The sequence below is a fragment of the Anomaloglossus baeobatrachus genome, chromosome 9 (assembly GCF_048569485.1).
Source record: "Anomaloglossus baeobatrachus isolate aAnoBae1 chromosome 9, aAnoBae1.hap1, whole genome shotgun sequence".
NCBI lineage: Eukaryota > Metazoa > Chordata > Amphibia > Anura > Aromobatidae > Anomaloglossus > Anomaloglossus baeobatrachus.
The window spans coordinates 78177539-78249627 of record NC_134361.1 but is presented as its reverse complement, the minus strand read 5'-3'; the positions used below and the strand labels follow the sequence as shown (position 1 = coordinate 78249627).

At 47.6% G+C, this 72089-nt stretch overlaps 1 protein-coding gene across 1 annotated transcript; it reads right to left on the bottom strand.

Annotated features, from left to right (window-relative positions):
• Positions 1 to 31587: 31587 nt before the first annotated feature.
• Positions 31588 to 64322, bottom strand: VMA21 (vacuolar ATPase assembly factor VMA21). The gene is made up of 3 exons (XM_075322676.1): positions 64046 to 64322; positions 55160 to 55269; positions 31588 to 32040 (listed from the first exon to the last, which is right to left on the bottom strand). The coding sequence occupies exons 1-3, from the start codon at positions 64105 to 64107 to the stop codon at positions 31898 to 31900; spliced, it is 315 nt and encodes a 104-aa protein (XP_075178791.1). The 5' UTR covers positions 64108 to 64322; the 3' UTR covers positions 31588 to 31897.
• Between the last annotated feature and the right edge of the window lie 7767 nt (positions 64323 to 72089).

The following is a 72089-nucleotide window of genomic DNA, read 5'->3' as shown; positions in this document are numbered from 1 at the left end:
AAAGATCACTCATATATCAGTAGTCATAAAGTAGAAATAAATATACGATTGACAGACCGTTAGTGATATAGAAAATGCTGGCCAGTTCTTCTAGATACAAGCATACAATATAGTAAACACATTAATTTGTGAAAGGTGGATACCTCATTTGCTTCCAGCATGTAACAGATATGTTTATTTCTACTACCAGGGGCTGCTGATACATTTTTAGCTTTGTAATCTTTTTTTGTTTCTATGGTAACAAATGTTACATCACATGAAAGCGTTATGTATTTAATATATGTTTTCAAAATGTTGTGTTTGTTGCTTATGGCAACAGTGTTCTACGCACGCGGGAAAACAAAATGCCGGAGTCTAATGCGATATTCACAGCAACTGAGAGCAGAGGAGGGATAAAATTCTTGTTTCTGCAAGGAAAGTCTGCGAAGGATATTCATGGTGATATGTCGCAGACATTGGGGGATCAATGCCCTTCATATTCCAAGTTAGGAATTGGGTTGCCAAATTTAAAATGGGCCACTTCAGCACCAATGATGAGGAACGTCCTGGACGACCGGGAGTGGTTGTTGTTCCGGAGATTGTCGATTGTCGAATTTCAGCTAAGGCAGTAGCAGACATCATGAGGATTTCCCGTGAACGTGTTTGTGTCATTATCCATGAGCATTTGGACATTAGGAAGATATCTGCAAAGTGGGTCCCCAAATGTTTGACAACAGATCAGAGAAACATGCGAGTGAAAACTTCCCGGTCCATTTGTCAGCATTTCCGGACTGATAAGAACTTCCTAGATCGACTGGCCACTATGGATGAGACCTGGATTTATTTGTATGACCCTGAAAACAAGGAGCAGTAAAAAGAGTGGCGGCACAGTGGTTCTCCTCATCCAAAGAAGTTCAGGGTGCAAAAATCAGCCACTAAGGTGATGGCGTCTGTGTTCTGGGATAAGGAGGGCGTGCTGCTAGTGGACTACCTTCAAAAGGGTTCCACCATCAATGCAAAGTATTATATTAAACTTTTGGACCAATTGAAGGCAGCTCTGAAGGCCAAAAGGCGCGGCAAGCTGTCCAAAGGAATCTTGTTCCTTCCTGCAAGACAACACCTCTGCTCACACTGCACAAGTAACCATAGCAAAACTGGTAGAGCTGGGCTCCCAACTAGTTGCACAACAAACCTTATTCACCCGATCTAGCTCCCTCCAACTATCATCTGTTTACAAACCTGAAGAAACACCTCAAGGGTAGATGCCTGGTTTGAGGCACAACCAAAATCCTTCTTTTTGCTAGGCTTACAGAACTTGTAATACCGATGTAAGAAATGTGTTGACATCATTGGAGAGTATGTGAAATAAATATAAACTTTCATCATCCTATCTTGTTTCTTTCTGGGTAAAGCCAAAGACTTATCACTGCAGCCCCTTGTATATGACTACTTATATATGAGTGATCTTTTGCATGCTTTTTCCTTGCAGCTTCCCTACATATCAAGCGTGCCCTGCAAAGTAATTTTATTCAATGGGCTTAATATTTTAATTTATATCAATAAAAGTTACTTTTTAACAGGTCTTTTTTGAGGTTTAGACTTCTATACATCTCATCCACTGTGCTTGTACTGTACAATGAAGCGTTTTCATGCAGCAAAGATACGCTACATCCAAAACGCTGCTAATCCTGATTGTGGGAACCCAGCCTAATAGGACATCACCAGTGTAACAAGTCCATTCATGATAAGGTTTATATACCATGAATATACCATGATCAACTGTGACTGTTATTATTGAAAAGTGGAACAACTAAGATCACATAAGGTTACACAGCGGAGTCACTGAGTGCAGAGCTGCATAGTGCATTGCAAAAAAATTCTTCAAAGCTCAGCTGTGGATATTTTGGAGATAGCAGGTGGCCTGCGGTCTCTGTGGTTTTTCCCGATGAAGATGGAATACTTTGAAATGCATAGGGAATAAATCGCACTATTAATTCTTTCACTTGATTCTAACTCCTTGACTGGATAAACACCAGGTCATCGGCTATCTCCAAACTATTCGCATTACCACGCTGCATTTGACAACCTGTGGAGCCACCACAGCTGGAAGCCTGTTTGATACACTTTCAGTTGATCCCTGGCCTCAACTCCATCGAACACCTTTGGTATAAACTTGAACAGAGATTGCGAACCAGGCTTCTGGTTTTATCAGTTTGAGTGTCATTTGTTTTTCTTGTATGTAAAAAAAAAAAAAGATTTCCAAGCGCCTACCCTTTACAATGTGAAAAACAGACAATATAAGAATGCCACACAGTTGGCATTTGTTTGTTTTATCTACTGACCTCTTGACTTGAATGGGTGATTTTGATTAACAAATTGGACCAAAATTGAACATATATATATACAGACCAAAAGTTTGGACACACCTTCTCATTTCTAGAACAACTGTTAAGAGGAGACTTTAGACCTTAGGCCAGGGGAAATCTGTGCTTTGGTCTGATGAGTCCAAATTTGAGATCTTTGGATCCAACCACCGTGTCTTTGTAGAAAAGGTGAACGTATGGACTCTACATGCCTGGGTCCCACCGTGAAGCATGGAGGAGGAGGTGTGATGGTGTAGGGGTGCTTTGCTGGTGACACTGTTGGGGATTTATTCAAAATTGAAGACATACAGAACCAGCATGGCTACCACAGCATCTTGCAGCGGCGTGCTATTCCATCCGGTTTGCGTTTAGTTGGACCATCATTTATTTTTCAACAGGACAATGACCCCAAACACACCTCCAGGCTGTGTAAGGGCTATTTGACTAAGAAGGAGAGTGATGGGATGCTACGCCAGATGACCTGGTCTCCACAGTCACCAGACCTGAACCCAATCGAGATGGTTTGGGGTGAGCTGGATCGCAGAGTGAAGGTAAAAGGGCCAACAAGTGCTAAGCATCTCTGGGAACTCCTTCAAGACTGTTGGAAAACCATTTCCGGTAACTACCTCTTGAAGATCATCAAGAGAATGCCAAGAGTGCGCAAAGTAGTAATGAAAGCAAAAGGTGGCTACTTTGAAGAGCCTAGAATATAAGACATATTTTCAATTGTTTCACACTTTTTTAAGTATTTCATTCCACATATTCTAATTCATAGTCTTGATGCCTTCAATGTAAATCTATATATCTATATATATAATTGCCTTATTCTGTCTGTCTGTCTGTCTGTCTGTCTTGCTCCAAAATTGTGTCGTTACAGTGACAATTGTGTCGTTACAGTGACAACCAGCGGATTGGCCACTGGGCTCGGCATGCCCCCCCCCCGCACGAATTGGCCGCTCGGCTCGGCCTGGCCCTGCCCCCCGCACGGATTGGCCACTCAGCCAGGCCATGCCCCCTCACGCATTAGATGCTCCCCTGGCCCCGCCCCCTGCACGCATTCCGCGAACCCACACGGAGACGCCCGACTCCCAGGTGACTGCTGCAGCCCCGGAAGCCCACACCGGCATGACAAAGTGGAGAAAAGCTACTAGCTTACTCCCGCCTCCTTACCCACGTGTGCCGGAGCCGGCGTAGGCTGGTATCCATAGTACACATCGGGTAAGTATAGAAACCACTTTCCTTAGTTACCCGATGTGTAACATGGTTACTAGCTTACCCCGGCTTCCGGCACACGTCAGCACTGTCGCTTACCTTTTCTCCACTTTGTCGGATCCGGCGCGCTCCCGTGCACTGTGTACACTACAGTTGCCTTGCGACAAGCTCCGATCACATGTTGTCATGTTACCAGGAAGTTGCGGCGCAGCCACTGTCCTGTACACAGTGTACGGCTGCCTTCAGACGTCCGTGTCACACATAGCACACATGCATGTATATACACACACACACACACATAGCAGACACACATGGATACACCAAGCGCATACACACATAGCATACATGCATGTATACACACACACACACTGAGCACATATACACACATAGCAGACACACATGGATACACCGAGCGCATACACACATAGCGCACATGCATGTATACACACACACTGAGCACATATACACACATAGCAGACACACATGGATACACTGAGCGCGTACACACATAGCGCACATGCATGTATACACACATACACACACACAGCAGACACACATGGATACACCGCGCGCATACACACATAGCGCACATGCATGTATACACACACACACTCTGCTGTATACTCACCCAGCGATGCGGTCCCCGGCACTGAAGTCCCCAGCGCTGTCCCTGCTTCCAGCTCCGGGCACTGAATATTCAGTGAGTATAATGAGCGGCGATAAGGAGCGGGAGGCAGCAGAGCCGGAGACAGCATCGCTGGAGAGAAGTAAATCTAGAAAATATTTTTATTAAAAAGACCCATATTTTCTCTGGTATGTTTTACACTGATGTCGCACGGATCACATCAGTGTGTGATCTGTGTGACATCCGTGCTGCCGAAGATGCCTGCGTGTGTGCGTGCGGGGTCATGAAAAGTCACACGGTCCGTGTGCAAACACGGATGTGTGAGGCACATCATAGAATAACATGGGTACGTGTGACATCCGTGTTACAAAATACATGTCACACGTACCTAAAACACGGACATCTGAAACCAGCCTACGGCAGCGCGCCGGATCCGACAAAGTGGAGAAAAGCCGGATGTGTGAAACCACTAGGTTACCCAGGCTCCCGGCAGCCGGCATAGGCTGGTAACCATGGTACATATCGGGTAACTATAGAAACCGCTTTGCTTAGTTACCCAATGTGTAACATGGTTACTAGCTTACCCGGCTCTCGGCACACGTGTGCCGGAGCCGGCGTACGGTGTTGACCAGTGAACACATTGGGTAACCATGGAAACCGCTTTGCATAGTTACCCGATGTGTACCATGGTTACTAGCTTACCCCGGCTCCCTGCCCATTCAGATCGTTGGTCCCCCACTGTCAAACACGCCGATGCGTGCTGCACAGCAGGAGACCAACAAGCAAAAAATAAACCAGCATTGTCGCTTTGCATAGTTACCCAATGTGTACCATGGTTACCACCTTACCCCCGGCTCCCGTCACATGTGTGCTTGAGTCGGCGTACGCTGGTAACCATGGTACACATCAGGTAACTAAGCAAAGCGCTTTGCATAGTTACCCGATTGTGTAACATGGTTACCAGTGTACACCGGCTCCCTGCCCATTCAGATCGATGGTCTCCCACTATCAAACACGCCTGCACAGCGGGAGACCAACGAGTAAAAAATGAACCATCATTATTCAAGACTTGCTGATTATATTATTATTCAATCTGCTAACCTACATACACATTCTAGACTACCCGATACGTTAGAATCGGGCCACCTTCTAGTATATATATATATATATATATATATATATATATATACACACACATATATACTGTGTACATGGATAACATGGTTAGAACATGTACAAAAAAAATGGATGTCTGAATAGGGCCTCAATAGGACAAAGTTCGACTACCAAACTCAACTGCTACACTACAGTGCCGTCAGTAGGAAGCAGTGTTAAACCAGGTGTATCATACAGAAGTGTCTCCTCTCCTAAGGAAAGGCATTTTATAATACATAGGGTGAAATCTGCAGCAAAATGTATACATAATTCATAAAAAAAACTCCACGTCGGGTCAATCTGTACATACTGTTTATGAAACATGTAGATAAGATTTATTTTAATGTTGTATAATGTCATGCTCTTTGCTGGTACCATAATATGCTGTGAAAATTTACTGAATATCTGCTCCATGTGAACATATCTAATGGATAAGTTCCTAAGGAGTGATTATGCAGGTGACTTCCATCCAAACAGTGGATTTTTATCCAGACTGAGTGTATGAAATTTTAAGAAATGTAAAATCCTCAGTTGGTAATTTATGTTTCTGTAGATTTAACCACTAGCAATGTAAAAGATGCTAAATATACAGCTTTTACAGACCCTTCCAATCTTTAATATCCAGTCCAAGCCAAGTACTACCAAATGACAGGGGAACCACACTAATCAATGATAGTGGTATTAGACTAAGCCATATTTACACTTGGCATCCTAGGGAAGGTGCCTAGGGCGGCAATGTGTAGCTGGCGGTACCTGTAAAGCAGATTTTTTTTTTTCTAGCCACTGAACAATATGCCTATAGGGCACAGCTGATTATTTGGTTCTAGTTAAGAGATGGGAGAGAGGCGGACAGTATTTTTAACTGCCAAGCATTCATCCATTCAGCATATGCTTTGCAGCTATGGGAAAACTAGAAGTAACAGTTTGTGGTGCTATAATATGAGGTTGGCCCAGCAAGTCCATGAGGAAGGCTCCTATTTTCTACCCAATGTAAGATGAGAGGTTGTGATAGGGAGAAGTTACATATTCTTGTACCCTTTTTTGGTGACAGACTGGGCTTGTAGATATAAAAGTAGATGTTTCCAGAAGACAAGCCAACAGTATTGTTCCTTTTCCCTGGCAGGAACCATACACATTCTGCCTCCTCTTCTCTCCCTTATCTGCAATAAATCCAGTTACAACAGCTTCTTGCTGTAGTGACTTGGTAGATTCAGCTGTTCAACTTTGGGAAAAAACCAAGGGAGGATGGACTCTGCAGAAACAAACACACACGCGCGCACACACACACACACACACACACACATACACACACACACACACACACACACACACACACACAGAGTCTATCGAGTTCAATCTATAGCTGAACACTGATTCAGAGGCAAAAAACTCATGGGGCAGACACTAATAGCTCCATACTAGGGGAAAATTCCTTCCCGACTTTATTTACACCAATGAAATTAGTTCCCTGGATCAATGCTCCATCCCCAAATCTACTGCCCATGACTGGTAATATATTTTTCAAGAAAGACACCCAGGTCTCTCTTGAATTTTAGCAGTGAATCAACCATTACAACATTATGTGTCGCCCAGGGAAAGGCATACTCAGTATCGGGCAGGGAATGTCACTTTGGTGGTGGCCGGTGCCCGATCCCGTGCCCTGGGTGCTTTTTAATGGGGAGTATTTACAGGGGAGAATAAAGTCATTTGTGTGACGCCACTTGCGGGTTGCGGTTAATGTTATGGAACTGCCGCTGCTGAAGTGGGTACTCCCAGGGCTGGTGGTAATGGCAGCTGATGTGGTAGGCCCTCCGCAGGTAGGGCTGAGCCTGGGAGATGTATGATGGAGTAATAAGGGAGACCACACCGTGGATTGTAAACAACAGTCTCTACTCACTCCGGACCCTTGGACGGCTTGTTCAGGTCCCTGTACTTCCAGTGCCAGTTGATGACTCAGTTGCTCTGTCCACGGCACTCTCAGTGTGGTTGGGTCCCCGTAGCATGGAGTGTTTGGGGCCCGACTGTCCCTTTGCGGTAGCAGTCTCCTTCTCCGTACGGAAGGCAGTGTGGACCCTGTAGGGAGGTATGTGTCCGAACCCTGATCCTTGCTTTACTGCTGATGCCCCCGGATTTGTGGGTCAGTGAGGTCAGTGCAGGTCCCCTCACTATGCAGGTATTTGCCAGGCCATCTGAAACTGTCGCCTGACCTAGGGCCCTGTGCCTATGCGTGCCCGGCTCCAGTGGTGCTCCCTTGTACCGTCCCTGGTGACTTCACTCCGTTCCAGAGGTACTCGTTTGACAATATTCTGGCAACCTCACTCCTGTGCCCGTACTCCGTGTGTCACCGTTATGCGACCCAGCTCTCAGGCACGTCTGTGCACTTCAATGTGCACCACTGCTCTGCCTTGTCCCCTCCCACCAGGCTGTCCAGTTCCCTGGTCTGGCTCCACCCTCTAGGTGGCCCTCCCCTTGTCTGACTAGGCAGTGCCCCCTGGTGTGGAGTGGTAACTAGGATTTTGGTGTGTGTGGGTGTTTCTGGCACTGGTGTTCCAGGTCGCAGGGGGTAGGTCGTGCATCCACGTGAGGATGCAGTTCCCTGTAGTGCCCTGAGGGTCTCAGAGGCTCTCCAATTATGTGCCATAGATTTCCATAGTCTTACTGCTCTTACAGTAAATAATCTGGGTCTGTGATTATGATTAAACCTTCTTTTCTCTAGATGTAGCGGATGGCACTTATCATCAGTGCATGCCTCGGTGTAAAAAGATCATCAAAAAAGATCTCTGTACTAGGGCATACATAGAAATAATGGGGCCCCATAGCAGCAGATCTAATTAGGCACCCCCCAATATAATGCACCCACCATAATCCTCATTATAATATAATGAACCCCATAGTTTTCCATATAGTACATTGCACCCTCATAGTCCTCCATATAATATAGTACAACCCATATTCCTCCATGTATTATATTGCACCCTCATAGTCCTCCAAATAAAATAATGCCCCCATAGTCCTCCATATATTATAATGCCCCCCATGGTCCTCCAAATAATATAATCCACCCCCATAGTCCTCCATATAGAATAATGCAGCCGCATAGTTTTACAAATGGTATAATGCAGCCCCCATAGTCCTCCACCAATATACTTACTGATTTAAATAAAATAAAATACTCACCTCTCCTCTTTCCCATGCTGCTCCGGTCTCCTCAGCGTGTGTCTTGCCGCACTACACATCTCAGCACAGTGGACGATCAGTAGTGACGTAAATCGTGCCCCACTGTGCTGAGATGGCTGAGCACAGACACAGCGGGGAGTGATGGAAGAAGGAGTGCCAGCAGAATACTCCTTTTTCATCATTGCTTTCAACTTATTGGCATCCCTGATGCCGATACAGTGCCGGCGCCGGCACCAGGCGTCTCTGAGTTATGGGGCCTGTGATCTGCCGCCATTGGTGGTACACCACTGGTCCCCGCATATATTTGTGCATTGTAAAAAGATCGCCCCTATTCCAAACTGAATAACCCCAAGTTTGGTAACCTATCTCTGTCCTGCAGTTCATTCATCCCTTTAATAACCCTGGTTGCTCTTTTCTGCCCCCGCTCTAGTTCAGCTATGTCCTTCTCATACACCGAAGTCCAAATTTATACAGTATTCTAAGTGTGGTCACAGTAGTGACTATATAGAGGCAAAAATATATTCTCATCAAAGGCATCTATGCCTCTTTTAATGTATCCCATTATTTTATAAGCCTTTAGCGGGCTTTACACGCAACGACATCGCCAACAAGATGTCGTTGGGGTCATGGAATTGGTGACGCACATCCGGCCTCGTTAGCGACGTCGTTGCGTGTGAAACGCAGGAATGACCGTTAACGATCAAAATTACTTACCTAATCGTTGGATCGTTCCTTTCCCTATTATTGTTGCTGTTGCAGGACGCAGGTTGTTCGTCGTTCCTGCGGCAGCACACATCGCAATGTGTGACACCGCAGGAATGAGGAACATCACCGTACCTACGGTCGCCGGCAATGAGGAAGGAAGGAGGTGGGCGGGATGTTTGTCCCGCTCATCTCCGCCCCTCCGCTTCTATTGGGCACCCGCTTAGTGACGCCGCTGTGACGCCGAACGAACCGCTCCCTTAGAAAGGAGGCAGTTCGCCGGCCACAGCGACATCGCTAGGCAGGTAAGTATGTGTGACAGGTGTAAGCGATGTTGTGCGCCACGGGCAGCGATTTGCCCGTGCCCCACAACCGACAGGGGCGGGTACGCTCGCTACCGATATCGCTGCGAGTAAAGCCCGCTTTAGGCCCCTTTCACACGTCAGTGATTCTGGTACGTTTGTGCTTTTTTTTAAACATACCAGAATCACTGACATACGCAGACACATTATAATGAATGGGTCTGCTCACACATCAGTGATTTTTCACTGCACGTGTCTCCGTGCGGCGTACCCGCGTGTCCGTGTTTGCCGCACGGAGACATGTCAATTTTTTTCTGGCATCACTGATGTCCCACAGACCACGCAGTGGTGTGATCGGTGAAACACGTGCCAGAAAAAAACGTGCTTTTAAAATAAAAATCATTTTTACTCACCCGGCTCCAGCGATGTCCTCTGCAGCCCGTGCAGCCTGCTGCTTCTGAGCCGGCTCATTACTGTCGCGCATATTCATGATGCATGACACAGCCGACCCGGAAGCAGCTGCTGCGGGTGTCAGCACCAGCCGGATGCTGCACCGCAGGAGCGATCAGCACCATGGAGAGCGGGAGCGGGCACAGGTGAGTTAATCTCTAAGTGCAATCACGGGCCACGGAGAACGGAGCCCGGATTGCACTTAGACAACCCATGTGTGCCGTAATTCACGGCACACGGAGGGACATGTGCGTGTTTTACACGCCAGTGAAAAACGTCAGTGTTTTTCACTGACGTGTGAAACGGGCCTTAGAGGCAGCTGCCTGACATTGGTCACTAAAGTTCAGTTTGCGGTCAGTGACCGTTTTACCCCATGTTTTACGATTTAGTACATAATTGTAGCTTTTATTTTATGGAGGCTCCTGTCCTGTGGTCACACTCCAAACTACATACTATATGTTGTAAAACAACAGTGAATTCCTAATGCCGTAATACTCTGACAGAGTTTAGCAGAAATCCAGAAAGATTGTTGGTTGCTTATTCTCCATTTTGCAAATCATTTCCCAGCAAGCACCATGTATTGTCCGGAATAATCCGAGTTCAGATAGACCCACTGAAAGCACTGGTCATGCTCAGCTCATTTCAGCCTGGCAGGTCACTGCCTTATTAATGTGTGTAAAAAAAGCAGGAGCTGGCAAACTCTCAGGACTACATGTACCTGACCTAGTAACCTACTTTCCAAATACCACATAACATTAAAGTCTGCCCTCTGCTCACAATGCAACGTCATGACTACAGTATCTGAAAAACAGTGGGCAGCTGAGCTGGAACATGTACAAGGCCTTGTGTTCTCTCCTCTGCAAAAATCCATACTCATTCAAGCTAAAAACACTCACTTTTTCTGTGTTTTTGCTAATTAACCTACATAGTAAGAAACTCAATAGACGACAATGTACAGCGATAATAAAATGGTAGAGATAATCACATCTTTTGAAATTCGAATTTGCCAACTTCATGGAAATTCTCCCCAAAATTTGTTTTGTAGCAAGTCAATACACCGCGAATCGCAAATACTGCAAAGCCTTGAGCTGCACCCAAAAAGATGTGTACCTGTCACGTAGGGTACGGCGAAAGGCAAGGGAAACCCTGTGTCTATGGAGAGGAAAGTTTTTGACCCCTGACTGAACCTACTGCTGGTCACTGGGGTCCCTCACCACCCTAGATAGGTTCCGCATCTATGCGCCTAGCCGGATACTTGACCCTAGGTATCCCTAGAGATGGGCCCTAAATAGGAATGGATGGGATGAGCTCTTCGTCAACCTTACTAAACACTAAAGAAGACACAAGGGGGACACACAAGGGGAAAACTTGACTCAGGTGTACCTGTCACGCAAGGTACGGTGAAAGGGAAGGGAAATCCTGTGTTTATGGAGAGGGAAGATGGTGACCCCTGACCAAACCAACTGCTGGTCCCTAGAGTCCCTCACCACCCTAGATAGGTTCCGCACCTATGTGCCAAGCCGGATATCTGACCCTAGGTATCCCTAGTGTTAGGCCCTAAATAGGGAACAGATGGGATGAGCTCTTCATCAACCCCACTAAACAACTATAGAAGACACAAGGAGGACACACAGGGGGAAAAACATGAACTACTTATTTACAGATGACTCAGGTGTACCTGTCACGCAAGGTACGGTGAAAGGGAAGGGAAACCCTGTGTCTTTGGAGAGGGAAGATGATGGCCCCTGACCAAACCTACAGCTGGTCCCTGGGGTCCCTCACCATCCTAGATAGGGTCCGCACCAATGCGCCGAGCCGGATACCTGACCCTAAGTATCCCTAGTGTTAGGCCCTAAATAGGGAACGGATGGGATCAGCTCTTCATCAACCCAACTAAACCACTAAAGAAGACACAAGGGGGACACACTGGGAAAAACATGAACTACTTATCATTAGAAGACTCAAGTAGAAGTTCAGCAGAGCTTTCAGCAACGATACCAGAGAGGAGTGCAAGCCATCTGCTTGCAACCTCGGCTTGAACTAACTGAAAATATCACCAGCACAATCTAAAGGAAGGAAGGGGTATATATGCACCAAGAGAATACTGATAATCAACAGCTGGGTGGGAGGCGAGCTCTTGCTGGGTCTATAAGGGAGAAAGATGAATCCAGCAGGAAAGCTACCTATACACATGAATACTGACAGCAGGAACAATGGAAAGTCAGGGAGCATTCTGTGCAGCCAGACGCTGTGACCTTCTATGGCCAGACACCACATGACTGTCTGTCACCCGTGACACACCCGTGACACACCCGTGACAGTAGCTCATTCAAGCTTGGTTATGCAAATACTGATTTAGGAATGTTAAAGTGGCAGCAACATATTTGGCTATAAGTAAGTGAATGATAACTGGTGGTAATCATCAGTCTGTTCAACACTGCCAGAATTTTTGTCCTTTTACATCACAAAAATGTTCCAAAAATTATCCCTATCATGCTGGTGTTTATACACAGGTGATGCCATGGTCTCATCACAAGGGATTATTATGTGCCAAATAAATATTTGGAAAAAGTCACATTTTATGAATTTGTTTAAAACATCTGAATAGGCAAAGTTGTGGGTAAAATATAAAAAAAAAGACGTAAAGGGAACATGATCCACGGGCAGCATAGAACAGACACTAGCGGTATGATTTCAGCCAGGTATGTTTGACTCTTAAACGCTGTGACATTTCAAAGACAGGTAGAAAGATATACATTAACAGCTGACAGGGACCATCCCACATGGGAGTGTACTCAAAAAGGTGGATTCCTAGCAGCTTCCTCTGCCTATAGCAAGTGACTCACAGGTCACTCAGTCAGGGAGAAACCTTTCACTCAAGGGTAGAGGACAAGGAGAACCCACCGGGGACTAGCTTTATCTTCTAGTCACCCTGCGGATGGTCCCCGTCAGCTTTTAAAGTATATTTTTCTCTGAAACGTCAAAGTTCAAATCATACAGCCAGTGTCTGATCCATACTGCCCATGGGTCAGGCAACATGTATCAGCTGTCAAGCTGCCTTTAAAAACAACTTAAAAAATGGTGAAAATTATGTAGAGAATAAAGTGTATATACTAAAGTCATTAAAAGAAGATCAAATTACTTCAGAAAACTGGAAAAACAATGATGAATTATGACATAGGCGCTATGGTGATGGATACGGTGGACTGTGCAGAATACTGACAGTGTCGCTGTCAGAGGTAACATCATCCTGCTTTGTCTGTGACAATTTATGGGCCATATATTTGATTATGCTCTCCATTTCCCTCCCCAATAAAGTATGTGATAGAGGCAAACAAAGACAATTGTGATCAGCGTTTGGTAGTACAACTGCCTGAATGGTGGCAGTCAGTGGTGACAACGGTGGTGATGTTGTTGTTAGTGGCTCCTGCATTTTAGGTGTGGTATGTTTTTTTTTCTTACACACTACCCTGTTCATTGCCATTGCCACTTTTTCTTTTATCATACTGTCACGAGTGTGGCGTGGCCTGATGTGATCTCAGGGTGATCACAGATCCGCTTTAGTGCCTGCTCTCCATTTAACCTGAGTTGGGTCATATTTAATTCTATCTGGTACTGAAGGGGTTAAAGGTACATTTCTATCCTCCAGTTCTTTAACTGGTAGTTGTATTCTCAGCTGCAGCCACTCCCTTTTGCTATAAGTATTCACGCCTCACTCTTTCCTATGTCAGCTATAGCTCATTTCTATGCTGTCCATTTGGAAGGGACCAGTCACTGTAGAAAGCTGAGGTGTTGCTTCAGTTACAGCTGAGAGGTTCCTGCCAGAGTTTTATTTGTTATGTCTTTCTACCCTGTTTGTCTTTCCTTCCTCATGTTGTCTTATGGCAGTAGCAAGATTACCATCTTGCTGGCCTGCACTAGTCAGTGTAAAGTTCAGGGCCAATGAGGGCCTAGGCACATGATCGGTGTATGGGGGAAGGTCCTGTCTAGGGACGTTAGGGAGTGCAAGGATCAGACTCAGGTGAGCATTAGCAGGTGACACCGCTCCCCTCTCCCTAGCGCCAGGGCCCACGGTTGTATTGTGCTCCCGATGGACACTGTGTGTTGCGTCACTCACATGAAGTTCCCTTATACCTGGTGGAACCAGAGTAATTACAAAGTGACGTAACCAACCCAAAAGTAAAAAAAAAATAAATTTCCAGGGTTCCAATATAAATCCAGTTGTGGTGCTGGCACAACAAATGCATTATTTATCTGTGGAAGTGACGAATTGCAGTCACAGGTTGTACAGCAGCTACCTCAGAATGTGGATCTGCTGGTCTCCACTCAGAGCCAGACTGAACCAGAATCCACGATAGCCCTTCCGAACAGATTTGCTGGGGAAAGGATATATTTGTGGTTTTCAGGGAGGCTTGCAAACTGTATGTCAAGCTTTACCCTCGCCCCTCAGGGAGTGAGGAACAACTGGTGGGGATTGTGGTTTCTCTCCTGCATGGAGATCCCCAGTCCTGGGTCCTCTCTCTTCAGACCAATTTTCAGTCCTTTTGGTCAGTAGACAAGCTTTTTGTGGCCGTGGGTCTTATTTATAATGACCCGGACCGAGTCTCCAAGCTACATAAGCTGCTGCAGAGAGGGATCGGTCAGCAGAGGAATGATGATCCGAGTTCCGCAGATGGGCTACTGATACCAGGTGGAATGATCTCGCCCAAAGAAGCCATTTTTGTCAGGGCTTGTCTGAAAGGCTTACAATCTGGATAGATAGATGTCTAAAGGATAGACCTGTGTTGACCCCTTTTTCTGTAGATCTCCCTGGGGGTGAAAGCTCTCCTGTGGTTTTGTATGAAGCCATGCAGTTCGGGAGAGTCTCCTTTCAGTCTGGGTAAACTGCGGTTCAAGATGGGGGGTTGTTTCTTTTGCGGTTAAAAGGATTATTTCATCGGTGCACGTTTTTCGGTACGTTAACTAAAAAATAGTTTGTCTGAAAAACATCCTTTCCCAGGCTGTATGGAGGATTACAGCCTGGGAGTGTATATTTCTTCCACATGTGCATCTCAGTTTGTCCTATCTGCAGAGGTTGTTATAGGTGCAAAGATTATTCTTTTGGATAGTGGGGAGGGGACCAATATGGTGGATGCACAGTTTGTCCAAAATTATGGTCTTTTTTGTAGTGTTCGGGCGAAACCTATCCCCATATTTGCGTTCAACTCAGCTCCTCACGGACAGGGGAATTTGATGTGAGTTGTGCATAACCTAAACCCAGTGGCGTAACTACAGTCTGATGGGCCTGGTCCTCCCCTTGTCAGATGTATGGGCCATTGTAGCATTCTAAATCCTATAAAGACATACAAGTTGCCCCCCCCCCCTTCCCCTTTTATTGTGTAGTAATGTCCCCCATTCTGGGCCTCTTTATGGTAAATATGTCCGCTATTATGGCCCCATCCAGGTATATATATCGCCATCATGACCCATCATGGTATTTCTCCCCATCATGGCCCCACCCTGATATATATGGCCCTACCCTGGTATATATGTCCCCACCGTTACCCATCCTGGTATATATGGTGCCATCATGGCCCATTTTGCTATATATTGCTCCATCCTGGTATATAGCCCCCCCATCCTTGTATATAGCACTCCATCCTGGTATATAGCCCCCCATCCTGGTATATAGCCCCCTGATCCTGGTATATAGCCCCCTCATTCTGGTATATAGTCCCCATCATGCTATACAGCCAACTACCACACCGCACATGTTAAAAAAAAATAAACAACTGTACTATGTGTTCACTTTCATAATGAGGCATATGGAATTTTGTATAGAGAGCTAGGATGGATGTATAGATAGATGCACAGACAGACAGGATGGATGGATAGATAAGATGTACAGATAGACAGACAGGCAGACAGTATTCACAGACAGACAGACAGACAGTATAGACAGACAGACAGTATACACAGACAAAACGTATACACAGACAGTATACACAGACAGTATACACAGACAGTATACACACAGACAGTATACACAGAGAGACAGTATACACAGACAGTATACACAGACAAACAGTATACACAGTATAGACAGACAGTATACACAGACAGACAGTATACACAGACAGTATACACAAACACTATAGACAGACAGACAGTATACACAGACAGTAAACACAGATAGACAGTATACATACACAGACCATATACACAGACAGACATATTGCACACTATAGCGGACACACATATCTTATTCATAACACATACAGACAGCACATAACACGATTCACATTATACTCACCTCCTTCTTGGCCTCCTGGAATTCAGAGGGTCTTTAGTAGCAGCTTCTCCGGCCGCAGCAGTGCAGGCGCCCCTCCCCCCTCTCTGTGTGGTGAAGATGGGAGCAGACAGGACACAGAGGAGGGGAGGGCGCCCTCTGCTGGAGTCTGTGCACCACAGGAGCAGCAAATGACAGTGAACTGCTACTCCCTGTGGGGCCCCATCTGCTGTCTGCCGGAAGGGGCCCTGTGCAAATGGTGGCCATGGTACTCACCTACCCTGCACTCCCCCGACGTCCTCCTGCGACGCTGGCAACTGACCTGCATGTAAGTGATGCAGCGCATGACGTCAGTGTGATGCACAACCACTTACGGCACTGTCAGCTGTCAGCATATTCTCTGCTCCCCATGCCCAGGATCCTGAGCGTGGGGAGTAATATTCATGGCTTTAATCGGCAGCCAACACATCTCCATGCTTCGATGTATTAAACTTGGATGCGAAGCCTCCGACACACATCTATCTGACTCAGGGGGCCCCCTGCACCCCCGGGCTCGGTCACAGTGGCGACCTCTGCGACTGCGGTAGTTACGCCCCTGCCAAAACCTTCACATGAGGGTCCTCACAATGAACTTATGTTGTGTCATGTTCTTCAAGGCCTTCATCATGAAGCCTCAGGGGGACGCCCCTGCTGCTTGTCCTTAAGGGAGATTGTTTGTGTCATTGCAGCTGCACCTCAAAATTTTAGGAGAGCATACTACCTCGGCTCTTGTGGGTCATCCAGATAGTAAAGCAAAAGTTGACCTCCTTTCTCATCAGTTTTGGTGTCCAAGGTTGCATCAGAATGTGGTTGATTTTGTGTCCACCTGCAATGTTTGTGCGCGTGCTAAGACCCCACATACTAAGCCGTCTGGGTCTATCCTACCAGTGTTATGATTCGGTGACCGAGGAGGATCAGAAAAAGGACAAAACCTCAGAAACCCAAAAAATAACCAGAATGGCTGGAATCTTAACGGACTGCAGACCTAATACTGACACACAACTAGAAGTAGCCGTGGGGCGAGCCTACGATCACCTGGTCGCCTCGACATAGCCGGAGAGCTAAATATTCTTACAGAGAGAAATATTAGAAAAGCTAATCTGCCTAGAAGTAGTCCCCAAAGATATAGATAGCCTTCCACATGTAAAGACTATGGTAATATAAGAATACACAATACGTAGCTAGAGAACAGATTCAGCAAATATGAGAACAAACTATCTGCATAGGAAAGGATAGGAAAGAGCACTGACTTCAGCCGTAAAAACGCTAGTAAATACCAGCATGACTGATATGGAAAAATACTGAGCCCCCACTATATCAGTACTCTGGTTTTACGGGGATCCAAGAAAAACACTGATATAGAGGAGGGACTGAATTTTGTACCAAGCATGAGAAAACACAATACATAGCATAACATGGAGCAAGGTACACAGATACTCCCAGCATGGAATGATCCAACTCCACCAAGAACTCCACACAGGCAAAATAAGAAAAAAGTGAAAACCATAAGCAGAGGTACAACACCAACTTATCTGAGAGGTGTTCTGGTAGACACAGAGAAAAGGGCTGGTTTCAGAGTCCTTAGCACACAGGAGATACATTGAGCACCGGCAAGGAATAGGAGGAAACTACTCAGTTATATAGGCCCAATCCGAATGGCCTGATTGTCAATCCCCCTCAGCTGGCTGGTTCCCATTCAGCAAGTCAACTGCACTACCAGCACTGACCACAAGAGGGAGCCCCAAACTGGAATCTAATTCAAATGTATTCACAACAACCAATGTGTTGCAGCACACGGTACACCTGAGGGGCGTGACATAGGGACACACCGGGTTTTCACCATAGCCTCTGATGGTGAGGACGGATTGAGCTGCCGGAAGCAACTAGGTGCAACTCAGGGAGACTCAGTACTGTTACAGCTGGCCCTAGGGGTATGGACACTGATAGTCTCTGATAAGGCAGATGTGGCTGGTGTCCGGTCTGGCAGTTTGCATGATGGTGGGTGTCATGGCAGATCTCCAGGGGACAGGTGGGTTAATCCTTATCGTGTCTCGTCACCCAGGTGAGTCCTTCGCAATCCTGGGCATGCTCCAGCTATCCGTCAGGTCACCTATCACCCCCATTGGCCATGAGGGGTGGGGTGTTGCCTCCGGGGGTGAAGCTAGTGCAGGTGCTCACTCTGTTTTGTGCTCTAAGAGACTCAGTTCAGGTTGTGGCATTGCTGGAAGGCGGAACGCCATCGCTCCCAGTGATTATGCGGTGTAGGGGTCCTGGGACGCCGGGTCCCCTAGCATCAGCTGTTGCCAGAGGATATGGGACACCATGTCTCTTGATTCAGCAACCTGGTGGGAGGTTGCTACCAGTCAATCTTCCTCTCCTCCTTCCTTGCCATTCTGGGTTGAATGTGGAGACTGGAAGTTACCTCAGCAGTCAGCTGATCCATGAAAGGGATATTTAAACTCGCGACATCCTCTGGTCAATTCTGATTATTTTCAGTTGTTCCTGGGTAGGAAGGTTAGTAGTTTGTGTTTCTGTTGGTTTGCTCTCTGCTCTTCTGGTTTTGGTGCATTTGATCTGACTATGGTTTGTGTGCCCAGTCACCAACCACCTCACTATTTGTCATCTGGGAACGGCTCTGCTAAAGTCCCCCTTTCAAGGACCGGAAGGTGGGTGAAAAGTACCTTGGCCCTTAAGGATGTACGATGGCGTGACGGCTAGCACAAAGAGTGTCTGGCATACTGCGTTTGCTGGTCTGCAGTCTGATCATCTCATCACTACCTTGGCATTACAGCCGGCACAGCTGATGTGACAGGCACGACTGATAAGCATAGATGCAGCAGCGTGTACGGCAAGCACGGCTGATGTAGATAGGTACAGCAGCGGATAGCCGGTACAGCAGGCTTAGCCGGTATGGAACGATGCAGTAGGAGCGGCCAGTATGGCAGGCTCGGCTGATATGGAATGATGCAGTATGAGTTGGCGGTACTACAAAACAGACAAGTGTAAGTAACACAGTAGCAACACTTAGGTAAGGGACCTGAACAACTATGAATGTGTCTCTAAGATTATAACACATTGCTGAGGCACCATAAAGTGTAGGTGACTTAAATACATGGTGCCTTTCAGCCATAGGCTGAGAGGCACTTCCAGGTTAGGGGCGCGCTGGCTCTTTAAGAATAGGTATGCACACCGTAAGTATGCTCCCAGGAGCCAGCAGCAGGGACAGAGCACGCAGCAGCCACCTCATAGCTGCTAGGTAAGTGAGTCGGCGTCCTCACCGGGGGAGGGTGGCAGGACAGTGCGGGGACACAATTGGCGTCGTTACACTGCAAGCACTCAAAATCCATAATGTGGTCATTGCTTAAGAAATATGTTGCATCTTTAGAGCCAACACCCTTAACATGCCCTCCAATTATTGTTGATGGTAATTTAGAGTTTCAGGAGGCAAGAATCATGGATTCTCATTTTGTTCATTGTTCTCACCAAAATTTGGTTCACTAGAAGGGTTATGGTCCAGAGTAAAAGGATGTGGGTACCAGCATTGGAAGTTAATGTCAGTAGGTTGGTGCATTCCTTCCATGTGTTGCATCTGGACAGGCCTGGTCCAGAGGCCCCTGGTAGAATGGGGGGGTACTGTCATGAGTGTGTCATGGCCTGATGTGATCTCAGGGCGACCTCAAGGCACTGTATAAAGGTTGCTCAATTTGTCTCCCAAGAGATCGTAAAAGATTCCGGAGGAGCATTTTTCCACTATAGCTGGAGTATTAACAAGCGCATCAGTTGCAGTCGGCACAGATTATCTGCGTCTGCCATGACCCAGCAGTTCTTCTATTACAGATAGATACTTCATGTTCATGTGATGACGCATTGCACAGTAATGCCGATACTTCTGTTTGCTATACCACTGTGCAGATGGCAAAAGAGAAGACAGAAGTAGTAATAAACCATTACTGTCTTCTCCCCAGGGTTCTTTGGTGTGTCAGACAGCTGTGGATCCAAATCCCTTTTGCTAGATTGCAGTGCAGTAACTTCAGTCCTCTACCATAAAATGGCAAGGGGTTTAAGCCCAGGACCAAGTGCTATAAATTAAAATCATTATCTGGTTAAAAAAAGGGGCAAGTCAATAGAAAAATTTAGCAGGCGCACCACTCAGTGATCAGGATCCAGAGGTGCTGGGATAAAGTGGCTGGAGTCCACAATTCAATGCAAGAAAAGGATGAAGGAATCCCGCACACAGTTCCTCATAAAATTCTTCAAGACTTATTGACACATGAGTAAGGACGTATGTCCGAAACGTGTAAGGCGGTGCTGGATGCCCGGAATACAAAATTTTAAAGAAGGATTTCAATGTGTCAATAACGTCTTGAAGACTTTTATGAGGAACGGTGTAAAGAAAGTGGCCCTTGCCCACCAGATTTGTAGAAAGATAGTAAAGATCTTATTCCGCCCAGTACATAACTGGTATGATTTGACATTTACACAGCTCTTTGTAAAGCATGCAACCAATGAAGAATATCCCAAGTCTGAAAATTTGGGAACACAATAGTGAGCTTCATGTGGCATCGTTCCTTCATTTTATGAGTGTAGCAGACCCAATTTTTGACCCTCTAAGGGTATGTGCCCATGATCAGGACCCGCTGCGTCCAGGACGGACGTGTCCTGACCTGTGGGCTACGAGTCTCCTCCGCAGGAGACCGCAGCTGCTCGTGCCCATGATCCGGGCTTGGGCAGTTGCAGTCTCTCGCTGTGCTCTCCCTGTGGAAAACGCTTGTGTCTCCGCAGCAAAGAATTGACATGCTGCAGCTCGGGAAGCCGCACCGCAGGTCAGTTTTTGCTGTGGGAAAAACACGCACAGTTGGCATCAGATTTCTACAAATCCCATCCACTGTGCGTGTACTGTACAATGCAGCGTTTTGGACGCAGTGAAAACACGCAACATCCAAAAGACTGTGAACCCTGATCGTGAACACATACCCTTACATAGATATTTTTGGTGTCAACATGATGCAAATTTTCAATTTATTAAATTATCAACAAAATGTTTATTATGTAAGTTAGGTAATCGTTTTTTGTGTTGTGGCTCGAGGGGACTTCGTTATTAAGAGTCATGCGAAGGCAGTGAAGGAGTTAAGACCCACAGATCCTTTTAATTCTGTAGACGGAGCTCAGCTGAGACTTGCCCTGTTAGTCACACAGTTATATAACTGGCATACATCTTGGAAAAATAAAGATACGTTTAATGCCGTCTCTACCTGATCGATTTTTCAAAGTTCTCCCACCTCCATTGGTTTGTATTAAAAGCCAGCATGCAAGCGGGAACCGTACGGAGCCAGGCGTAGGCTGTTTTGTGTGTCATCAGGCAGCAGGTTTTATAGATTTTACCTTCAAATAAAAGGTTTAGGCTTTTACTATAGAGAAGGCGGAAAATAATTTTTACATACATTATTTTTATTTATGTTGGTACCTAAAATCATGACCCGTTACTGTAGTGATTAAATGATGTGAGAGCTAGGGTAATTGTAACCATTATGGAAGGCACCGGCCTTTTCTGTCCTGAGTACAGTTACATACTGTGGTCTCCTATACAAAGTTTTCATGTGACTTCTGTGTACATTTTGTTTACTTGCAGGTAATTGTAATGTAATCCAAAAAACATTGGTGACCCGACAATAACAGGAACACTTGTACATAAAAAGTATCATATGTATCACTTTCTGACAAACTGCAGTAACTTTCAAGCTACCAGTCCAAACCGATCCACATAGCATAAATGATATAGTCTCAAAATAGGCTATAGTCAGTAGTGGGGACCGCAGGGATCCGTGCTAGGACCGATTCTTTTTAATTTCTTTACTATCAATCCCATCCACAATGTCATTAATAAATTGTCAGTCTTTGCTGAAGACACCAAACTATGTAGGATATTAAAACCTGACCTTGATAGTACAATATTACAAAATGACAACCTCCACTCAAAAATATTATGTATTGCAAGGTGTGCACAGTACCAACATTCCAAGCTGTACTATTGAAAAAATGAGATTTTTGGCAAAAAATTGCAATTTTTCGAGCCACCCCGCCAACGTCACGGCAAATCTCCTGGGGCAGTCCTAACACTAAAATATTTTTATTTAAAGTGTGCCATGTGGCCTCACATATGCAAAATTAGGACTGCACAGCACGTACCTTGTGCTTTTCAGTCACCCAGGAGATTTGCCGTGACGTTGGCGGGGTGGCTCGAAAAATTGCAATTTTTTGCCAAAAATCTCATTTTTTCAATAGTACAGCTTGGAATGTTGGTACTGTGCACACCTTGCAATACATAATATTTTTGAATATTACAAAATGAACTGGATAAGATGTCAGAATGGGCAGATACTTGACAAATGAGATTTAATGTTGTTAAATGTAAAGTAATGCACTTAGGACGGAGTAATCCTATAACTGCGTATACATTAAATGGAAGTAAACTCTGGACTACAGAACAGGAGAAGGACTTGGGTATTCTGGTTATAAATAAGCTGAGCAGCAGCACTCAATGTCAGGCAGCAGCTGCTAAAGCAAACAAGATTTTAGGTGTATAAAAAGAGAGATTAGATCCATGTGATCCCAACGTATTGTTACCCCTCTATAAATCACTTGTAAGGCCACATCTAGAATATGGGATCCAGTTTTGGGCTTCACATTTTAAAAAGGAGATTTAGAAGTTAGAGTCAGTCCAAATGCGGGCAACTAGACTATTACAAGGAATGGAGGCCATCCAAATGATGAGAGGTGGGAAAAGTTGGATTTGTTTACCTTAGAAAAAAGACATTTCAGAGGCAATCTCATTTATATGTATAAATACATGTGTGGTCAATATAAAGGACTGGCACATGACTTATTTCTTCCAAAGACAATACTAAGGACCAGGGGGCACTCACTGCGAGTGGAAGAAAAGCGATTCCGACAGCTAAATAGGAAAGGGTTCTTTACAGTTAGAGCAGTCAGACTGTGGAATGCCCTACCACAAGAGGTAGTAATGGCAGATACTTTAACAGCTTTTAAAAAAGGGCTGGATGATTTCCTCACTACACACAACATTGTTGGTTATAAATGACTTAGTGACCAAATGTAGAACTGGTGGAGGAAGGTTGAACTAGATGGACCTAGGTCTTTTTTCAATCTATGTAACTATGAGATCGATCCACAGACTTCCAATAATAAAATGCTTAATTTCTTCCAAACTGGCATTTTATATGCCAGTTTTAAAGGGAATCTATGTGCATGATGTCACACCATAAATTACTTATATGTGCATGTACCTCTTTGAAAGACAAGTGCAGTGATACATTTACATGACTTGTCTGTTCCTTCACTATTGAGAAATCAGCGTTTAAATTAATATGCAAAAGGCTATGACAGATCTGAAGCCTCTGTCACTCCAGCTCTATTCCTCATCCAGTATCTGCTTGAGAGGAAAAGGAGCCATCAGTCAGGCAGGAGGAGGCAGCACTGGGCAGAGAATAGAGCTGGAGTGATGGAGGCATTAGATCTATAAAAAGCACTTCAGCCTCATTTGCATATTGATTCCAATGCTGATTTTAAAGTAACAGAGGAATGGACCAGCAATGTAAAGGTATTGCTGAACTTGCCTTTAAAAGAGCTACATGCACATATATATATATAGACACTGCCATTCCCACAGAATCCTGGAATAGCACCTAGAATGAAGACAGCGCCATAGGGTATTACCAAAATGGTAAAGGATATATATGAATGTAGTCTGCTCACCTGGCTGGGTGATAAATCCACAACCACGGAGTAGAAACATAAAGCAGGCTGCTATGGAGCCGCAAACAGTAAAGAGCAGTGTATCAGGAGATGGGAGGTTAATTCCATTGGCAGAGTGGAATTAACCTCTCATCTCCTAATACACTACCAGAGAATACTCACAGTGCATATAGTGAGAAGATTCACAAGTCTGCAGTCACATACTGTGATACACAGAGTGATCGCAGACTTATGGATTTAGACAGGACAACCCCTTTAAAGAAGCCCTGCCATGTAGTTTTTTTCTTCCATTAAATCTGTATATATGTGCATGTAGTGTAGTGTGTGTATTACTATACTCATGTACAGCCACCTGCTTTGCAATCCAGCACAGTTCTGCTCCTCTTCTCAGTGATATCACCGCTCTCTGTGAGACTCTCCTGCTCACTCTATGCATGAGCTGGAAGTCTCTTTTACAATGAAAATCTATGGAGCTTGGTCCTGATGCTCCATAGAGTTACATTGTAAAAACCGTTTTTGGGTAGAATGTAGTGTGACCCGGGGAGTCTGAAGAGTGGTGATGTCACTAAGAAGAGGAGCAGAACGGCGCTGGATCTTGGAGAATGCAGCAATAGAGGAGTATATTAATACACTCACACTACACTACATGCATGTGAGTGTGTGGAGGTAATGCCTGCAGTGTCGCGTCCCGTCCACCTGGTGGATCTCTGTGCAGGCTGGACAAAAGACTGTGTGGTCAGGTTCAGGAAAGTGTGTGGACCAGAATCGCAGACTGCAGAAATGTTATGAACTGCTCTCAGCCTGTTTATCAAGAATACTGGATCTGGTTGCGAGATAGAGACTGTCTGCTGAGCGTGTGAGAGGTGTTAGTGCCACACCGGTAAAGCAGACAATTGCTGCTAGACTGAGAACTGAAATCCAGAAGACATCCTCGGGTGTTGCTAGCACGAAACCCCTTATTGAACCCATTCCTGTGGTGAATTTTCCAGATTGGTGTCAGCCACTGAAGATACAGATACTTCATTTGCATCTACCGATACTGCCTTTCGGCCCTTCACCTCCTCTACTGGATGAGTGAAATCGTAAGTCCTGAGCTCAGGCTATTCTAATCCACATTGATCATACAAACCTAGTTCCCCGACATTGTCTGGTGTTGTTCCTGATCTTTGACTTGCTGTATTCTGACAGTAACGGAGAAACAAAAAAAATCTTCATATGAGTGCTTCTATTATGAAGTTTGTGTCTCTTATTGAATCAGGGGCATCTAACTCCTGCACGCTCCCTCATCAAGACTAGTGTGAACACCAATCTTAATAAATCTGACCATTATGTTTTGGTAGGGAGTGTGGGTAGAAGACATGGGGAGACCATATAAACTCCATATTGATGTCCATTTTACAGATAGAACACGTACCCATTACAATCGATGTTCATAAATCCGTTTTATTTGAGGCCTTAGGTTACATTTACACATTCATCCAAAATTAACCGGTTTTTTTTCTCATGTGTCATCTTTTGTATCCGTTTTTCTTTTTCACTAAAGAAGTGTCGCTGATCCCAAACCAAAATAAAAAAAAAATCCTGTAAGGTCACATTTTTTTATTCAAACTGATCACTACGCAACACATCCGATATATATGCTTGTTTTGCGGATTCCCATAGCCTTGGAAAAGCCAAATCTGATCCGCAAACACCGATCAGAATAGGACCTGCTCTGGATCTTACACACATATTCGTGTTTTTCATAGATGTGTGTATGGAATCATGAAACTCTACAGGTCAGTTTAATTGCTGTACAAGAAAATAATTGTATGTATGTGTATATATGTATATCTCTCACATGTGTCGCGTGTACATAGCTTTAGGCCCCATGTTAAGGCATCCACTTTTCCCAGATCTATGTATGGTACGTGATTTCTCGTTGCAATCTGTGCAACGTTTATATGTCAATCTGGTCTTGAATGACAACAGTTCTAACCACCAAGTCACTCTATTTTGTTTCCCTGAAAATAAGACACTTTATTTTTTGCCCTGGAAAATTCATTAGGCCTTATTTTCAGGGTAGAGCATATCCTCAGGGAAACACAGTTGGAGGAAAGTTTACCCCTCAAAAAATGCACATCCTCTTTCCCAGGAGTCATAGTTACCAGACCCCAGACGTCTGCATCACTCTCGAGTCCTCCTATGATCTTCAGTGGGCGCTCCCATCAGGTATGCTCCACAGCGGTTCTCCCCTGCTTCTGGCCGACACACACATCGGTTCGCGCACAAATCAAACACAAACACACACACACACACACACACTTGCCACATCCAGCGATACCGATTGCTTCTGGTTGGCAGAGAATCCTGGGACACAGTGGAGCGTGAGGACCTGCGGTGGAACGCATCGATGCGTTCCACCTCCAGATCTCCGTGCGCCACTGCATTACGTCCCAGGTCCTTATGCCGGTCAGAAGCAATTGGTATCGTCGGATGTGGTGTGTGGGTGTGCGTTCCACTGCTTCCTCACGTTTGGTGTCTGGTGAGTATGATCGTTGGGTCTTCTTTCTTCTCTCTTGTGGGTGTCCTGTCTATAATGAAGTGTCCTGCAGGATTCCTAATATTTTTTTAGCTGCATGGACACTTCATTATTGAACTGCGACTAGGTCTTATTTTCGGGGAAACATAGTACTATAATAGTAAAGGTAAAAAAAAACAAAAAAAAACCTACGCTTAAAATACAAGCTGTAACTCATCAAACGTTCTGGTGTACTATTGTTGCAATTTTTTAGGCCAGCTCAGCCAACTTTTTGATAGTGGCCTTAGCTGAGCAGTACGGGCACATGGCCGAGTGCAGCATACAAATTCATTCATCTTCATAATTTCTGTCAATAAATGCTGTAAATTATGATAGAAACATACATTAGTCCAATTTTTACGTTGCCGCATGGCAGCTGGAAGACGTGCCGTGCCTTCTAATGAGCTTGGCAAATCATATTCCAGAGGACCTTTCAGCAAAACTGGTGTAAAATAAAACAAAAAAAACATTCAAGACGAATCGGGGCCGTCAAGTAATGTTCCCATAAGAGGAGAATGACGTTTTGTAGGTCACCCATTCTCTACACATTTACACTGAACAGTTATATAATCCTTATATTGTCAAAATCATTTGTTCGTCAGACAATCAGGGCTTCAGCTGTAATGACCTGTTTTTTTTTTTTTTTCTGAAGTGGATTTGTAATTTCTGTAGAAAATAAAATCAATAACAATATATATTTTTTGTAATACACTGAACGGTTTGTATAACGTCAAAACATAATCTACGATGATGAATTCCCTAATTGGTTGTCTCTGTTCCGTCTTCCAGGCTTTTATGCTGGAGTAGGAGACGTCTAGGTTATCAGCTGCTCTGATTCTTGTGACTTTCCATGTCCGATTTGATTGGCACCTAACACTTTCAGTTCCATGATGATATTAGCTCAATGAATTGTGCTCCTTAGTATAATCAGACGGCCCCCTCTGCTGGACACGAGAAGAGCTGGGATTTCTCTGTACAGGAGGAGGCCATCTACAAAACCACACACGTATGACAAAGTTTGTGCAAAGAAAGGGATAGGACCACTGCAAACGACAGGGATTGTATTACTTTTAAAGGGTAGTCTTCACTCCTTTACAATGTGAGTTGAATGAGACTATGGTTGTGGGAAGTGGGGAAGAAAATCAGACAAAAACAAATTTAAGCCAAAAAAAAATCAAAAACAAACAAAAAAGACACACAAGCTCAGCTACTTGACCGGTCTGGGGCAGCAGTTTGAAACAGTGACTGCTGGTCCACTAAGGTGCCGCTCACATCAGCGGTATTTTGCCGGATAGCCAGATCCGGCACAAATGCGTTTCAGTTCCATTTATTTACAATGGAAGCGTGGCAACATGCGGTCACATCATACACAGCCACATGTGACCGCGTGATGCTGCGCTTCCATTGAAAATGAATGGAACTGAAACGCATTTGTGCCAGATCCTACTTTCCGGCAAAATACTGCTGATGTGAGCGGCGCCTTAGTGAGGCTGGTTGTTTTTCCCCCTCTCGCTGAGCCCATTAAAAGGGAATGTCAGCACAGAATGAGTGTTCACACCAAGTACAGGTGATAGGTGGCAGGGGCTAATATTTAACCCCTTCACCCCCCAGCGATTTTCCACTTTTCTTCTCTACTTCTTCCAAGAGCCATAACTTTTTTTCCGTCAATATAGCCACATAAGGGCTTGTTTTTTGCAGGATGAGTTGTACTTTTGAATGACACCATTTATTCTGCCCCATTTTGTACTGGAAAATGAGAAAAAAAAAATCCAAGTGTGGCAAAAAAAAAAAAAAAAGAAAGTGCAGTTGCATGATTTTTTATTTTTTTTTACCATTGTTGCAATAACCAAAAATATGTGATTCTGGCATTTCTTTTTTTTCTCGTTACGCTGTGTACTGAGCAGATTAATTGATATTTTATTTTGATAGATCAGGCATTTCTGAACACAGTGATACCAAATGTTTTTGTTTTTTTTATTTTCCATGGCAGGGGTGATTTGAATTTTTATTTTATTTTTATCCATTTTTTATTGATTTTACTAATCCCCTTATGGAACTACATGCCTGCACGGTCTGATCGCTTCTGCTGATCAGAGCAATGCTTCATCATCCCTCTGATCAGGAGAAATGCTGATCTCCTGTGAATGTTGGCGCTCTGCCGGCATTCACAGGAAGTGAGTCATAACAGCAACAGGAGTCATCAGCTGACCTTGCTCTGTCAAGACTACCCATTCGTGCCTCGTGATTGCTTTACAGGACAGCGGATGATGGTGGAGAAAAGCGCAATCTCTACCGAAGCGCGTTAGACTGTTAGAGCTTGATCTCCGATCCACCTGCACCTATTATTTGCACAGGTCTGCTGATATGTACAGAGAATAATGTGGGCTCACCGCGCATTAAATGGAGGGAGGCGACCTAGGACGTATATGTGGTTGTAAAGGGGCTAAGTACACCTGCTTGTTTTCCATCTATTGCCACCCTCCACCCTGTTGTGATTGCCAGCTCTGGCTTCATGGAACCAGAGAAGGGTGGATATAGATGGAAAACAAGCAGGTCGGAAGATGTATTTAAAGGGAATCGGTCAGATTTTTGATACCTCATCTGACAGCAGCATATTGTAGGAAAAGAGGCTATGAATCCAACGATGTATCACTTAGAATAGTGGGGTGAAGTAGTTGTGACACAACCAGTGTTTAGATTTAGCAATGCAGCAGAGCTGATAGAGTTGTCCCTGCCCACACTTGGCTCTCAATGTACAATGTTTATAGACCGTGAAGTACTAGTCAGAGCATGTGGCGAGCAAGACTACCAGTTAAGAGGTAATGTAGTACAAAAATGATAATCTCCTGGTGCTAAAACAATCTTTGAAAGTAAACAACAGCACCAAGCTTGATAAGAGACACATAGCTGTAATCTGTGTTAACCCCAATAGCATACTGTCTTCAGAATACATAGCAAAAACCTGCCAACAGATTCCCTTTAAATGTTTATAAAAATGGTCCTGTGTATACCTGTGGGGAAAGTTATGAGTAAAAATGTCAATGTTAGATATGCGCAAGTGTCTATAGTTATTGACATCGTGTTTTGTTGAGGTGTTTCAATACAGCAATAGACATGTGATTTTCCAAAGAGGTCCTAGATTTTTAATGTTTCAAGTTACTTACACAAATATAACCAGGAAAATTCTAACAATTCGGCACCTGGAGTGCCCGGAAATCCTGATAATCTATGGGAGAACAAATTTAACCTACGCTACATTATCACTGCAGATATATGATAATCTCCCAAATGGCATTAACTCTCTCATAACGCTACAAGTTGGCCAAGGGAGCAATAACAGAAATAATAAACTATCTAAATACAGTGGAACTTCGGTTCATGAGTAACTTGGTGTGCGAGCATTTCGCTATACGAGCAAAGCTTGCTGTAAATTTGTAACTCAGTTTACGAGCAAATACCGCACACACTTCCGGTTCCGTACTTTAACCGCGCTCTGACCCGTTCTTGCAGTCCGCACAAACACATATTATGCTCACCTTACCTTCCGTTCCATCGCTGGCCTCCTGGTTCTTGTAGTTCGCTGGTACAGGATGTGTATTGGGTAACAATCGCGACGATAGAGGAACTTCCCCTGTCAGCCACTACTCAAAGGCAGCGCGCTGGCCAATCAGAGGTAAGCGGCTCCTGCCTTTGACGTCAGCGCTCTGGCAGCGGAAATTCCTCCATCGTCGCGATTGTTACCCGATACACATCCTGTAGCGGCGAACTACAAGAACCATGAGGCCGGCGATGGAACGGAAGGTAAGGTGAGCATTATGTGTGTGTGTGTTTGTGCGTGTGTGGAATGGCACAATAGGGGACCAGGATGGGACATTGAATTGAACAAGTTGTGGAACGAATTGTCTGAGCATGCATTATTTCCTATGGGAAATCTTGCTTTGCTTGACGAGTAACTTGGTTTACAAACACACTCCCAGAACAGATTGTTCTCGTAAGCGAAGGTTCCACTGTATGTTTACCATTCCTTTTAACATCTACTGCAGATTTGTGATTCCACATAATAGTGTTTTGCCATGTTTTTGTCCTACTAACCCCTCAATTTAAAGCTCATTTTATCTCTTATTTATGCAAATGCATGGAGAATAAAAGGGTGGTAGTCGGTCATTGGACCTGCTGATACATTTTCTAATTGGGAAATAAGTTTCCCCAGCTGCTAACCCACTAATCAGCAAGTTGCGGTCAAAGTCAACTAAAAAGCAAGTTGTGGTCAAGTCAAAGATGTGGAGAGACAGAAAATGATAGACAGCTTGTACAGTTATTTAGCCGAATTATTAAAAAGAAAAAAAAAATGACGTGGACTCCCCCCTATTTTTCATCACTAGTAGATGTAAAGCAGTTTCACAGCCGACAGGTCACACAGACAGTAGAGCTACAGTTGGCGGCAGTGAGCTCATGAGGTCACTGCAGTACAGCGCAGCGTGACAGCCGGCAGTGGCTGATGTTCCAGCCGATGGGGTTCCTTCGAAAAAACGAATATGTAAACATCCCCACTGATTCTAATTAGTATGCATGTGAACGTGTCTCCCCAGTATGTGTGAAAACGGACACCACACTTACATGGATGTGTGAAGGGCCTTATATGCAGTCAGATCAATATTAGTAAAATATAAAAGGTTTGATATTTCCGTTGTTTCTGACCATCAATCACTAGTAATGTGTTTAAGATTATTTTATAGATTCCAAGTGATCATACAAGTTAAGGCAAAATCGTATAAAATGAAGCCGAACAGAGAAATCACAAATACATGATCATCTAAATGAAGGGACACAAGTGGAAGAAAATGATGAACACTAAAAATATATCTCACTATGGAACACCAGGTCAAGGTCTTAATTAGATCGATAAACAACCTAAAAGGAAACAAAGTCAAATCAATATATATAAATTTAAAGTGATCAAAAGCTCAAAGACACCTCAAAAATCACAAAAAAGATCATTTATTGAGAATTAAGTGAACAACATTTTGCAGTGACCTATGTAGAGATGGGAATGTGGGGCGCAGGAGGGCACTTATGTTTCATAAAAAAAAAAAAAAAAAAAAAAAAAAAAAAGAATTAAAAAAAAAAAATCACACCTATGTATGGACTGCTTCATTCTGACATACAGCAATACAAGAACAGTGTACGAAATGTAGTAAAACAGAAACATCTGTTACTCTATAAGTTAAATCACTATCACTATTCGTTATGCACGACAATGCATATTGTACATAAAATCCCTGTGCAGAGTCCTCAGTCTTGTTTTCCTTCCCGCCATTGTCGAGAACCTTCATTCCACGCCACGTACACAAACATGGCCAAAACCACGTGTACAGTGATCACAGCCACAATAGCCGCATAAAAGTAACTGTCCTTGTTTGACATCCCGTAATGAGCTAGAAAAGAAAAGAAAAAAAACAAAAACATAAGTTGAGGTTCTTTTATATAAGACATAGCGGTGGAGTAAGACTGCAAAGTGCCCCCGTGTGGGAAATATATCTCCCCCCCCACCCCCCCACACTCCGTACCACATACACACATTTACAGTATAGAACACAAGTATCAAGCCTAAACAATAAACTGAAGTTTAATATTTAACAACAAAATATAAAACACACAGCACTTGTGTAACTGAGATGTAATATGTACATGGACTTAGTAGTACTATCCATCACTTAGTGGGGGGAGGGGATAGCCGCTGAGGCCCACCCATAGCACCTAAACTCATTTGTATAGCACTTCTAAAGTGGATTTATCTGCAGCAGATTGGCATTTTAGTTTTCTAAGGGTAATGATTCACTTGCGTTTATATAACCAGCACACACGTCAGTTTGGCTGAGGGGATACATTGAATTGACAGATCCCTTTAAAAGGGGTTGTGCATTTATAAATGTATTATATGATAACATTGCAGAGATCTAAAATGACAGCGCTGAGATGGCACTCACTGATCCAGAGAAATCCTTTATTTCCTTTGCTTAAAAACCATGGATGCAGGACAGCACCATTTACTCCTGTATCCACATTTTTTAGCAAATTAAATATATATGCATGCATATTATATATTACACACGTGTGTATGCATGTGCGTGCATGGGTGTGCGTGCGCGTGCATTGGTGCGCGTGCATGGGTGCGCGTGTGGACGCATGTGTGTGCGCATCAATGCCTGATCTATTGATGCCATAGAGGGTGGGATCACGGGTGGTAACCTCAAAAAGCACCTGGCGCAGTGCGAGACAAAATGGATCGTGACCTTGCATACTTTGGTCCCTCGAGGTCTCAATGAATCTGTCAGTTATTCCCCATTTTTGTGATACCTTTTGAACTGCCAGTGTGCATGGCAGTGAGGATTTTCATAACTGTGCGCACTGTAGTGTATATATAGTATGGAGGTGCACACACTGATAATAATAATACTCTTGGTCTCTATTGGGTTTTTTGGTGCCATTTCACTTCTCTCACCTACATCTTTTATGCTTTTACTCATTTTAGAATTCTTGCGTACCCCCAGAATACCGGGTTTTGTATTTACAGGCTAATAGAGTGATGCACACTCTTATCATGGCTGAATGGGTGACATAAGGAGGAACAAAGATATGAGGAGAAATTGTATAACATGAGAAAGAATGGAATTCCTCCTATTACATGTGTGGGACGTCACTAGTAATATGGTGTGACATGTGCATCACAATGTAATATTATGTATTTACTATTTACTTTCCAGTGCCACCCGGCGGTCCCAGTGCGGGCGCGCTGATCCTGAAGCTTGCCCTTGCCTAACTGCCTCTGTCTTTACGTCTCGCGCCTGCGCGGGAGCCATGGTAATGCGTCCACGCTCCCGCACATGCGCAATAATGACACGACGGCCGATGCCTCGCGGGAGGTGACCGGTGTGTCAGCGCGAGCACCACTTCCGGGACTTCTGATTGGCCTGGACTATGGAACACCCCTATTTAAACTCGGTACATTGGGGACGCAATTAGGAATCCTTCCCCTGATGAAGATTTGAATACCTCAACAAAGATATCGAAACGTACGTAGGGCGTTTTCCTGAGGCTTCCCCCCGTGACTGGCTATGGACAATGCTTTTCCCATTATGCGGGCACTGCGCCCATAATTCCACACTGTATGTATACTGACTAGTACTCTGGTATCATGGGCCACTTATGATATTGTGTAAATATGGTGCATTTACTATGATTAGCACTTATTTTGTATGTAATGGCCTATTGATCCAGGGATCTCTAATGTAACATTGCCAATACCTGGTCCGGATATGTTTTAAGTGCTTTTAAAGATGTTCACTTCATGTCTTGAATAAAATTTGTATTTCTTTGCACTACAAAAACTCTTTTCCTTTTTTGCATTAATGTGTGTGTGTATGCATGTGTGTGTATGCATGCATGTGCGTGTATGCACGTATGTGCGTGCATGTGCGTGCATATACTGTACGTTCATGCATATGCGTGCATGCATACGGAGTAGTGAGGGAATGGTAGGCAATATTTAATGCAGGTATAGTAAAGATCAGTTTAGATTACAGCACTAAATAGTTAGGGATTTAGATTGAAATTTCTGTGGTCCATCCTTTTAATGTACAGTTTACTGTACATAAACACTTACATTTAATACACTGTACACAATATTACATACTTGAAATGGCATATACACACTGTCATGTACTCTATATACTGTTATGTACACTACATATGATATGCACTATATAGACACCATTACATACACTATATCCTACATACACTAGAAATATGAAATCCATCGATTGGGTAACAAAGTGAAAGCCAGAGGGGAAATAAATAATCCCAGTGTGGTCTGAGTTGCACATGTCCACGAAAAACCATGAAAGAACAAAATGGAGATAAAATTGTGGACTTATAAAACACGTACTTTTATTAAATACAATTAAAAAAAGGTTGGACAGACAAAAATATAAAGCATATGTGACAGCAGCAAAAAAACAACTGGCAGGACATTCATTGTATTGTGAAAAGCCAGTCATGTTACTTCCAACATTGTAGTATAGATATAAAGGAGTCCATAGGGATTATGGTTAAGGCTATCATGTCTGTATAAACATAAAACACATGGGTCCAAAACCAAACATATTACGATAGATCAGCCCCTGCAGGGCTTGTAAATATGTCAATGAGATGCAGAGGAAAATACAGAAGATAGCAACAAAAAGAGGAGATAAAAACTCCCCCAAAAATGTATTATAAAATATACTCACAGCAAAAAAGAGGGCAACCAGTCCAGTTATCCCAGGCCAACATATCCAATGTACAAACAGGATGCAGACAAATCCCTCCATATGATGGACACTTCACAGGTGCAAGCAGTGGCGTAACTAGAGTTTGATGGGCCCCGATGCAAAGTTCAGACCTGGGCCCCCCCTCCATGTACCCCGACACTTAGGGTACGGGATAATGAGGATAATGACACCGACACTCGGGGTACAGGATAATGATGCTGACACTTGGCTCTTACCCACAGCACCCAGCTTTCCTATGTTCTGATATCCATCTTCTCTCAGCACCCAGCTTTCCCATGCTCTGCTATACATCTTTCCCTCAGCACCCAGCTTTCCCATATCAGAGCATGGGAAAGCTGGGTGCTGAGAAATGATGTATAGCAGAGCATGGGAAAGCTGGGTGCTGAGAGAAGATGTATAGCAGAGCATGGGAAAGCTGGGTGCTGAGAGAAGATGTATAGCAGAGCATGGGAAAGCTGGGTGCTGAGAGATGTATAGCAGAGCATGGGAAAGCTGGGTGCTGAGAGAAGATGTATAGCAGAGCATGGGAAAGCTGGGTGCTGAGAAATGATGTATAGCAGAGCATGGGAAAGCTGGGTGCTGAGAGAAGATGTATAGCAGAGCATGGGAAAGCTGGGTGCTGAGAGAAGATGTATAGCAGAGCATGGGAAAGCTGGGTGCTGAGAGAAGATGTATAGCAGAGCATGGGAAAGCTGGGTGCTGAGAAATGATTTATAGCAGAGCATGGGAAAGCTGGGTGCTGAGAGAAGATGTATAGCAGAGCATGGGAAAGCTGGGTGCTGAGAGAAGATGTATAGCAGAGCATGGGAAAGCTGGGTGCTGAGAGAAGATGTATAGCAGAGCATGGGAAAGCTGGGTGCTGAGAGAAGATGTATAGCAGAGCATGGGAAAGCTGGGTGCTGAGGGAAAGAGCCTTTTTCCCTCAGCACAAAACGTTCCCATCCCCTGCTTGTATCTTTGCCCCCCCTTGTACAATAATGGCACCCACATAGCCTTCCATATAGTATAAAGGGTCCCACATAACCCTTTATATATTATAATGCATTTCCCATAGTTCTCCATGCATTATAATTCACCCCATAGTACTCAATATATAATACTGCACCACATAGTCCTCCATATATTATAATGCAGCCCATAATCCTCCATGTATAAAGTAGCCCTTCAATTATTATCATGAATTTCTCATAGACCTCCATGTATTATAATTCTCCCCATAGTTCTCCATGTATTATACTGCACCACAGTCCTCCATGTTTTATAATGCACCCCATAGTCCATGTATAAGGTAGCCTCCATAGTCCTCCATATATTATAATGTAGCCCCCATAGTCCTATATGTATTATAATGCAACCCCATACAACTTCATATTGTATTATGCAGCCCCATACTCCTCCATGCATAATGCACCCCTATATTCCATGTATAAGGTGTCCTTCATTTTGTATTATGCAGCCCCAGACCTCCATATATAATAATGCAGCCAGCCTCTCCAGGCCTCCATGTATAATAATGCAGCCAGCCTCTCCAGGCCTCCATGTATAATAATGCAGCCAGCCTCTCCAGGCCTCCATGTATAATAATGCAGCCAGCCTCTCCAGGCCTCCATGTATAATAATGCAGCCAGCCTCCCCAGGCCTCCATGTATAATAATGCAGCCAGCCAGCCTCTCCAGGCCTCCATGTTTAACAATGCACCCAGCCTCCTCAGGCCTCCATGTATAATGCAGTATCTCCAGGCCTCCATGTATAATGCAGTACCTCCAGGCCTCCATGTATAATAATGCAGCTTCCCCAGACCTCCATGTATAAAGCAGCCTCTCCAACCTCCATGTATAATAATGCAGCCTCCCCAAACCTTCATATATAATGCAGCCTCCCCAGACCTCCATATATAAAGCAGCCTCTCCAGGCCTCTATGTATAAAGAAGCCTCTCCAGGCCTCCATGTATAAAGCAGCCTCTCCAGGCCTCCATGTATAAAGAAGCCTCTCCAGGCCTCCATGTATAAAGCAGCCTCTCCAGGCCTCCATGTATAAAGCAGCCTCTCCAGGCCTCCATGTATAAAGCAGCCTCTCCAGGCCTCCATGTATAAAGCAGCCTCTCCAGGCCTCCATGTATAATAATGCAGCTTCCCCAGAACTGCCTTCCCAAGCCTCTGGCCACCGTTTACTCACTTATATTAAAAAAAAAAAAAAAAAAAAACCACAAAAAACACAACAAGTACTCACCTTCTCGCTTCCTTCCACTGCTGCTGTCCTCCCGATGCTGCGATCGGCGTCCTCCCGTCCCGCACTCTGTGCACTCAGCAGGGAGTAGTGACGTCACCGCACAGGGGGAGAATGGTGATGCATCATCATTACTGTGCGCGGTGACGGGGGAGACGCCGCAGCCGCTGACACCAGGTAGGGGGCCCTGGTGTCGGCGGGCCAGTGGGTCAAATAGCGGCCGCGTGGTCTGTGACAGATCAGCGCGGCTCCTCTCACACTGACAGGAGCTGGCTGCTGATTTGCCTGGCGGCCGCCGGGCCCCTGGCCTTCCAGGCCCGGTTGCGACAGCTGCGACCGCGGTAGTTACGTCACTGGGTGCAAGGTAAATTGCACACTAGTGGCGTGCATAGGGTGCTGTTCACACTTTTATGCGCATGGTGTCCAGCCAGTAACCTATTACCACGCCCTTACTATTAGATTAGGCGGGTTACCCGGACACTACTCACTGCAGCACACAAGCGACAGAGATTCCATTATGCACGGCCGTATTAAGAGGCCCGGCTGCACCCCGTATAAAAAAAGTGCAAAAAATACATATAAAATATATATGAGGTATTAGTTTGTAAATTGGCCAATGTACGTAAGCCCGCAATCCTCATCACGGATCCTCACGCTTGCAGGAGTGCAGCCGGGCCTCTTAATACGGCCGTGGACAGTGGAATCCCTGTCCCTTGCGTGCTGCAGTGAGTAGTGTCCGGGTAACCCGCCTAATCTAATAGTAAGGGCGTGGTAATAGGTTACTGGCTGGACACCATGCGCATACAAGTGTGAACAGGGCCCTATGCGCGCCACTAGTGTGCAATTTACCTTGCACCTGTGAAGTGTCCATCATGTTGAGAGGTTTGTCTGCATCCTGTTTGTGCATTAGATGTGATGGCCTGGGCTAACTGGACTGGTTGCCCTCTTTTCTGCTGTGGTGAGAAAGAAGGGAATTTTGTTACTTACCGTAAATTCCTTTTCTTCTAGCTCTTATTGGGAGACCCAGACGATTGGGGTATAGCTACTGCCCTCTGGAGGCCACACAAAGCACTACATTAAAAGTGCAAGGCCCCTCCCCCTCTGGCTATACCCCCCCGTGGTATCACGGGTTCTCCAGTTTTAGTGCCAAAGCAAGAAGGAGGAAGCCAATAACTGGTTTAAACAAATTAACTCCGAATAACATCGGAGAACTGAAAAACCGTTCAACATGAACAACATGTGTACCCGCAAACAACAAAAAAACATCCCGAAGGACAACAGGGCGGGTGCTGGGTCTCCCAATAAGAGCTAGAAGAAAAGGAATTTACGGTAAGTAACAAAATTCCCTTCTTCTTCAGCGCTCTATTGGGAGACCCAGACGATTGGGACGTCCAAAAGCTGTCCCTGGGTGGGTAAATAAATACCTCATGTTAGAGCTGCAAAACAGCCCTCCCCTACGGGGGTGTCACTGCCGCCTGCAGGACTCTTCTACCTAAGCTGGCATCCGCCGAAGCATAGGTATGCACCTGATAATGCTTGGTGAAAGAGTGCAGACTGGACCAGGTAGCTGCCTGGCACACCTGTTGAGCCGAAGCCTGGTGACGTAATGCCCAGGACGCACCCACGGCTCTGGTGGAGTGGGCTTTTAGCCCTGAAGGAACCGGAAGCCCCGCAGAACGGTAGGCCTCTAGAATTGGTTCTTTGATCCATCGAGCCAGGGTGGCTTTAGAAGCCTGCAACCCCTTGCGCGGACCAGCGACAAGGACGAAAAGTGCATCGGCACGGCGTATGGGCGCCGTGCGGGAAATGTAGATTCTGAGTGCTCTCACCAGATCTAGCAAACGTAAGGCCTTTTCATACCGGTGAACCGGATGAGGGCAAAAAGAAGGCAAGGAAATATCCTGATTAAGATGAAAAGAGGATACGACCTTAGGGAGAAACTCCGGAATGGGGCGCAGCACAACCTTGTCCTGGTGGAACACCAGGAAGGGAGCCTTAGATGACAGAGCTGCCAGCTCAGACACTCGCCGAAGCGATGTGATTGCAACAAGAAACGCCACTTTCTGCGACAGCCGAGAAAAGGAAACTTCCTTCAGAGGCTCGAAGGGCGGCTTCTGGAGAGCAACTAGTACCCTGTTCAGATCCCATGGATCTAACGGTCGCTTGTACGGGGGCACAATATGACAGACCCCCTGCAGGAACGTGCGCACCTTAGGAAGACGTGCTAGACGCTTCTGAAAAAACACGGATAGTGCCGAAACTTGCCCTTTAAGGGAGCTGAGCGACAAGCCCTTTTCTAACCCCGATTGCAGGAAGGAAAGAAACTTGGGCAATGCAAATGGCCAGGGAGACACTCCCTGAGCAGAGCACCAGGACAAGAAAATCTTCCACGTTCTGTGGTAGATCTTAGCCGAATTCGACTTTCTAGCTTGTCTCATTGTGGCAATGACTCCCTGAGATAATCCAGCAGATGCTAGGATCCAGGACTCAATGGCCACACAGTCAGGTTCAGGGCCGCAGAATTCTGATGGAAAAACGGCCCTTGGGACAGTAAGTCTGGTCGGTCTGGCAGTGACCACGGTCGACCGATCGTGAGATGCCACAGATCCGGATACCACGACCTCCTCGGCCAGTCTGGAGCGACGAGTATGACGCGGCTGCACTCGGATCTGAACTTGCGTAGCACTCTGGGCAAGAGCGCCAGAGGCGGAAACACGTATGGGAGCTGAAACTGCGACCAATCTTGAACCAAGGCGTCTGCCGCCAGAGCTCTTTGATCGCGCGACCTCGCCATGAATGCCGGGACCTTGTTGTTGTGCCGGGATGCCATTAGGTCGACGTCCGGCACTCCCCAGCGGCGACAGATTTCCTGAAACACGTCCGGGTGAAGGGACCATTCCCCTGCGTCCATGCCCTGGCGACTGAGGAAGTCTGCTTCCCAGTTTTCTACGCCTGGGATGTGAACCGCGGATATGGTGGATGCTCTGTCCTCCACCCACATTAGAATGCGCCGGACTTCTTGGAAGGCTTGCCGACTGCGCGTCCCTCCTTGGTGGTTGATGTATGCCACCGCTGTGGAGTTGTCCGATTGGATTCGGATCTGCTTTCCTTCCAGCCACTGTTGGAAGGCCAGTAGAGCAAGATACACTGCTCTGATCTCCAGAACATTGATCTGAAGGGTGGACTCCTGCGGAGTCCACGTCCCCTGAGCCCTGTGGTGGAGAAATACTGCTCCCCACCCTGACAGACTCGCATCTGTCGTGACTACTGCCCAGGCTGGGGGCAGGAAGGATCTTCCCTGAGACAATGATGTGGGAAGGAGCCACCATTGTAGAGAGTCTTTGGCCGTCTGGGAAAGCGAGACTTTCCTGTCCAGGGACGTTGACTTCCCGTCCCATTGGCGGAGAATGTCCCATTGAAGTGGGCGCAGATGAAACTGCGCAAAGGGAACTGCTTCCATGGCTGCCACCATCTTCCCTAGGAAATGCATGAGGCGCCGCAAGGGATGCAACTGGCCCTGCAGGAGAGATTGCACCCCTGTCTGTAGTGACCGCTGCTTGTCCAGCGGAAGCTTCACTATCGCTGCTAGAGTATGAAACTCCATGCCAAGATACGTTAGTGACTGAGTCGGTGATAGGATCGACTTTGGAAAGTTGATGATCCATCCGAAAGACTGTAGAGTCTCCAGCGTAGCATTCAGGCTGAGTTGGCATGCCTCCTGAGAGGGAGCTTTGACCAATAAGTCGTCTAGGTAAGGAATCACCGAGTGTCCCTGAGAGTGCAAGACTGCTACCACCGCCGCCATGACCTTGGTGAAGACCCGTGGGGCTGTCGCCAGACCAAATGGAAGAGCTACGAACTGAAAATGGTCGTCTCCTATCACAAAACGTAGAAAACGTTGATGTTCTGTAGCAATTGGCACGTGGAGATAAGCATCTTTGATGTCTATTGAGGCAAGGAAGTCTCCTCTGGACATTGAGGCAATGACAGAGCGGAGGGTTTCCATCCGGAACCTCCTGGCGTGCACATGTTTGTTGAGCCGTTTTAGGTCCAGAACAGGACGGAACGAGCCGTCCTTTTTTGGAACCACAAAGAGATTGGAGTAAAACCCTTGCCCTTGTTCCTGAGGAGGGACTGGGATAACCACTCCTTCCGCTTTTAGGGAATCCACCGCCTGCAGCAGAGCATCTGCTCGGTCTGGACGTGGGGAGGTTCTGAAGAACCGAGCTGGAGGACGAGAATTGAACTCGATTCTGTACCCGCGAGACAAAATGTCCGTCACCCACCGGTCTTTGACCTGTGACATCCAAATGCCGGAAAAGCGGGAGAGCCTGCCCCCGACCGGCGATGCGGAGGGGGGGGGCTGGAAGTCATGAGGTAGCCGCTTTGGAAGCGGTACCTCCATTTGCTTTCTTGGGGCGTGTGTGAGTCCGCCACGAATCTGAGTTTCTTTGCGTCCTCTGAGTCCCTTTGGACGAGGTAAATGGTGTCTTGCCCGAACCTCGAAAGGACTGAAACCTCTGCTGCCACTTTTTCTGCTGAGGTTTGGTTGTTCTGGGTTGTGGTAAAGAGGAGTCTTTACCCTTGGACTGCTTAATGATGTCAGCCAATGGCTCGCCAAACAGTCTCTCTCTAGACAAAGGCAAACTGGTTAAACATTTTTTGGAACCAGCATCTGCTTTCCAGTCCTTTAACCACAAGGCTCTGCGCAAAACTACCGAATTGGCGGACGCCATTGAGGTGCGACTGGTAGATTCTAGGACCGCATTGATAGCGTAAGACGCAAACGCCGACATCTGCGTGGTAAGGTGCGCCACTTGCGGCACTGCTGGATGCATGATAGCATCCACTTTTGCTAAGCCAGCTGAAATAGCCTGGAGTGCCCATACGGCTGCGAATGCCGGAGCAAACGACGCGCCTATAGCTTCATAGACAGATTTTAACCAAAGGTCCATCTGTCTGTCATTGGCATCTTTAAGTGAAGCGCCATCCTCCACTGCAACTATGGATCTAGCTGCAAGTTTGGAAATCGGGGGGTCCACCTTTGGACACTGTGTCCAGCGCTTGACCACCTCAGGGGGGAAAGGGAAACGCGTATCTTTAGATCGTTTAGAGAAACGCCTTTCTGGGTGAGCGTCGTGCTTCTGGATTGATTCTCTGAAGTCAGAGTGATCTAACAAAGCACTCAATTTACGCTTGGGATAAAGGAAACGAAACTTTTCCTGCTCCGCAGCCGCCTCTTCTGCTGAAGGGGCTGGGGGAGAAATATCCAACAGCCTATTGATGGCTGAGATAAGGTCGTCTACCATGGCATCCCCATCCGGGGTATCCAGGTTGAGAGGGGTTCCAGGAGTGGATTCCTGATCACTCTCATCAGACACATCACAGGGAGACTGATTGCGCTGAGACCCTGAGCAGTGTGAAGACGTCGAGGGTCTTTCCCAGCGAGCCCGCTTAGGGTGGCTGGGGCCATCATCTGAGTCATAATCCTCGGCCTGTGAAGCCGGGGACCCCCCTGTGGGCTGGATACATTCCAAGTGAGGGGGACCTGAGGACAGAGGCCTCGCCGTGCCCAGAGACTGAGCCCCATGCATAGATTGCAAGGTCTCAAGGATTTTTGCCATAGATACAGACATATTATCTGCAAAAACTGCAAAGTCTGTCCCTGTCACCGGGGCAGAACTTACAAGCGTCTCAGCCTGGGTCACTACCTCTCCTGACTCCGGCTGGCGAAGCAGCACCGGGTCGGAGCATTGCACACAATGGGGGTCATCAGAGCCTGCTGGTAGATTAGCCCCACATGCAGCACACGCAGTATACACAGCCCTTTTTGCCTTGGCCGCCTTGCGTTTTGAGGATGACATGTTGCTGCTTCCACAGAGCGATCTGGGATATGCAGCCAGAAGCGCACCTCACAGTGCAAGAAATACAATATCTATATAACTGTATCCAGTACACTGATACACAGTGAGGCACTAGAGGGACCAGCACAGAAAAATCGCTTACCGCCCGCTTAAAAAGCGGGTGTGTGGTCGCCAGATAGCCCCTAGTCCAGGTCTCCCAGAGCCCTGCGTCCTTCCTCCAGCCAGGCATGCATGTAATGGCTGCCGGCGTCTCGAGAGAGGAAGGGGGGCGGGCCCTGGGCGTTCCTGGCCAAGAGCGGGAAGCCTGCTTCCCTCTGTGCCAAGTGAGAGGGCTGGAGCATGTAAATCAGGCTCCAGCCCTCGTCGCTGCTTGCGAACAGCGTCTCTCCCCTACCCTGAATGACAGGGTGGGGGCGGGAACGAAACGGAGCTGCCGGCGTCCTAGGCCCAAAAAGCCGGGGACTAAAGTTATAACCGCCGCCGCCGTAAAAGCGCGGACGGCGGATCCCCGGCGCACCACAAGTCACAGCAGCGCCGCCCGGTCCAGAGGGGGTCGGCGCTGCGTTCCCAAACACAAACAATCCCCCAGTAATCTGTAGGGACACCAACTCCACGTTGCGGTCCCCGGCGCACTATAACACCCAGCCAGCCCGGAGTGTGTCTGTGCCTGCCGGGGACACAGAGTACCTGTAAGATGCAGGGCCCTGTCCCTGATCGTACTCCTGCTCCGAATCCATCAGGTTCTAATGGGTCTGTGGATGGAGCCCGGCATCAGAGCTGAGAGGCCGGCAGGATCCCACTTCCACAGCGCCCTACAAGGGGATGTGGAAGGAAAACAGCATGTCAGGCTCCAGCCCTGTACCAGCAATAGGTACCTCAACCTTACAACACCATCCAGGGGTGAGAAGGGAGCATGCTGGGAACACTATATGTGTCCTCTTTTCTTCCATCCGACATAGTCAGCAGCTACTGCTGACTAAAATCTGTGGAGCTATGCATGGAATGTCTGACCTCCTTCGCACACAAAGCTAAAACTGGAGAACCCGTGATACCACGGGGGGGTATAGCCAGAGGGGGAGGGGCCTTGCACTTTTAATGTAGTGCTTTGTGTGGCCTCCAGAGGGCAGTAGCTATACCCCAATCGTCTGGGTCTCCCAATAGAGCGCTGAAGAAATACAGAAGACCAACAAAGCTCAATTAGCTATACCTGCAGGAGGGCTGATAAGGGCGTTTCACTTCTCAGTGCTCACTTTAGCAAGGGGGATCCCCTTTCCCATATTTACAAGCACTACAGGGAGCTGATCTATTTAAGGGCTCGTGCGCACACTGCATCCTGACCAGTGCAGAAATAAATGCACCCTCTGGCAGACTTGACACTGCGTTTTGACAAAAAGAATGCATCCAAAATTGTACGTATTTTAGATGCATTTTACATGCGCTTTGGATGCATTTTTGTCAGTGCGTTCCCCCGGCAATTCAGGTCAGCTACATGCCCATTGACAGCAGACACAGACAGAGCCGGGCGATGAGAATGAACTCGGATTACTTCATTGTCATCCCATGGCTCTGTCTCTGTGTGCTGTCATGAACTCAGATGAACCTCCGAGGTCAGTGCCAGGACATAGGAGTCCGCAGCAGTGACGTCAGAGCTTCACCCGAGTTCACTGACATCGTGCGTCTCTCTCTGTGTCGCAGCCTGATTTGCGGTCACACATGAAGAACTCACCTGTGACCGCAAATCCCCTGAGTGACTGAAGTGAACTGCGTGATCAGCAGTGCTGTCACTCAGGTGACCCGCGGCCACAGCTCTCAGGTGGAGGACTCCAGCTGGCCACGGGTCACCTGAGTGATGTCACCGCTGATTGCGCAGCTCACTTCAGTTGCTGCGTGGAGCTGACAGAGCAGTCGTGGTCTGTGGCCGCTCGCTGTCAGCTTCATGTTGCAGAGCTGACAGTCGTGGGACCTCATGTGGATTACGTCGGACCTGGAGGGGTATTTGAGGATTAATAAAGTGGTAAAAGAGGGGTTTTTTTTGTCTTTTATTCCAAGTAAAGGATTTTCTGGACGTGTGTGTTTATTTTCTTTAACTTACAGGTTAATCATGGAAGGTATCTCGGGGAGACGCCTACCATGAATAACCTAGGACTTAATGGCAGCTATGGGCTGCTGCCAATAACTCATTACCCCGATTGCCACCGCACCAGGGCAATTCGGGATGAGCCAGGTAGAGTACCGGGACTGCACGATATAGACACACCCACCGGCGGCTGTGATTGGTTGCAGTGAGACAGCTGTCACTCAGTGTGGGGGCATGTATGACTGCAACCAATCATAGGCGCTGGTGGCCGGGGAAAGCAGGGAATACGAGATGGAATAATGAGCGGCTGGCATTTTCTAAAGAGGAGAAGCCGTAAGACCAGTGTGACAGCCGTGCAGCGCCACGCTGGTGATCGGTGAATATAAGACAGGGGTTGAGAGGGAGACAGACAGACAGACAGACCTGCTTTTGTTATGTCAAATAAACATGCGGATCACAACAAAATAGCATTTTGGTAGCATTTTTCAACAACTAATTGATTTCAATGGGTGTAGAACGCTGCCAAAACGCTCTAAAGAATTGACATGCTGCTTTTTTAAATGCAGAAATTTTGTTAAATTTTTGACTTTCAAAACGTTGCATTCAAAAAAAGCATTGTGCGCATGGATTAGCCATGATTCTCATAGACTTTGCTGGGGAAGCACAACGCATGCATTTTGACAATCTGACACTGCAGCTTAAAACGCTGCGGAAACGCAAAAGAAAAATAAAAAAAGCAACATGCGCATGAGCCCTTAATATGTTTGTTTTTGGAACCATGTGTTTTATGTTTATACAGGCATGATAGCCTTAACCATAATCCCTATGGACTCCTTTATATCTATACTACAATGTTGTAAGTAACATGACTGGCTTTTCACAATACACTATGTCCTGCCATTCATTTTTTTTGCTGTTGTCACATATGCTTTATGTTTTTGTATGGCCAACCTTTTTTAATTGCATTTAATAAGAGTACATGTTTTATATAGCATTTTTTTGTTAAGTCCACAACTTTTTTTTCCTTTTGTTCTTTCATACTAATATACACTGAATACAAAACATTTATATACCTACCCTGACGTGAGTCTCCAGAAGCTGTGGAGCCCTCACACCCGTGCCCCAGCCCACTACAGCAGCTAAGACCATTGCAGACGTTTATGGTCAGCAAGACGTAGATGACACAGCCGAGAGCAGGACAGAGCGGAGCTGCTCCCCGTCACCGGGTCCGCAGACAGTAAGAAGTCATGTCCGTCCTGCTTGCTTCTGGTGATTATTTGAGAGGGGGAGAGAGGAGATTAAGGGCAGGTGTGAAGAATGTATAGTGCCAATATGGCGGTGGGGGAGCTTTCATACTCCGGAGCTGGGACACCTTCCTGCACCCCCATACTGCCCACAGCTGCAGACTTCTCAAGTCTAGCAGTATCCATATGTGATGCTGCCACCTGCTGGATACAATGATATCTACTAGTCACTGCCTCACCAGCAGCATGGATGAATGATTGGGGTCCAGGCAGTGCAGAGCAGCCCCTAATGCACTGCTGTACTTGCAGAAGGAACAGAAAGACCGGCACGCTGTGTATTGCTCAGGGTCAGCCATTCTCTCCCTGCATCGCCTATCTCTAACTTGTTACCTACAAAAATCCAGTAAGCGACAGTACAAACCGTAATAGGAGATGCAGGGCCCTGTGACCGCGTCATCTGCGGAGAAGCAGAGCGGGCCCCTCTGACGCCACATTGGGCCCACTGCCTCTTCTCTTAGTGTTCTTACAGCTGATGATGATGAACCCAGTATCTTCGGCAGTGATTTGGGCCCCCCTTTCCTTCGGGGCCCCTGTGCAGCTGCCCCATTGGTATGTCCGCCCCCGATAAGACCTACATGCTCCATACAATCAAACACCTTTACAAGTAGACTGTCAGGTCTTGCTTAAAAATCCCATTTTCAAAAACATTTAGGGCATGTTTTTCTTATATTGCGTACCTGCACTGTATTGTTTTATTTAGCAGAAGATGTTTCAGAAAAATGCCGGCGGCGTTTTACTTAAGACTTATTTTCCGACGTCATTCTAGACGTTTTTTACAGAGACATATTTCTTTAAATCCATATATGACATAGTGGTGGTTTCCAAGTGTCATCCGCCAGAAGAACAGACCGGTCACTTCCTTTAGCCCCTTCACAGCTGTCAATGCCGGAGCAATTAAAGGAAATGGCAAAAAAGACAGAACACGCGCACAAGACGTTTTGCCGTCGTTGTGCAAATGTGCATTATTTTGGGTTTTTCTTTAACCCCTTCAGCCCCCGGGCATTTTGCGTTTTTCCAGGGTTTTTTTATCCCTCTCTTTCGAGAGCCGTAACTTTTTTATTTTCTGTCAATCTTGCCATATCAGGGCTTGGTTTTTTTGCGGGACAAGTTGTAGTTTTAAATGGAACCATAAGTTTTACCATATAGTGTACTGTAAAACGGTAAAAAATTGCAAGTGCGTAAAAATTGCAAAAAAAGCGTGATCGCACAATAGTTTTTGGGATACTTTATTCACCGTGTTCACTGCATGGTATAACTGATGTCTCAGGTCGGTGCGAGTTTATAGACACCAAACATGTATAGGTTTACTTGTATCTAAGGGGTTAAAAAAAAATAAATCAGAAGTTTGTCCAATAAAGGTGGCGCACGTTTTGCGCCAGTTTCCAAAACCTGTAGTGTTCTCATTTTTAGGGATCCATGGCTCAGTGATAACTTATTTTTTGCGTCTTGAGCTGACGTTTCTAATGGCACTAATTTTGCGCAGATGCTACGTTTTGATCGCATGTTATTACGTTTTGCGCAAAACTTGCGGTGACCAAAAAACGTAATTTTGGCGTTTGGAATTTTTTTGCCGCTACGCCATTTACTGATCAGATTAATTGATTTTATATTTTGATAGATCGGGCATTTCTGCATGCAGCGATACCAAATGTGTATCTTTTTTTATTTTTTTAACCCTTTCATTTTCAATGGGGTAAAAGGGGGGTGATTTGAACTTTTAGGTTTTTTTTATTTTTTTTTAATTTGTTAAAACTTTTTATTTTTTTTTTTATTTTACTAGTCCCCCTAGGGGGCTATATGGATCAACAATGCGATCGCTCTGCCGTATCTCCAGACCACAGCTACAGAGCTAAGATCTGCAGATATGCTGCTTTACTTTCAATGCCGGCTGTATTCCATCATTGAGAGGAAGTGACTCATGTTAGCTACAGGCGTCATCACATGACCCTGTGCTACAATGGCACCCCCTGAAAGTCACGTGATCATGTCACGGGGTAAGTCAGAATAATGGCGGCATGCATATACATCCCGCTGCCAGATTTTGGCTGCAAGATGTAAGGCAGGGGTGGGGAACCTCCGGCCCGCGGGCCGTATGCGGCCCGCGATGACCTTTTCTGTGGCCCCCGGGGCACTGGAGCAGATTGCCGGTGGCTGTGGTGCTCGGGCAGCTGCTCATCTTGTCTATTGCCGGCAGACAGCACTGGGGGTGGGACTTCCTCCCTCTTGCTCTTACATGCTCCCTGTGAGATTGCAGCTAGAATCAGAGTGATGGGGGAGGGGCCTGTACGGGACATAGAAGGCTGCATAGTGCTGTGCGTGCTGCCTCTCACCCTCCCGTTCTGTGCTCGGCTGCTGCTCAGGTCTAGGAGGTCTTTTCTTGGAGAGAAGACGAGAATGAAGCCAGCCCTTGAGCTGAGCTGCTGCATCCATCACTTGTGCTGCACCTGATCTTACAGGAAACCTAAGCAGCAGGTACTTATATCTGCGCTAAGTGTGTTTATATCTAATATATACCACCATATATCAAATGTATTTGTGACTTCAGTGTCCAGCGTCTGTTGTGTATACATGTGCGTGTGCTGTGTATACGGCTTGTGCATGTGCTGTGTATACGGCGTGTGTGCTGTGTATACGGCGTGTGTGCTGTGTATACGGCGTGTGTGCTGTGTATACGGCGTGTGTGCTGTGTATACGGCGTGTGTGCTGTGTATACGGCGTGTGTGCTGTGTATACGGCGTGTGTGCTGTGTATACGGCGTGTGTGCTGTGTATACGGCGTGTGTGCTGTGTATACGGCGTGTGTGCTGTGTATACGGCGTGTGTGCTGTGTATGTGCTGTGTATACGGCGTGTGTGCTGTGTATGTGCTGTGTATACGGCGTGTGTGCTGTGTATGTGCTGTGTATACGGCGTGTGTGCTGTGTATGTGCTGTGTATACGGCGTGTGTGCTGTGTATGTGCTGTGTATACGGCGTGTGTGCTGTGTATGTGCTGTGTATACGGCGTGTGTGCTGTGTATGTGCTGTGTATACGGCGTGTGTGCGGCATGTGTGCTGTGTGTGCGCGCTGTGTATACGGCGTGTGTGTGCTGTGTATACGGCGTGTGCGCGCTGTGTATACGGCGTGTGCGCGCTGTGTATACGGCGTGTGTGCGCTGTGTATACGGCGTGTGCGCGCTGTGTATACGGCGTGTGTGTGCTGTGTATACGGCGTGTGTGTGCTGTGTATACGGCGTGTGTGTGCTGTGTATACGGCATGTGTGTGCTGTGTATACGGCATGTGTGTGCTGTGTATACGGCATGTGTGTGCTGTGTATACGGCATGTGTGTGCTGTGTATATGGCATGTGTGTGCTGTGTATACGGCATGTGTGTGCGTGTGTGTGTGTGTGTGTGTGCGCGCGCGCTGTTTGTTGTGTTTGGCACTTAATAAAGTTTCATATTGTAAGGTTTATTGGTATATCTAATTCCTGGTGTGCACATGTTTACATGCAGAGCTTTTTTTCTTCTCCTTATGTACTGTGTATACGGCATGTTGAGTGCTGTGTATGGCTTGTGTGTGCTGTATACGGCGTGTGAGTGCTGTGTATGGCTTGTGTGTGCTGTATACGGCGTGTGAGTGCTGTGTATGGCTTGTGAGTGCTGTGTATGGCTTGTGTGTGTGCTGTATACGGCGTGTGAGTGCTGTGTATTGCTTGTGTGTGTGCTGTATACGGCGTGTGAGTGCTGTGTATGGCTTGTGTGTGTGCTGTATACGGCGTGTGAGTGCTGTGTATGGCTTGTTGAGTGCGGTGTATGGCTTGTTGAGTGCTGTGTATGGCTTGTGTGTGCTGTATACGGCGTGTGAGTGCTGTGTATGGCTTGTGTGTGCTGTATACGGCGTGTGAGTGCTGTGTATGGCTTGTGTGTGTGCTGTATACGGCGTGTGAGTGCTGTGTATGGCTTGTGTGTGTGCTGTATACGGCGTGTGAGTGCTGTGTATGGCTTGTGTGTGTGCTGTATACGGCGTGTGAGTGCTGTGTATGGCTTGTGTGTGTGCTGTATACGGCGTGTGAGTGCTGTGTATGGCTTGTTGAGTGCGGTGTATGGCTTGTTGAGTGCTGTGTATGGCTTGTGTGTGCTGTATTCGGCGTGTGAGTGCTGTATACGGCGTGTGAGTGCTGTGTATGGCTTGTGTGTGCTGTATACGGCGTGTGAGTGCTGTGTATGGCTTGTGTGTGTGCTGTATACGGCGTGTGAGTGCTGTGTATGGCTTGTGTGTGTGCTGTATACGGCGTGTGAGTGCTGTGTATGGCTTGTGTGTGTGCTGTATATGGCGTGTGAGTGCTGTGTATGGCTTGTGTGTGTGCTGTATACGGCGTGTGAGTGCTGTGTATGGCTTGTGTGTGTGCTGTATACGGCGTGTGAGTGCTGTGTATGGCTTGTGTGTGTGCTGTATACGGTGTGTGAGTGCTGTGTATGGCTTGTGTGTGTGCTGTATATGGCGTGTGAGTGCTGTGTATGGCTTGTGTGTGTGCTGTATACGGCGTGTGAGTGCTGTGTATGGCTTGTGTGTGTGCTGTATACGGCGTGTGAGTGCTGTGTATGGCTTGTGTGTGCGCTGTATACGGCGTGTGAGTGCTGTGTGCAGTATACAGTATCTCCTGTGCATGTGTACTATATATGGCCAGTGTGTATCGTGGGTGGTGTAAAATAGGACAACTGTGTCAAAGCTGTGTGCAGTATACGGCCAGTGTGTCAGAGCGATGTGTGTATGTACAGTGTCTCCTGTGTGATATATATGATTTACCAATCTGCGCTTCAAACAAAGACAAACCTGAAAAAGCAGATGTGAGAAGCAAACATCACAGCGCACCAAAGAGAATCATTTACGGCCGCCACAGTAGGGGTATAGGGGAGAGTTAATTGTTTGACTTATTATAGCCAGGTCATTTTCAAGTTGATAATTTTGTGCGGCCCCCGAAGGTTGGTAGAATTTTCCAAATGGCCCCCGGCAGTAAAAAGGTTCCCCACCCCTGATGTAAGGGGTTAATTTTCTCGGGTGGAAGCGATTCCACTTGCAATGAGCAGGCACACATGCCAGCTGTTGAAAACAGCTGATATGTGCGCGGATCGCCGCCGCCTGCCCATGGCAGGGGGTGGGGATTAACTGCACACGATCCATGACATACCCAGTACGTCATGGGTCGTTAAGGCCCACTGCCCATGCTGTGTAGTTTTGACGCGTATTTTCAGAAATCTGCAGCAAAATCTGCATGTCCATTGTGAAGTCAGCAGTTTATGGGAATTCAGAAGTGCTGTGCCCACAATGCTTATTTTTCCCTTGCATATTTGGTGCAGAAACAAAAAAAAAAAAAAAGACACCAAATACGCAAGAGAAAAATACACCAAATACGCAAGAGAAAAATACTCAACGTGGGCACAGCACTTCTGAATTCTCAGACTTTGCTGGCTTCACAATGGACATGCAGATTTCTGAAAATCTGCGTCAAAATCCGCAGCGTGGACACAGGGCCTTAGACATCTTCGCCAGCAACTCTCACTTTTTTTTCTTTTCACGCAGTAGGTCTTTACCTGGAGTTGTCAGGAAACTGTCTCAGGATTGGGGCAGTTGGACACCTAATAATTGCCAATTAATTTGCTCATTTATTGCCTTAATTTAATGTGATCAGAAACACCTTGAAGAATAAGACACTGTCCACATTTGGTTCTTTAATTTCATTGTTAATTTCTTTCCAACATATACCTCCGGCGTACGTCACTCTATAGGCCTACCGCCCCGTTTGTTGGCTGTTAACTCCCATTGTAAAATAAAGACATATCTGGCAGGATACATGGCAATATTTTCTCCATCAAGGAGTCAGTGGCCAACGTATGACACCATATACTAATTATCAGGGAATGCTCCTAGCAAATACCTCTGATGTGCCTGAAAATGGATTCCTAAACCCTTTATAAGCTCCAACAAGAAGAGACCATGGTAGTATGTGATGCCAGTAGTGACGAAGATTGCCAAGTGTCACCAGCAAAACATAGTTATAAACGGTCGAGGTGAGCCTGTCTTGCAAGAAATAAAAGAAGGGCAGGAGAGGTCAATTCCTGCACAACAGTCTTCTGGGTTTCTTGATTTTAACATTGACAGTGCAGACTACCACTCCTATCCTCCGCAGGATCTCCTGACCCGAGGGTGCTCCAGCAGCTGGTTATCCTGGATTCCTCAGATGTGGGTAAGGCTGGTTTCACACATCCGTTTTTTTGTAGTGCGGCACAATACGGCGCTTTGCAGAAAAAACGCAACAGTTTTTTTTTGCCGCCGGTTGCGTTTTTTCCGCATAGAATTGCATTAGCGCCGTATTGTGCCACATGGCCTTGCGTTGCATCCATTTTTTGCTGGATGCGGCATTTTTAGCCCATGCGGTGGCCGGATGGAACGTTGCCTGGCATGTTTTTTTGTGCGGCAAAAAAAACGCATCCGACGCGATTTACAATGCAAGTCTATGGACGCCGGATGCGGCGTCCTGCGGCAAAAAACGGATCCGGCGGCCGCATGTGCTTTTTTGCACTGCGCATGCTCAGTATCAAGCTGCATCTGTCAAAAAACGGACGGCCCGCATGGAAAAACTTATGCAACGGATCCGTTTTTTTCGCCGCATCTGTTGCATAAGTTTTTGAGCCGGATTGAGCCGCACTGCAAAAACCGGATGTGTGAAAGCAGCCTTAGGCTACATGCGCACACTGCTTCTTTTTCGTGTTCACAAAATGCAGCCAAAACTGCAGCCAAAACTGCAGCCAAAACTGCACCTTGTCAGAGAGAGCCTGGAAATGTCACAAGAAATGTAGGTGCTTTTTTGGTGCGTTTTTGGCTGCAGTTTTGTCAATTGTTTCATGTATTTTTCAGTTCAAACAAGCCCATAAAGCTTGTTGAATTGAAAAAAAAAAAAAATTAGAAATAAATAAATAATTAAAAAAAACTGGCGTGCGGTCCCCCCCCCAATTTTAATGCCAGCCAGATAAAGCCATACGGCTGAAGGCTGGTATTCTCAGGATGGGGAGCTCCACGTTATGGGGAGCCCCCCAGCCTAACAATATCAGTCAGCAGCCGCCCAGAATTGCCGCATACATTAGATGCGACAGTTCTGGGACTGTACCCGGCTCTTCCCGATTTACCCTGGTGCGTTGGCAAATCGGGGTAATAAGGAGTTATTGGCAGCCCATAGCTGCCAATAAGTCCTAGATTAATCATGTCAGGCGTCTATGAGACACCTTCCATGATTAATCTGTAAATTACAGTAAATAAACACACGCACCCGAAAAATCCTTTATTAGAAATAAAAAACACAAACACATTCCCTCATTACCAATTTATTAACCCCGACAAAGCCCTCCTTGTCCGGCGTACTCCAGCATGCTCCAGCGTCGCATCCAGCAGTGCTGCATGGAGGTGACCGGAGAAGCAGCAGACACCGCCGCTCCGGTCACCTCCATGCAGCTAATGAAGACAATAGCGCGATCAGCTGAGCTGTCACCGAGGTTACCCACTGTCACTGGATCCAGCGGTGGCCGCGAGTAACCTCTGACAGCTCAGCTGATCGCGCTACAGCGTGGAGCCGGCGGCAGGAGCGTGGAGCCGGCGGCAGGAGCGTGGAGCCGGCGGCAGGAGCGTGGAGCCGGCGGCAGGAGCGTGGAGCCGGCGGCAGGAGCGTGGAGCCGGCGGCAGGAGCGTGGAGCCGGCGGCAGGAGCGTGGAGCCGGCGGCAGGAGCGTGGAGCCGGCGGCAGGAGCGTGGAGCCGGCGGCAGGAGCGTGGAGCCGGCAGGAGCGTGGAGCCGGCCGGCGGCAGGAGCGTGGAGCGTGGAGCCGGCCGGCGGCAGGAGCGTGGAGCCGGCCGGCGGCAGGAGCGTGGAGCCCGGGACTGTCAGCGGCGGCGGCGGTGAGAGGGGTCCATCATCTCCCCTGTGCGGGGACCGCGGTACTTCGGGGAACACGGGGAGGACGGGACTATCAGCGGCGGCGGCAGCAGCAAGAGGGAAAAATCAATGTTTTCAGCTGCCAATGTCCATCCCCCTCTCGCTGCCGCTGCTGATAGTCCCCGTCCTCCACATCATCTCCCCTGGGGACAGCGGTACTTCGGGGAACACGTGGAGGACGGGACGGGACCACTTGCCTGACCTCACTTCCTGACAAATCACCTGCGTTTTTGCTAGCAAAAACGCAGGTAAAAGGCAGGTAAAATGCACCACTTTTGATTAGCATGCATTTTTCCTGCGTTTTTGATGCCCTCATTGATTTCAATGGGTGACAAATGTTGACAAAAACGCAGGAAGAATGAACATGCTGCATTTTTTTTGTCACAAACTTTTGACAAAAAAAACGCTGACAAATAAACTGCAGTGTGCGCATGACAAATCTGACTTCTCATAGACTTTGCTGGGAAGTCAGATGTCAGAAAGTTCTGCTGACAAAACTGCAGCCAAAAAAGCAGCAAAAAAGCAGGAAAAAAAGCAGCGTGCGCATGTAGCCTAATACAACCCCATACGGTGAGCAGTTACCATACACCTCATCCATTAGAAAAGACCCTATGGCGCTTTCTGTTCCCCTGTCTTTTTGTGTTTTGGAAAACAGTGGTTAGGTGAGTGAAACAAGAAGCAGATCAGACAGATACGTCTTACCACAGGTGTCGGAGCACTGACTTACTGTCTGCAGGGGTCTGATATTATGCAACATTAAAAAAAACCCCAATTGTTACAAACATACTGACCTTCAAACACATACACCTTAGAGGAAAAGTAGAGGCCAATTGGAAGCATGATCATTAAGATGGTGAAGAACAGGAGGGTCTTCAGGGTGGAGAGTAGGTTAGTGTCATCTCTGCAAGGCAAAAGCAAGAGTCAGTTCAGCAGCTTAACCCTTTCACGACCGGCCGATTTTTCGCTTTCCGTTTTTTTTTTTCGCCATTCTTTTTCTGAGAGACGTAACTTTTTTATTTTTCAGTCAATATGGTCATGTGAGGGCTCATTTTTTGCGGAACGAGCTGTACTTTTAAATGAAACCATCAGTTTTACCATATTGTGTACTAGAAAATGGCAAAAAAATTCCAAATGCTGAAAAATAGCAAAAAAAGTGCGATAGCACTATGGTTTTTGAGATATTTTATTCACTGTGTTCACTATATGGTAAAACTGATGTGTGGGTGTGATGCCTCAGGTCAGTGCGAGTTCGTAGACACCAAACATGTATAGGTTTACTTTTATATAAGGGGTTAAAAAAAAATCGGAAGTTTGTCCGAAAAAAGTGGCGCACGTTTTACGCCATATTCCGTGACCCGTAGCGTTCTCATTTTTCGGGATCTTAGGCTCAATGACGGCTTATTTTTTGCGTCTCGAGCTGACGTTTTTAACGGTACCATTTTTGCGCAGATGCTACGTTTTGATCGCCTCTTATTGCATTTTGCGCAAAAGTTGTGGCGACAAAAAAACGTCGTTTTGGCGTTTGGAATTTTTTTGCCGCTACGCCGTTTACTGATCAGATTAATTGATTTTATATTTTGATAGATCGGGCGTTTCTGAACGCGGCGATACCAAATGTGTGTATATTTTTTATTTTTTTAACCCTTTAATTTTCAATGGGGCGAATGGGGGGTGATTTGAACTTTTAGGTTTTTTTGTTTTTTTTTAATTTTTTAAAACTTATTTTTTAACTTTTTTTTTTTATTTTACTAGTCCCCCTAGGGGGCTATTGCGATCAACATTCCGATCGCTCTGCAGTATCTGCTGATCACAGCCACAAGGCTGTAAACAGCAGATACGCTGTCTTTCTCTTTTGCTGTGCCCCGGGCACAGCGAAAGTGAAACCAAGTCATGTGTAGTACAGGAGTCATCACATGACCCTGTGCTACCATGACAACTATCGGGAGTCACGTGATCGCGTCACGTGACTTCCGGTTTCGGGTGGTAAGTAAATGCTTACCGCAATCGCGCTTATAATGGCGCTGTCATGTATTGACAGCGCCATATAAGGGGTTAATCGGCACGAGCAGATAACGATTCTGCTCGTGCCTAGCAGGCACACATCTCAGCTGTGAAAATCAGCTGAGATGTGTGCCGATCGCGGCATGCTGCCGCCGGAGGACCGCGGGCAGTAAGATTATGTCATTTAGGACGTAATTTTACTGCCCGCGGTCGTTAAGGGGTTAAAGAGTTTGTCCAGTCTTTTTCATAAGAGTCTGTAGGCATTCTATGGCTGTATGTGACTGCAGACTTCTAAATCCTTACAGTGCGCACATCACACGCTGTAGGATTCTTCTGTATTGCTGGTGAGAGAAAACTGTCACATGACTGCAAGTGTACGATTTATATACTGGCCACATTCTGACTAGACATACTTGGCCGCACGCAGTTCACTTGTATTGGGTGAGGCCAAGCAAGTCTAGTGGTCATGTATACAAATCACATACTTGAGGTCACGTTACCACCCATTTTATTGAACAATCCTGAAAGTGGGCAGTGTGCACGGCGTAAAGCGGGCTTTACACGCTGCGACATCGCTAGCAATTGCTAGCGATGTCGAGCGTGATAGCACCCGCCCCCGTCTTACATGCGATATCTTACGCTTGCTGCCATAGTGAACATTATCGCTACGGCAGCTTCACACGCACATACCTTGTCGGCGACGTCGCTGTGACCGCCGAATAATCCCTCCTTCAAGTGAAAGGGGTGTTCGGCGTCACAGCGACGTCACTAAGCGGCCGGCCAATAGACGCAGAGGGGCGGAGATGAGCGGGAAACAACATCCCGCCCACCTCCTTCCTTCCGCATTGCCAGTGGACGCAGGTAGGAGATGTTTGTTGTTTCTGCTGCTTCATACACAGCGATGTGTGGTGCTGCAGGAACGAGGAACAACATCGTACCTGCAGCAGCAACGATATTATGGAAAGGAGCGACGTGTCACCGATCAACGATTTTTGACGTTTTTGTGATCGTCGCTCCTAGGGTTTACACGCTGCGATGTCAGTAACGGCGCTGGATGTGCGTCACTAACAATGTGACCCCGACGATATATCGTTACCGATGTCGCAACCTGTAAAGCCCCCTATATTCTTGGGCTGTCAAGAGAGTGGTACCAAACATGAGAGGAGATCACCGTTCACTGGTTGAATTTTAAAGGGGGGTTCACTATTCAAAAAAATTACCAGTGGTCAGCAGGGGGTTAAAGCAATAAAAAAACGCAACCTCACCCCCATGCCCCTTCCTGTGCTCAGCTCCATGAGGACGGGGCTAAGATTCCTCAGGAACAGTGCAAGAAGCTGGTGTCTGGCTACACTTCATGGTTGCAGCAGGTCATAACAGCCAGAAGGTCAGTGTGGAGTAGTAAACATGCTTGTCAGGAAGAGGCTGAATATTTCAGACTGCATTAATCATCCAGGCCATGCTCCCAAGTGCAGCTTTTCCAGCAGTCATCCATACCAGAATACGCCATGGCAATCAGTTCTGACAACTGCATTTCTTCTACATTTTTAAGGACTTTCAGTGCAGATTTATGGCACAGTTTTTTCATTATGTGCATTTCAGAGCAGAAAGACCGGGAACCTTCAATGACACTGCTTCACCATCGTGCGGAGCTGCCGCCCCACCACCGTGCGGAGCTGCCGCCCCACCACCGTGCGGACCTGCCGCCCCATTACCGTGCAGAGCTGCCGCCCCATTACCGTGCAGAGCTGCCGCCCCACCACCGTGCAGAGCTGCCGCCCCACCACCGTGCAGAGCTGCCGCCCCACCACCGTGCAGAGCTGCCGCCCCACCACCGTGCAGAGCTGCCGCCCCACCACCGTGCAGAGCTGCCGCCCCACCACCGTGCAGAGCTGCCGCCCCACCACCGTGCAGAGCTGCCGCCCCACCACCGTGCGGAGCTGCCGCCCCACCACCGTGCGGAGCTGCCGCCCCACCACCGTGCGGAGCTGCCGCCCCACCACCGTGCGGAGCTGCCGCCCCACCACCGTGCAGAGCTGCCGCCCCACCACCGTGCAGAGCTGCCGCCCCACCACCGTGCAGAGCTGCCGCCCCACCACCGTGCAGAGCTGCCGCCCCACCACCGTGCAGAGCTGCCGCCCCACCACCGTGCAGAGCTGCCGCCCCACCACCGTGCAGAGCTGCCGCCCCACCACCGTGCGGAGCTGCCGCCCCACCACCGTGCGGAGCTGCCGCCCCACCACCGTGCGGAGCTGCCGCCCCACCACCGTGCGGAGCTGCCGCCCCACCTACATTCCACCTACTGTCTCCTCCCCAAAATCCTTTACAATGTAAGCCCGCAAGGGCAGGGCCCCCTTCCCTCTGTACTAGTCTGTCTATTGTAACTTGTGTATGTATTCTGTATGTAACCCCTCTCATGTACAGCACCATGGAATCAATGGTGCTCTATAAATAAATAATAATAATAACCTTCTTATTTTTAACGGTGTTTATCCAACTCTCCAAAGGAAGAAATGTGCATGGTTTAAGAGTGATTCCTGCAAAATGGCCACGAGTTTTCATGAAGTCACATTCACAGCAATATTGTGCACAGATAAAACTCAACATTTACACTGCAACACACGGGCACAAAGAGGTATTTGTGCTGTATTTGTAGAAACCATTTGTTACATTCATTGTGTTGAGCTCTTTGCAATAAACCAATAAAAAAAAAACAAAAAAAAACCAATGGAAACAGAATAAAAAGTGGTACATTGATAATAAACACAATATATAATGAGTGTTGTGTCATTTTGATTGTAACTGTAAATTTATAACGATCTATTAATATTTCTCAAACGATTGGAAAATTCCTTTAATTCTTCAGGCCTCACATTTAGAGACTTGTGGTTCCATAGCAGATGAGCAATGATCGTTCCTCCTTTGCTGAATCGTTATTTCCCTTCCTCTACAGTATTAATAGTATCTCTGATTGCTGCAACCAACATTCACAATCTCAAAATGTCCAGTTTTGCAGGGGAAGAAGAGGGCTTCTTAAAGATTGTGAAATCATATAGGATTTTTTTTTTCTCTTTGATTATTTCATTTGGCCTTTAAAAATGTAAATGAAAAATAATGTCAAAATGGCACATGTGGAAGGACCCTGCAGAGAGCCTCACATCCCCGTGTTTTCAGGTTTTCAGTCTGGGTACTGTCTGCGTGGGGGGGGGGACAGAACGCTCAGATCAATGTTATTCAATGGGACAATGCAGAGGAGTGATTTTTTTTCACAGACCAAATCTGCACATTAAAAAAACAAAAAAAATAAAAACACTCTTGTACCAATACAGGACATACTGGTATGTGCTAGATCAATTGTGCTCCACACAGGGCAGGCGCCAGCAGCATCATACAGCCAGCGTCTGCCTCTAACAGCAGCGATCAGAATTTGCTCCAATCGCTGCAGTTTAACCACAAATACCATCATCATCACTAACGCAACTGCTGATGGGTTGCCTTGGGCTTACTGAAGGCCCCTGTTGCTGCCATCTTGGTACCCTGTGAAGTCCAGGCACCGGCCAAGCTTTATAGGAGACTGTTCTTCACTATATACTGAAATACTTTACTACTGCTACATATACTGTAATACAAGTGATCAAAAGGTTCAAGTGCCACTTCCTGAATCGCTCAGTCATGATGAGGTTAATGTCACTTCACGGCAGGATTTTTTTTTTTTTTTCTGAAACACATTGCTGTAGATAGGGCTTCCCTCTTTACTGAAAAGCCTCAAGTTTCATGAATTTAGAACTGGCTCCTGTTTACTGTATTTCCCAGACCCCGTGAAAAACCAGTTCCTGCAAAATCCCCTCTGGATTCTACTGGTTGTAGTGTTTATACCATCACAGACGTGTTATTGTGACGCTGGCAGTCAGACAATTGAGCGGCACTTCAGGGTTGTTGCCTAAACATTGCAGAGCGGCTCCGCTCACCAGGGTCCTGTCTGCCGCCTACACAGAGCATGGATCACGGGGTTAACAGGAACATAGGAATGGAGACCAGCGACTGAAGGGACAAGTATGGGTATTAAAAAGGAGGAAGAAGGGGAAAAATGAAAAGAATTGCATATCATAATGGTCAGAAAAAAAAAAAAGTATCATCAGCAATGTAAGAAATGAGAGTGAGATGAGAGCACGTTACACAGGCCGGTGCTTTCCGCATGAGATCATGGAGCTGTCGCCTGCACCGGACCCCTAGCCCTGACTACATACATTTGTTACTTACATTTTTAGAATGTGAATGTGTATAAAGTCCTTTGCATAGAAAATGATTACAGTGTGGCGCATTAGGGGCTACACAGAGATGACCTTACTATAGACCCCAGTGACCAGTGAAGGGGGGGGGGGCGACACTGGTAGGACTTTGCCCACACCGCACTGTACTGCAGGGTATTTTTAGGGTCGCCACATTAGGGCTAAATCTGATCAGCTAGCACCCAGATAGCACGCTGACCTGTGTTATTCACTAGAGCTGCTCTGATGAATGATTTTACGCTTGCTCTAACTATCCACAAGAGAGAGATCTCAGCCTGCAGCATGCTCATCCATTCCAGTCTAATAGTGTAAAGAAAAGAAAAAAAAAATGGATCCACCACAAAATATCCGTGTGACATCGGACTTTTCCAACACAAAGCACGGTGGCTCAGTGGTTAGCACTGCAGTCTTGTGGTGGCTCAGTGGTTAGCACTGCAGTCTTGTGGTGGCTCAGTGGTTAGCACTGCAGTCTTGTGGTGGCTCAGTGGTTAGCACTGTAGTCTTGTGGTGGCTCAGTGGTTAGCACTGCAGTCTTGCAGCGCTGGGGTCCTGGGTTCAAATCCCACCAAGGAAACATATGCAAGGAGTTTGTATGTTCTCCCCGTGTTTACATGGGTTTCCTCCAGGTTCTCCGTTTTTTTTCCCACACTCTAAAAACATACTGATAGGGGAATGTAGGATTGTGAGCCCCAATGGGGACAGTGTTGCCGATATATGTAAAGCGCTACAGAATATGTTAGTGCCATATAAAAAAAAAATACAAAGGTTGAAAAAATGTTGGAGTTTCCTGGATGAAGCTCAAACGATTTTTCCTCCTCGTTTGCACCCGGCCTATAGCTCTGTTCACACCAGCAAATACAAAAATCGTCAGAGTTTCATCCTGAAGACTCAGCTGATTACTTTCTCATTTGTCATAAGTGTGCAATCTGGGCTTTTTTTTTTTTTTTTACAGTTGCTGTTACTAATGATTAAAGCTACGTTCCCATGATCAGGAGACGCTGTGGCATTCCTCTCGCAGGGACGTGAGCGTTCTCAGTGGGAGAAGGCAGCGTCTGTGCCCACAATCAGGGTTCTGGGTGACAACACTCCTCTCCATGCCCACGATCCGGAATTTCGGTGTGTTCTCCCGCCCGGAACAATTGTGTCTCTGCAGCATAAATTGACATTCTGCAGATAGGAAAGCAGTGCTACAGGTTGGTTTACGCTGTAGAGAAAACAAGCGCCGTGGGCAGGAGATTTTTAGACATCCACTGGACTTGTACTGTACAATGCAGTGGTTCGGATGCAGCAAAAACAGCATAAAAATAGCTGCAATACTGACTGTGTGGACCTGGCTTTACAGGTGTAGTTACAGCTCCGTGTTACAGAATGGCACCGCGCCCCTGCATCTAGCGGACGTTACGCCGCGCCCCTGCATCTAGCGGACGTTACGCCGCGCCCCTGCATCTAGCGGACGTTACGCCGCGCCCCTGCATCTAGCGGACGTTACGCCGCGCCCCTGCATCTAGCGGACGTTACGCCGCGCCCCTGCATCTAGCGGACGTTACGCCGCGCCCCTGCATCTAGCGGACGTTACGCCGCGCCCCTGCATCTAGCGGACGTTACGCCGCGCCCCTGCATCTAGCGGACGTTACGCCGCGCCCCTGCATCTAGCGGAAGTTACGCCGCGCCCCTACATCTAGCGGTCGTTACGCCGCGCCCCTGCATCTAGCAGAAGTTACGCTGCGCCCCTCCATCTAGCAGAAGTTACGCTGCGCCCCTCCATCTAGCGGACGTTACGCCGCGCCTCTACATCTAGCGGACGTTACGCCGCGCCCCTGCATCTAGCGGAAGTTACGCCGCGCCTCTACATCTAGCGGTCGTTACGCCGCGCCCCTGCATCTAGCGGACGTTACGCTGCGCCTCTACATCTAGCGGTCGTTACGCTGTGCCCCTGCATCTAGCAGAAGTTACGCTGCGCCCCTCCATCTAGCAGAAGTTACGCTGCGCCCCTGCATCTAGCGGACGTTACGCTGCGCCCCTGCATCTAGCAGAAGTTACGCCGCGCCCCTCCATCTAGCGGAAGTTACGCCGCGCCCCTGCATCTAGCGGACGTTACGCCGCGCCCCTGCATCTAGCGGACGTTACGCCGCGCCCCTGCATCTAGCGGACGTTACGCCGCGCCCCTGCATCTAGCGGACGTTACGCCGCGCCCCTGCATCTAGCGGACGTTACGCCGCGCCCCTGCATCTAGCGGACGTTACGCCGCGCCCCTGCATCTAGCGGACGTTACGCCGCGCCCCTGCATCTAGCGGACGTTACGCCGCGCCCCTGCATCTAGCGGACGTTACGCCGCGCCCCTGCATCTAGCGGACGTTACGCCGCGCCCCTGCATCTAGCGGACGTTACGCCGCGCCCCTGCATCTAGCGGACGTTACGCCGCGCCCCTGCATCTAGCGGACGTTACGCCGCGCCCCTGCATCTAGCGGACGTTACGCCGCGCCCCTGCATCTAGCGGACGTTACGCCGCGCCCCTGCATCTAGCGGACGTTACGCCGCGCCCCTGCATCTAGCGGACGTTACGCCGCGCCCCTGCATCTAGCGGACGTTACGCCGCGCCCCTGCATCTAGCGGACGTTACGCCGCGCCCCTGCATCTAGCGGACGTTACGCCGCGCCCCTGCATCTAGCGGACGTTACGCCGCGCCCCTGCATCTAGCGGACGTTACGCCGCGCCCCTCCATCTAGCGGTCGTTACGCCGCGCCCCTGCATCTAGCAGAAGTTACGCTGCGCCCCTGCATCTAGCAGAAGTTACGCTGCGCCCCTGCATCTAGCAGAAGTTACGCTGCGCCCCTGCATCTAGCAGAAGTTACGCTGCGCCCCTGCATCTAGCAGAAGTTACGCTGCGCCCCTGCATCTAGCGGACGTTACGCTGCGCCTCTACATCTAGCGGTCGTTACGCTGCGCCCCTGCATCTAGCAGAAGTTACGCTGCGCCCCTGCATCTAGCGGTCGTTACGCTGCGCCCCTGCATCTAGCAGAAGTTACGCTGCGCCCCTGCATCTAGCAGAAGTTACGCTGCGCCCCTGCATCTAGCGGACGTTACGCCGCGCCTCTACATCTAGCAGAAGTTACGCTGCGCCTCTACATCTAGCGGTCGTTACGCTGCGCCCCTCCATCTAGCAGAAGTTACGCTGCGCCTCCGGGTCACAGATTTTCTCATAGACATGAATACGGAAGAAATTAGAGGCTGCTGGGATTTGGCCACTTCTGTCTCCACAGAATTACACTGCCCCGTGCTATTACTGACAAAGTTCAGGCCAGGAATACGGTGGAGTGACCCGTACACGGCAGCGCCTCCATCACTCCCGCCCCTCACCGCTCCCACACTCCGCCCGTCGCCCTCACTTACTGCCGGAGCTCCACGGGGGGGAGCGGGGCCGCGTTCATGGCCGCTTGGTCGTATCTGTCCATGTTGCTTCTGACTGGTCCACGATCAGCTGCACTTCCTGGTTGGACGATGTCATGTGATCCTAGTCACATGACCCGGGTATCGTCCGCAGGCAGAGGCGTCTGGTATGAAATTGAGGCCGGGAGGGGGGCGAGGTCCTCTGAGCTCAGCAGGGAGGTCGCGCTACAGCCACGGCCGCGGTTACAGTGGGGTCCTAGATAGCTCCTAAGGGAGTAAGGGCTAAAGGACCGTCATGACGTCACTAACATGTAATCAGTCACGTGTGTGGGAGGAGTCAGGCGGTAGTCTCCAGAGCCTGTGATTAGGGGGCGTGGTTTCTGTGCTGCTGCGTCTACAGAGCTGTACACAGAGGACTGTCTGCATATATAGAGCCGGCAGCGAGTGCCGCCCGAGCTCCGCACACAACAAGCAGTGCTGGCTCTGAGCAGGAAGGCTGCGTGCACTGCTGTGTATGTGCACTGTACACACAGGGAGCTGTGCGGCTTATGAAGCCGCAGGAACACTTCCCTCAGGCCTCCATACAGTCCACACACTTCATATAAGGCCTCATTCACGTGACGTCCATGTCAAAAAAGCACGTTACATGGTCCATTTTGGACATCCGTGTAACGTCCGTGTGACGTCCCTGTGCTGTCCATGTGCTGTCTGTGACGTGTGATGTCCGTGTGCTGTCTGTGACGTGTGATGTCCGTGTGCTGTCTGTGTGACATCGTGTGCTGTCCGTGTGCTGTCCGTGTGCTGTCTGTGTGACATCGTGTGCTGTCTGTGTGCTGTCCGTGTGCTGTCTGTGTGCTGTCCGTGTGCTGTCTGTGTGCTGTCCGTGTGCTGTCCGTGTGCTGTCTGTGTGCTGTCCGTGTGCTGTCTGTGTGACATCGTGTGCTGTCTGTGTGCTGTCCGTGTGCTGTCCGTGTGCTGTCCGTGTGCTGTCCGTGTGCTGTCTGTGTGCTGTCCGTGTGCTGTCTGTGTGACATCGTGTGCTGTCTGTGTGCTGTCCGTGTGCTGTCTGTGTGACATCGTGTGCTGTCCGTGTGTTGTCTGTGTGACATCGTGTGCTGTCTGTGTGCTGTCCGTGTGCTGTCTGTGTGACAGGGACTGTAAAAAAAAAGCAAGATACTGAAATTAATGTTTTATTTATCTGTAAAAGATGTGCAAAACCAGAGAAATGATTAATAGGCAGATAATAGATAGCTTGTGCATTTTAGCAGACTTAATAAATAATTTATGAGCAAAACGTGGGGCCCCCAAATTTTCATAATCAGCACAGGTACAGCAGCTGTGGGCTGCAACCCTCAGCTGTCAGCTGTACATTGGCTTTTTTGCAAAAATAGAAGGGATCCCACACTGATTTTTTCAATTATTTGAACAAATAAAAAGAAAAGGCGTTGGGTCTCCCTCATTTTTTCAAAGCCAGCCAAGGGACAGCAGACAACTGGGGGCTGATATTAAGGTTGGAAGGGCCATCGTTATTTGGCCCTTCCCAGCCTAAAAATAGCAGCTGACAGTCACCCCAGAGGTAGCAGATCTATTAGATACGCCAAATCTGGCCCTGGACACAGCTTTCCGTTGCCCTGGTGCGGTGCCAAACGAGGTAATATATGAGGTTGATGCCAGTTGTGAATTGCCAGCTGACATCAAGCCCTGGTATTAGTAATAGGTGAGTGTCTAGCAGACACCTCCATTACTAATCTAGTAGTGTAAAATGGCAGAAAAATATTTTAGTTGAATAAACACCCTCTGACTACAACCCTCATTCAACAAATTATTAAATGTCTGCCATAATCCATAGCGATGTCCCAAAAGCATTCCCCAAAAATGAATCTGAAAAACATAAAGAGAAAAAATGATTAAAGAAATAAAGACAAGAGACACACTCATTCACCAATTTATTTCTCAAATCCAAGGTCTGACGTAATCCAAAAGGGGGTCCCACGAGGTTCCAAATTCAGTGTCCTGGCCAATAAAGAACAGATCGTTCCTCATTGGCAGGGAGAGCAGTCACTGCAGGCTCTCACACTGCTGTGTGAGAACCACTGCAGTGAACTGAGATGACCTCATGAGGTAACCCCAGGTCACTGCAGCGGGTCACACAGTAGTGAGTAAGCGCCTGCGGGTTACGTGGGCTGACTAGCCAGGGAACTAATGCCCCTGCGACTAGTCACAGCCCTCATTAGCATCTCATAAACGATCTTTAGAAATACGTTTTCTAAAGATGTTTATATATGCTAGTAAATGCTTGGACAGTTAGGCAGGGATTGTAGATATTCACCCAGAACTGCTCATGGTTCTGGGTACCCTGGGGACCTGACCGATTCCCTTTAAAATAGTTGTGCAGGATTAAGAAACAGCTGAATATTTGTCCCTAGCCTGTGTGTGGTATTGGAACTTCACTTTTCTTTTGCCAATCCTCTTTTTATGTACTATCAAGTCAGTGGCTGGAGATAGAGTCCTGCAGCAGTGATGTTACCCCAACACACTCCCAATCATTGTTAGCCAGCCCGGAAAATGTATTGTGGTGTTCCAGATCAGGACTTGTCTCCCCAACACTCTTCTCTTTAGCACTCGTGTTACCCTGTTAACTTCATCATTGTTTTTTCTCATCTACAAAACATTAAAAAAGAATAGTAAGGAATAGAGTGTAATGTGGCGCCCCTGAGGCTTCCATCGCCACAGGTCATTGCACCCCATCCAGCGGTGTGATGCCCCATTCTGGGAGAGGAAGAGAGTGAACTCCGGTCCCCTGGTAAATCCACACTACACCCATTGCTAGGAACACACTGGGACCAAGGAAAGTGGCAGACAACCCTCCCATGCTGCATGCTGGGAGGGGTCGTAAGACCCATCCCTGCTCCTATAGGGTAGAACAGGGCAACTGGGGAGGTGGGAGGAGCCATCTGAGAGCAGACACAGAGAGGAAGGTCAAGTTTAGTCAGTTTACCTCAGGGAGTGAGAGAGTGAGGAGCCAGCATGTAGTTGAAGAAGGAGAACGAGAGAAAGTGGGGAAGGAGGAGGAGGCCTGCTGGAGGCAGGCAAGGAGGAGAAGAAGTAACAGAAAGAAAGCTCCAAGTCAGTCAGAAGCTGAAAGGAAAGAAAGAGACGCTTCCCGGCGAAGATCCTGGGACTCAGAAGGTCCAGGTGACACCACGCAGAGAACAGAAAGGGTCCCAGGGCCACGGGTAGTCCTAGAGGTGCCACGGGTAGTTGTAGAGCTGTGGTGGCCTGCTCCACAAGAACATCGGTGGAGGGATCAAGCTGCAACAGGGGACGGTCCCTAGAAACTGGAGGAGTGCAAAATCATCTCCAAACAGTAAAAACCGAGGCCCAGGGAATGTTGTAAACTCCCCGGGCCACAGCCCACAGCAGTACCCCCAGAAAAGGGATAATCAGCCGACAGGTGACTCCCCAACCTGGAGGCTGTCGTGGAGGCCAAGCCAGGTTCAACCTACCAAGGCAAGGCTAAGGAAGACAGCAGAAGATAGAGACACTTAAGGAAAGGGTACCGGCTTTTACTCTCTGAATCACCCAGAAACGGCGGAGGTCCCTGACAGTGGTCCCAGCAGTCCAAGGGTCCCTGCAAGACTGTGACAAGAATTGTGAGTAAAGAACTTGAAACTGTACCCTTGAAGTCGCCTCTGTTATTTCAGCTGCATAGACACTCACAAGCACCAACTGTGCCCCGGGGCATTGCTCCACCTGTGGGGAGTAGTACCACCACTGCTGCCATATCATCCCCCGGAGGCCTCATACAGCAGCGGCGGCTTATTAGCCACATACCACAGGTGGCGTCACGAACACAAACTTTATTCACCAAGCCACATATTCTACTGACACCCACCAGGGCCACGGAGCCGGGCCCAGCCACCACTGACTACCACTGGACTAGTCCGGCCCGGCACCGGGTGTCCCATAGCCCTGGGGTGGGCGAGTCAACCTTTGGCGTCACGAACAGGCTTTCGTGCCCGGTCACACCGGGTACTGTGTGCCTGAAGAATCGTGAAATAGCCTGTGTTTACTGTGAGAAACTGCCGCCATTGAAGCCACTGAGCGCGGGAAGAAGGGGGGCGTGCAAGAAGAAAGGGCGCGAAGAGAAGCCCTGCCCCCTTGTCCAAGAAAAGAGCGCGAAGCAGTGCCCGCTATGCAGAGCAGCGGATGAAAAATGGCGCGCTAAGAATGCTGCCTAGAGGAAGAGAGAAGATGGCTCCTGTAAGCGGAGGCCAGGAAGAGCTCACCTGGATCAGGCCTGTGACCACCGCTGAGCTGAAGGCTGAGGTCGGGAGGATGGCTGACAGGATGAAGGAGCGGGAAGTTACCAGCCTGCTGCTGAGCAACATCAAAAGTCTGCTACTAGAAGAAGCGACGAGCCTGCTGCTGGGAGATCGTGCAGAAGGAGACGCAGAGAGAATGGCGTCCACACGCAGCGATCCAGAGCTAGACTCCGCTGACTGGTGGGGCTGGGAGATGGACCAGTGGTGTGAAAGGCTGCAGGCGGAGGTGAAGCAGCAGATCCGGCAAGCGACGCGCGGAGCAGCGACCGCCAGAACACCGGAGATGCTACTGAGGGGTGAGTCATTTAATGCCCCTGCCGGCGCGAGTGCCCCAACCCCCGCTACCATGCCCGCGGTCCCTGGAGAGATGCCCGGCATGGCGACGCCGATCCGGGCCGCAGCCACGCCAGGTGCGGCTCGCCAAGATTTCGACGCCGGAGCGACGCCCATCCACACCGCAGCAGCGACGCCAAGCCCGGCCCGTCCAGCTCAGGCCCCAGCAGCGATACCCCGCTCGGACAAGCAAGATCCCGCCGCAGCGGCGACGTTAATCCACGCCGCAGATGAGGCCCGCCAAGCCCAGGCCGCAGCCATGCCAGGTGCGGCCCGTCAAGAATCGGTCACAACAGCGACTCCAATACAGGCCGCCTCCATGCCAGGTGCGGCCCGCCAAGACCAGCAGACGCAGACTGTGCTGACCGCTGTCTACCTGCTGCCAGGTGGGGAGCCGGAGAAGAATCCCTACATGTAAAGAAGTAAGAAGATGCTGAACTGTATATAGCCCCTGTCTGCCCCTCATGCTTTGTGAAGATGTCCCTTTTGTGCTGCCCTAATGTTCTTTTTGAAGATGACACCCTTTCCTGCTTTACTGCCCCTTGTACTTTTTGAAGACGTCACCCCCTCTGTGTATGTGTACCGGGCCACTAGACTGGAATGTGGTCCCTGGTAAATGTAATGTGATGTGTAAAGTGTCCTGTGGAACCAGGCCACTGGACTTAGTGGCTGGTTTTGTTTTCCACTTTGTTGATTGAAAGAAACGAACTGCCAGGCTACTGGACTTGTTGTAGCCAACAATGTAATTAGTTGCACCCGTTGTGCCCCCTACCAGAATTATGGGGGATGTGCCCGAACCGTGCAATGGACTGGAAGTGCACACTTAGAGTTTTCTTTATAAGAAGTTCGCAACGTTTACTTATATGTGCCTCCCATAAAGGGAAGAAATGTTTTATTGTTTTATGTTATGCATAACAAAAATGTTTTTGCAGTTTCTCCACATTTTCTGTTGTTTTTCAGCCCGAGGACGTGCTGGGATTTGCTGTGGGGGAGTGTGGCGTCCCTGAGGCTTCCGTCGCCACAGGTCATTGCACCCCATCCAGCGGTGTGATGCCCCATTCTGGGAGAGGAAGAGAGTGAACTCCGGTCCCCTGGTAAATCCACACTACACCCATTGCTAGGAACACACTGGGACCAAGGAAAGTGGCAGATAACCCTCCCATGCTGCATGCTGGGAGGGGTCGTAAGACCCATCCCTGCTCCTATAGGGTAGAACAGGGCAACTGGGGAGGTGGGAGGAGCCATCTGAGAGCAGACACAGAGAGGAAGGTCAAGTTTAGTCAGTTTACCCCAGGGAGTGAGAGAGTGAGGAGCCAGCATGTAGTTGAAGAAGGAGAACGAGAGAAAGTGGGGAAGGAGGAGGAGGCCTGCTGGAGGCAGGCAAGGAGGAGGAGAAGTAACAGAAAGAAAGCTCCAAGTCAGTCAGGAGCTGAAAGGAAAGAAAGAGACGCTTCCCGGCGAAGATCCTGGGACTCAGAAGGTCCAGGTGACATCACGCAGAGAACAGAAAGGGTCCCAGGGCCACGGGTAGTCCTAGAGGTACCACGGGTAGTTGTAGAGCTGCGGTGGCCTGCTCCACAAGAACATCGGTGGAGGGATCAAGCTGCAACAGGGGACGGTCCCTAGAAACCGGAGGAGTGCAAAATCATCTCCAAACAGTAAAAACCGAGGCCCAGGGAATGTTGTAAACTCCCCAGGCCACAGCCCACAGCAGTACCCCCAGAAAAGGGATAATCAGCCGACAGGTGACTCCCCAACCTGGAGGCTGTCGTGGAGGCCAAGCCAGGTTCAACCTACCAAGGCAAGGCTAAGGAAGACAGCAGAAGATAGAGACACTTAAGGGAAGGGTACCGGCTTTTACTCTCTGAATCACCCAGAAACGGCGGAGGTCCCTGACAGTGGTCCCAGCAGTCCAAGGGTCCCTGCAAGACTGTGACAAGAATTGTGAGTAAAGAACTTGAAACTGTACCCTTGAAGTCGCCTCTGTTATTTCAGCTGCATAGACACTCACAAGCACCAACTGTGCCCCGGGGCATTGCTCCACCTGTGGGGAGTAGTACCACCACTGCTGCCATATCATCCCCCGGAGGCCTCATACAGCAGCGGCGGCTTATTAGCCACATACCACAGGTGGCGTCACGAACACAAACTTTATTCACCAAGCCACATATTCTACTGACACCCACCAGGGCCACGGAGCCGGGCCCAGCCACCACTGACTACCACTGGACTAGTCCGGCCCGGCACCGGGTGTCCCATAGCCCTGGGGTGGGCGAGCCAGTAACACATACACACATACTGTATGTAGGGAGTCTTTTGGGGGGTGTTAGAGGGTTGAGGATTGAGGAGCCCTTGTGTCCTGGTGGCTATCACCCACGTTCCTCCTTAAAAAGGGAATCTGTCACCAGGTTTTTTTCTCCCCCCATCTGAGAGCTGCATAACGTGGAGACAGAGACCCTGATTCCAGCGATGTGTCACTTACTGAGCTGTTTGCTATCATTTTAATAAAATCAGTGTTTTCTCTGCTGCAGATCCAGCAGTTATACAGAGCTCATGAATATGTTGGACTACCTAGCAACACTCTAAGTAGTCCTGTAATGATAATCTACTGCTGATTAATCAGTTATTTTATCAAAACTAGACTAAACAGCCCAGTAAGTGACACATCACTGGAATCAGGATCTCTGCACCTACATTATGCTGCTCTCAGATTAAGTGGCAAAAACCTGGTGACAGATTCCTTTTAGCAGAGATCCCAAAGGGCATAACGAGCACTGCCCTTATATACCCTCCGTGATGTGAATCAAAAAAGGACATAAAAATCAATAGAGTGATTCTTCATCCTTCCAACACCACCAAGATCACTCTTCGCATGCACAATGTTCCAAATTATACCCTCATAGTAAAAGGGTCAATGTGAATGGACGGATCTAGAAAGTTATTATACAAGCATGAAAGCGACATTGCTTTGATTTATTACTCAGCTTTGGTGACACATATCCCTTTAAACATGTTTCTAAGCACACACATATATAGTGTTTATACTTATATACATTTGTACATTACTTTATACTTGTCAGATTGGATTTTACAAGTACCAAGAAAAATGGATAAGCATGTCAAGCATGTATGAGAAATCTGAATAATGTGTGTTTTCATTGCATTGTGATGTAGAGTCAGTATCTGAAAGAATCCCACAGCGATGCAGCCATGGGCTAAACGAGCCTCTCTGTTCTGTCAACTGCGTGCTAAGGAAGCAGAAAAAAGCCACAACACGGCGACGTTCAGCATACGGGAGTCTGACAAGGGATCTATTCTGCATAACATATTGAGCTCATTATTTATTACTATACTTCATATCTCAGTACTCAGTTTGTACAGTATATAAA

Coding starts and splice junctions, on each gene's coding strand:
- VMA21 (XM_075322676.1), bottom strand. CDS start 64,107: ATGGACAGATACGACCAAGCGGCCATGAACGCGGCCCCGCTCCCCCCC. Junction 55,270..64,045: donor CCCCCCGTGGAGCTCCGGCA/GTAAGTGAGGGC, acceptor TTTGCCTTGCAG/AGATGACACTAACCTACTCT. Junction 32,041..55,159: donor TAAGGTGTATGTGTTTGAAG/GTCAGTATGTTT, acceptor TTTCTTTTCTAG/CTCATTACGGGATGTCAAAC.